The 71764-nt window shown below is 43.2% G+C and overlaps 3 protein-coding genes across 4 annotated transcripts in view; all 3 read right to left on the reverse strand.

Annotated features, from left to right (window-relative positions):
* Window positions 1-19610: 19610 nt before the first annotated feature.
* On the reverse strand, window positions 19611-35607 carry LOC124043599 (hepatic leukemia factor-like). Its single transcript, XM_046362358.1, has 4 exons — window positions 33793-35607; window positions 27446-27859; window positions 22131-22396; window positions 19611-21503 (listed from the first exon to the last, which is right to left on the reverse strand). Exons 1-4 carry the CDS (start codon window positions 33980-33982, stop codon window positions 21288-21290), a joined length of 1086 nt encoding a protein of 361 aa, XP_046218314.1. The 5' UTR covers window positions 33983-35607; the 3' UTR covers window positions 19611-21287.
* A 4902-nt stretch (window positions 35608-40509) lies between these two features.
* LOC124043571 lies at window positions 40510-60228 on the reverse strand. The gene is made up of 2 exons (XM_046362285.1): window positions 59378-60228; window positions 40510-46076 (listed from the first exon to the last, which is right to left on the reverse strand). Exon 2 carries the CDS (start codon window positions 45654-45656, stop codon window positions 41637-41639), a length of 4020 nt encoding a protein of 1339 aa, XP_046218241.1. The 5' UTR covers window positions 45657-46076; window positions 59378-60228; the 3' UTR covers window positions 40510-41636.
* A 1378-nt stretch (window positions 60229-61606) lies between these two features.
* Window positions 61607-71764, reverse strand: part of LOC124043579 (protein shisa-7-like) — an 11804-nt gene continuing 1646 nt past the window's right edge. Inside the window, exons 1-5 of one of the 2 annotated variants that reach the window (XM_046362302.1) lie at window positions 70009-71764; window positions 69563-69717; window positions 69180-69245; window positions 66657-66857; window positions 61607-66034 (exon numbers count right to left, since the gene is read on the reverse strand). The exon at window positions 70009-71764 is cut by the window's right edge and continues 1646 nt beyond it. In XM_046362302.1, coding sequence (XP_046218258.1) covers window positions 65178-66034; window positions 66657-66857; window positions 69180-69245; window positions 69563-69717; window positions 70009-70751 — 2022 coding nt within the window. In that variant the 5' untranslated portion in view covers window positions 70752-71764 and the 3' untranslated portion in view covers window positions 61607-65177. The remainder of the gene's footprint in view (window positions 66035-66656; window positions 66858-69179; window positions 69246-69562; window positions 69718-70008) is intronic. The other variant, XM_046362303.1, reaches the window with a different exon arrangement.

Raw genomic sequence — 71764 nt, forward strand, 5'->3', positions numbered from 1 at the left:
CCTTTTTGTTTGTTTATATTTAATTCAGACCACTTGTTTTATCAAGATTTAATGTTTTGGATGTGGTTGGCAGATGTGGCTTCTGTTGAATTATTAGATCTAATATGTTGCTTGCATAAACTTGCATAAACCACAAACATTATATTTTACAAAAGTAAAATATTGGTGTAATTGATCAGTGCAATAATAGTGTATTGTATAGGAAAATAAAAATATTTCTAAATAAAATAACACAAGAAAGATTTATCAAGAATGATTCATTCAGCTAATGAATAGTCACAGCCACACAGTCCAATGAGCAAATTCACCATATACTGTAACTGGAAAAACTTAGTCTTACCAGAACCCCTGGTTGAGTATTTGAAAGAAAGTCTCAAATCCAAATAAAGATTTGTAGTCCAATGGTAAAACCCCACAAAAATAAGAAAAAAATAGTCCCGACGGAATCCCAAATTTAACGTCACTAAATCCAACAGAACGTGTAACGGTCCAACAGAAGGTGATGGCTCTGAATCACTCAATATTTATTTTCAACTATTTTCCTACGTTGTATTCATTAGCCGGATTCTGTTGCAAAACGTTTGGTTTGATGCAACATTTTTTTTTTTTGCAACGGAAACTGTTTACTCTAAACGGAAAACGTTTTGCAACGAAAACAAGTTTCTACTGGACAGATTCAGGTAGATCCCTCCCTGTTTCGTTCCGTTTGCTCTATTTGCTTCTGTTTGGTGCTTAAAATAAACGGTAACCGGTTCCAACCAAACGTTTTGCAACGGAGTCTGACTAATGAATACACCAATGAAGTCCCTCTTAATAGCAAACAATGTTAGGCTCTCTCCAAACAATGGTGCTTCGGCTTAATTCAATATGGCACCTGCAGCCTTAAAGGCCTACTGCATAATACTCAATTATCAGCACAATGCAGTGTGCTAACATAGTCTTGGATAAGCATATAAATTAGCACATTATTGTTGTATTTTCACATTATGCTTTTTATGTGGCAATGTTCTTGTTAAAGAAGTGCTTATAAGAAGAAGAAGAACAAAATAAGAAGGTTGACACTTTGTATACTCTCAACTATTTAATGAAAAGAACCAACATTTCCCCAACCCAGAAATGTGTTTATCTTTGTGGTATGTGAAAATGGAGAGAAATCATGAGTCTATTCATTTGCAATAGACCTTATCAAGGGATGATCTCATTTCTGGCCTAAGATAATTTTAGACTCCCCTTTCTATCTCCTACCTAATGTCTCAGTTAAACCCATTTGCTGTTGGAGCGAACCTGGAATGAAACCTTGCTGCTATCATACTGATTTGCATTCAATTGGCGCCGTTGGTATCTAAGATTAATTAGGAACTAATTATGTGGGCATATGAGGTGAGAACCGGCATACAGAGTATGTATAGTAACTCTTCTGAGATCCAACACCTTGAATACCTTGCCTTAAACGCGTTACGCCTCACTGAAATATGGACCAAATATGGACCTTGCATTTTGACCTCTTTCTTCCTCTTACCCACTGACACACACGGGCCCCATTCCAATTCCTTAAACGTGTATGATTGGACACAGTGAACGTCAGGGCTCCAGAGTGCTCCACCATGGCTTTCACCTATCACGCCATTTCTAATCAGAGATTACCTCAGGGACAGGACAAGGAAAGGACGCATGTTTAAAGAATTTGAACGGTGCCGGTGGTTGCCGTTCTGTGAGCAGAGCAGTTTATTCCATGTCCTGGGGACAGGGTGTACCCTGTCTGCCTCTGGCAGTCTGTTGGCATCAGTGCAGTTGCAGTTACTGTATCAGCCCACAGTTACAGCTGGCGAACAGCAGGTGGCAGCACTATGTTGTTGTTGTTTTTGTCGCCCTGCAGGCTGTCCTCTCAGTGTTTGATTAGTGAGAGCGGAGCTGTAGGCTCCTCATAGGCTCTCATGGAGTCACACAGACACAGTTCCCCTCTCTATCTCCTGCTGTATACTCACCGCATAGACACTCATACACTTAGAAATGTCAATGTGCACAAAATCTCATTATACGGGCAAACATAAATGCATGCGTGCGCACACATGCACATACATGCGCACTCACACAAACCACAGACACGCTCACACATAATTTACCATGAACATACACACACTAAGACAAAGTCCCCCACAGACATACACAGATATTGCCATTTAACCTAAGGATCCCATTGGTGCACTTGCATTTGCACACACATGATCAAACATCAATTATCATGCACACACACACACTTCTGAGTGGCGCAGTGGTCTAAGGCACTGCGTCTCAGTGTTAGAGGCGTCACTACCGACCCTGGTTCGATTCCAGGCTGTATCACAACGGGCGCACAATTGGCCTAGCGTCGGCCGGGTTAGGGTTTGGCCAGGATAGGCCGCCATTGTAAATAAGAATTTGTTCTTAACTTACTTGCCTAGTTAAACAAGGGTTACATACAAATAAACACACATTTACAAATTCCGATACAGACACACAAATACATTTACAAATTCCCATGCACGCACACACACAGTCTTGTATACAGTGCCTTCGGAAAATATTCAGACCCCTTGACTTTTTCCAACATTTTGTTACGTTACAGACTTATTCTAAAATGTATTCAAAATAATAATAATTCTCAGCAACACAATACCCCATAATGACAAAACGAAAAAAGGTGTTAAGAAATGTTTGCAAATGTATGAAAAATAAAAAACAGAAACACCTTATTAACATAAGTATTCCAACCTTTTGCTCTGAGACTTGAAATTGAGCTGGGGTGCATCCTGTTTCCATTGATCATCCTTGAGATATTTCTACAACTTGATTGGAGTCCACCTGTGGTAAATTCATTTGATTGGACATGATTTGGAAAAGCACACACCTGTCTATATAATGTCCCACAGTTGACAGTGCATGTCAGAGCAAAAGCCAAGCCATGAGGTTGAAGGAATTGCCCTTAGAGCTCAGAGACAGGATTGTGTTGAGGCACAGATCTGGGGAAGGGTACCAAAACATTTCTGTGTAGCATTGAAGGTGCCCAAGAACACAGTGGCCTCCTCCATTCTTAAATGGAAGTTTGGAAGCGTCAAGACTTTTCTTAGAGCTGGCTAACCCTGCCATACTGAGCAATCAGGGGAGAAGGGCCTTGGTCAGGGAGGTGACCAAGAACCCGATGGTCACTCTGACAGAGCTCCAGAGTTCCTCTGTGGAGATGGGAGAACCTTCCAGAAGGACAACCATCTCTGCAGCAATCACCAATCAGGCCTTTATGGTAGAGTGGCCAGACGGAATCCACTTCTCAGTAAAAGGCAAATGACAGCCTGCTTGGAATTTGCCAAAAGGCCCCTAAAGACTCTCAGACCATGAAAAACAAGATTCTCTGTTCTGATGAAACCAAGATTGGACTCTTTGGCCTGAATGCCAAGCGTCACGTCTGGAGGAAACCTGGCACTATCCCTACGGTGAAGCATGGTTGTGGCAGCATCACACTGTTGGGATGTAATTCAGTGGCAGGGACTGGGAGGATTGTCAGGATTGAGGGAAAGATGAACGGAGCAAAGTACAAAGAGATCCTTGATAAAGATCTGCTCCAGAGTGCACAGGACCTCAGACTGGGGCGAAGGTTCACCTTCCAACAGGACAACAACTCTAAGCACACAGCCAAGACAATGCAGGAATGGCTTCGCGACAAGTCTCTGAATATCCTTGAGTGGTCCAGCTGGTGCCTGGACTTGAACCCGATAGAACATCTCTGGAGAGACTTGAAAATAACAGTGCAGCAACACTCCCCGTCCAACCTGAAAGAACCTGATAAGATCTGCAGAGAAGAACGGAAGAAACCCCCCAAATACAGGTGTGCCAAGCTTTTAGTGTCATATCCAAGAAGATGTGATGCTGCAATCACTGCCAAATGTGCTTCAAAAAAGTACTGAGTAAAGTGTCTGAATACTTACAGTGGGGCAAAAAAAGTATTTAGTCAGCCACCAACTGTGCAAGTTCTCCCACTTAAAAAGATGAGAGAGGCCTGTAATTTTCATCATAGGTACACTTCAACTAAGACAGACAAAATGAGAAAAAAAATCCAGAAAATCACATTGTAGGATTTTTAATGAATTTATATGCAAATTATGGTGGAAAATAAGTATTTGGTCACCTACAAACAAGCAAGATGTCTGGCTCTCACAGACCTGTAACTTCTTCTTTAAGAGGCTCCTCTGTCCTCCACTCGTTACCTGTATTAATGGCACCTGTTTGAACTTGTTATCAGTATAAAAGACACCTGTCCACAACCTCAAACAATCACACTCCAAACTCCACTATGGCCAAGACCAAAGAGCTGTCAATGGACACCAGAAACACAATTGTAGACCTGCACCAGGCTGGGAAGACTGAATCTGCAATAGGTAAAGCAGCTTGATTTGAAGAAATCAACTGTGGGAGCAATTATTAGGAAATGGAAGACATACAAGACCACTGATAATCTCCCTCGATCTGGGGCTCCACACAAGATCTCACCCCATGGGGTCAAAATAATCACAAGAACGGTGAGCAAAAATCCCAGAACCACACAGGGAAACCTAGTGAATGACCTGCAGAGAGCTGGGACCAAAGTAATAAAGCCTACCATCAGTAACACACTATGCCGCCAGGGACTCAAATCCTGCAGTGCCAGACGTGTCCCCCTGCTTAAGCCAGTACATGTCCAGGCCCGTCTGAAGTTTGCTAGAGAGCATTTTGATGATCCAGAAGAAGATTGGGAGAATGTCATTTGGTCAGATGAAACCAAAATATAACTTTTTGGTAAAAACTCAACTCATCGTGTTTGGAGGACAAAGAATGCTGAGTTGCATCCAAAGAACACCATACCTACTGTGAAGCATGGGGGTGGAAACATCATGCTTTGGGGCTGTTTTTCTGCAAAGGGACCATGATGACTGATCCGTGTAAAGGAAGGAATGAATGGGGCCATGTATCATGAGATCCTTCCATCAGCAAGGGCATTGAAGATGAAACGTGGCTGGGTCTTTCAGCATGACAATGATCCCAAACACACCGTCCGGGCAACGAAGGAGTGGCTTCGTAAGAAGCATTTCAAGGTCCTGTCGTGGCCTTGCCAGTCTCCAGATCTCAACCCCATAGAAAATCTTTGGAGGGAGTTGAAAGTCAAGTCCGTGTTGCCCAGCAAAAGCCCCAAAACATCACTGCTCTAGAGGAGATCTGCATGGAGGAATGGGCCAAAATACCAGCAACAGTGTGTGAAAACCTTGTGAAGACTTACAGAAAACGTTTGACCTTTGTTATTGCCAACAAAGGGTATATAACAAAGTATTGAGATAAACTTTTGTTATTGACCAAATACTTATTTTCCACCATAATTTGCAAATAAATTCATTAAACATCCTACAATGTGATTTTCTGGATTTTTATTCCTCATTTTGTCTGTCATCGTTGAAGTGTACCTATGATGAAAATTACAGGCCTCTCTCATCTTTTTAAGTGGGAGAACTTGCACAATTGGTGGCTGACTAATTACTTTTTTACCCCACTGTATGTAAATGTGCTATTTCCGTGATTTAGAATAAGGCTGTAACCTAACAAACTGTAGAATGTCAAGGGGTCTGAATACATTCCTAAGGCACTGTAACTAACCTAGTGAAGACACTCAAATCAGTCCCATTCAAAATCCTATTTTTGCTAACCCCTAACCCTAACTCTAATCCCTACCCTAACCTTAACCCTAACCTTAACCCCAAAACCTAACCCTAAAATGAACCCTAATGTCACGCCCTGACCTTAGAGAGCCTTTTTATTTCTCTATTTGGTTAGGTCGGGGTGTGATTTGGGTGGGCATTCTAGTTTTTCTATTTCTTTTTTGGCCGGGTATGGTTCCCAATCAGAGGCAGCTATCTATCGGTGTCTCTGATCGGGGATCATACTTAGGTAGCCTTTTTTCCACCTTTAGTTTGTGGGTTCTTGTTTGTGTGTAATTGCTTTCTGCATGTAGCTTTACGTTCGTTTTTGTATTTTGTTGTTTTTTCAGTGTCATTTTAATTAAATAAAAATGTACACCTACCCCACTGCACCTTGGTCCAATCCATCTCTAAACGATCGTGACACCTAAACATAATTCTAACACTAATTCCAACCTTAGCCCTAAACCCCCCTAGAAATAGTATTTTACCTTGTGGGGACTAACAAAATGTCCCCAGCTGGTATAAAAAATGTTTTTCCTATTCTTGAGGGGACTTCTGGTCCCCACAATTATAGCTAAACACATCCACACACACACACACACATGTCCACACACACCCCACACGCCCCTCTCTCTTCTCCTCTCTCTCTCACTCAGCCAGACTCTGTCTAACAGATGGGACAAGGGCACTGCCAGATCCCGGTCACCTGACAGAGTCCAACAATCTGATATGTGAGAGAGAGCGCAGGAAGAAGGGATGGGATTGATGATGACACACAGGGCTCAGAAGACCCCAGACACAGACAGACGGACAGACGGAGACAGAGACAATAGGAAAAGAGGGAGATGAAGATAGAGATGAGAGAGGGGGAGATCAAGAGCCTCTCTTTAGCTAATGGCTTTGATATTACAACCTTGGTGACATATTCATGACATGTATTTTGCACAGTTAGCAATGCAAATCAGTGGACGACGAGGAGCCACAATTTACATGCTAATACGTTCTCGTTTAAGTGTGGAAAGCTTTACATGCAATATCATTTTTTGAAGAGAGCACTTCTGCATGACAAAGGCTGTGTGGTCATAATTGTGCACAAGCTTCTAGTCGAAATTAGTCCCAATTTTATGTTAGACATGTCACAGCAAATTATACATTTTTTAAAAGTAAATTTGTGTCCCTGGTAAGATGCAGAGGAATGGTAATAAAGTATTTCATTTTACAGTTTTTCAACTTTGATTAATTTTATAGTTGTCAATTGACAAGACACATATACTGTCTGTAAAGTATGTCCCAGGGACCAACCAGCTTAGCCTGCTACAGCCTGATAGTAAACTGTCCTATTGTCCTGTTGTGTTCAGATTTGTCATGTAAATCACATTTCTTCATTTGTTTTCATTCATTTGAATTGAAGAAAATTGAATTGGGAAATTGCCTGTATGTATGTGTGTGGGCAGAGAGGGGTTTCGGTTTCTCCTTCCTCATCAATATCATGATTTCCCTTTTCATCTAAAACCTTTATGAACCAAATTAAGACCAATGTACGGTATGTAAATGGTTTCAGTGTGATTGAAATCCTTTTGGATGTGTGGATCAGGTATGAAGCTGTGAGATTGGGCATTACTCATGATAGGCTTGGAAAATAGCGTGAAAGGCATTTAAAGGATTAGTGTAATGATGAGTGAAGGTAAACAAATCACATTGAATCAGATCTGACTGGCTCTCTCTCTCTGACACACACACACACACACACACACACACACACACACACACACACACACACACACACACACACACACACACACACACACACACACACACACACACACACACACACACACACACACACACACACACACACACACACACACACACACACACACACACACGAGACAAATCTACCTAAGATAGCTAGAAGGAATGAGATAATTGGATGAAGCGTGTGTGTGCGTGTGCGTGTATGTATACAGTTGAAGTCGGAAGTTTACATACACTTAGGTTGGAGTCATTAAAACTCGTTTTTCAACCACTCCACAAATTTCTTGCCAACAAACTATAGTTTTGGAAAGTCAGTTAGGACATCTACTTTGTGCATGACACAAATACTTTTTCCAACAATTGTTTATAGACATATTATTTCACTTATAATTCACTGTATCACAATTCCAGTGGGTCAGAAGTTTACATACACAAAATTTACTGTGCCTTTAAACAGCTTGGAAAATTTCAGAAAATTATGACATCATTTGAGTCAATTGGAGGTGTACCTGTGGATGTATTTCAAGGCCTACCTTCAAACTCAGTGCCTCTTTGCTTACTATCATGGGAAAATCAAAAGAAATCAGCCAAGAACTCAGAAAGAAAATTGCACCTCCACAAGTCTGGTTCATCCTTGGGAGCAATTTCCAAACGCCTGAAGGTACCACGTTCATCTGTAGAAACAATAGCTACACTTTACATACACTCAAATAGTATTTGAGTGTATGTAAACTTCTGACCCACTGGGAATGTATAAAGTATAAACACCACTCAGGAAGGAGACGTGTTCTGTCTCCTAGAGATGAACATACTTTGGTGCAAAAAATGCAAATAAATCCCAAAATAACAGCAAAGGACCTTGTGAAGATGCTGGAGGAAACGGGTGCAAAAGTATCTATATCCACAGTAAAACGAGTCCTATATCGACATAACCTGAAAGGCCGCTCAGCAAGGAAGAAGCCACTGCTCCATAACTGCCATGAAAATTAAAGACTACAGTTTGCAACTGCACATGGGGAGAAAGATCGTACTTTTTGGAGAAATGTCCTCTGATCTGATGAAACAAAAATAGAACTGTTTGGCCATAATGACCATCGTTATGTTTGGAGGAAAAAGGGGGAGGCTTGCAAGCCAAAGAACCCCATCACAACCGTGAAGCACAGGGGTGGCAGCATCATGTTGTGGGGGTGCTTTGCTGCAGGAGGGACTGGTGCACGTCACAAAATAGATTGCATCATGAGGCAGGACAATTATGTGGATATTATTGAAGCAACATCTCAAGACATCAGTCAAGAAGTTAAAGCTTGGTCGCAAATGGGTCTTCCAAATGGACAATGACCCCAACCATACTTCCAAAGTTGTGGCAAAATGGATTAAGGACAACAAAGTCAAGGTATTGGAGTGGCCATCACAAAGCCCTGACCTCAATCCTATAGAACATCTGTGGGCAGAACAAAAAAAGCATGTGCGAGCAAGGTGGCCTACAAACCTGACTCAGTTACACCAGCTCTGTCAGGGGGAATGGGCCAAAGTTCACCCAACTTTTGTGGGAAGCTTGTGGAAGGCTACCCAGAACCTCCGACTTCAACTGTGTGTGTGTGTGTGTGTGTGTGTGTGTGTGTGTGTGTGTGTGTGTGTGTGTGTGTGTGCGTGCGTGCGTGCGTGCGTGCGTGCGTGCGTGCGTGCGTGCGTGCGTGCGTGCGTGCGTGCACGTGTACGTGTACGTGTGCGTGTGCGTGTACATGTGAATGCGTGCAGGCATGCGTTTACATCTCAGAAAGGATTGAGAGCAATCGCGGCACAGCTGTGCGAGAGGGAGAGAGAGGCAATTTATCAGCAATGAGTGTCTGAAACACGTGTCAAACATCTGGAGACATTGGGCAGTACCCTCCACATGGCTACTTCATTTGGCAATAGTGGGGCACTCACAGCCTTACTGATAAATCCTCTCACACTCACACAGAAATAGCCAGATGGAGGGATTGAGAGAGAGGAGAGGATGAGAGAAAGAGAGAGAGAGAAAAAGAGACAGATACTGTAAATGAGTGTGCGGGAGAGCAAGAGGAAGAAAGAGAGAGAGAAAGAAAGAAAAGAGAGATGAAAGAGTTGTGAAATAATCTAGCAGGAAATGAATGCACTTTGAAGATCAGTACTGTTCCAAAGGTTCAAGGAGAGAGTGCACAGCCTACAAAAAAAAGTCCATAACAAAAGGTATTTCCCTCAGATTCCATATTGCATTATAATATCATGACGTTGTTAGATAAAGCAGGTCTGAGCATAAACATGAAAACAACAGATCTTAGGACTAAGTTGCCAGCCTCTCCATGCTCAGCCAGGCGAACCAGCCACATAAATAGACACAACAAGACAGGCAAATGAGGCTAGCATAGCATAGTGTAGCATAGCCCAATTAAAACGCAGTGAGCAGTAATGCGGTCGATGCTACATGCCGTACCAAAGAGGTACCAATGAGATGCTAACGATTACATGCTTGAAATAATACTTTGATACTCCGAGAGGGCGGGGATGGAGGGGGAGGCTGAAAGGGTTCACTCGGGCTTAGTTCAAATATGCAACATCTAAATATAGCACCTAGAGTCTGCTACTTAACAGATTAAAATTAATTAAGCTTGCTTTTCCTGGCTCCAAAAAGGGAAATTAAATAAACTGGAACGGGGTCATGTTGGTTCTCAGATGTTTTTATGTACAGTAGAGAGAAGGTTAGTAAAACATGTATCCCTTTTCAGATATTTTATGTATAGCCTACAGACACTGTCTGTTTCAATCTCGCTAAAATGGGTGAAATGGTGTTTCAGTCGATTTTAGAGAGTCAAATCATTCCCAAGCTGACGTTCTACATGCTGTTCATAAAGGGAATACAACAGCTACAATTTTATGATATGCAATCTGAAAGGATTTAAAATGCTTCTCAATTCACAGCCAGTGGCTTACTGGTCATCTGGCTAGAGCCAGCATAGCAACAAACTGTTAAGCCGCGAACAGCAGGCTGCTATCAAATAGCCTCCTATAAATAGTGTTGGAGCCCAGATCTGATTCTGACTCTGGGGCAAACGGAACAAGCCACCACAATCAGTAAAGACCTTACCAACCAGGGGTGATCGTTAAATCACCAGTAAGCATTTAGGGAAATTCTGTGGCCGTTAGTTATCCAAATGTGGTAGTAAACAATGAAGTTGTATTACAATGCTACTTCTTCAAATCACAAAATGAAATGTTATTGGTCACATGCACATATTTAGCAGATGTTATTGAGGGTGTAGCGAAATGCTTGTGTTCCGGCAATGCAGTAGTATGTAGCAATTCACAACAATACACACAAAATCTAAAAGTAAAAGAATGGAATTAAGAAATATATCAATATTAGAACGAGCAATGTCAGAGCGGTATTAACTCAAATACAGTAGATGTCAGTAAATACATATGAGATAAGTAAAACAGTATGTAAGCATTATTAAAGTGACCAGTGATTCCATGTCTATGTACACAGGGCAGCAGCCTCTAAGGTGCAGGCTTGAGTAACCGGGTGGTAGCCGGCTAATGATGGTCTTTGATGCAACACACTGAATACACACACCAACACATCTGTGTCAAGCTTTTCCAGCTGCTATACTGCAAGAAAAAAAGAGACATTAAAACTGCAAAAGGAAGAAATCGGAGTCTACTTTGTATGCAAACCTATTATATTTTTCCTTTGATGTAAAAAAAAAAAAAAAAAAAGACATCATGACCTGGAACCAACTACTGTTCAAACCAAAAATAATTTATTGTGAGATGCAGTCATCTCCCAATGAATGTAATGGCTGGGACTGCTGTAAATGGATGCCCTAGACCAGAACAGATAGATATCCACAGCTATAAAAATGAATTTATTTTTGAATTGGGACTGGTGAACTGCAATCCACTGCAATCCACTGTGCACTTATTCAATAGACCCTCTTGATTTAAGTTACAGGCCCTACTTGATCACATCTACGGTGTCCATTTTAGGACATTCATCACCCGTCTAGCTCCAACACAACATGCTCCTATGAACACCAAAGACCTTATTTCACCTATACGAAGTCTATTGCACCATCCGAAAATGTGTTTTCCCTAGCACCTAACACGCTCTAGAGAGTGAACACTTGTTTTGGCTTGGGTACCCATTCTACTCGATTGTTATCTGTGTTCTGGCCTCAGTGGCTGGGTTCTTGGACCTCATTCTGGGTTTCTATCTGCATCACAGCACATACTAATAAGGTGCCTCTGCCTCCCCCCTCTCTCTCCCGTGTCACTGCAGAGGTTTGGATCACGGCCTGTCCAAGTCTCTCTCTCTCTCTCTCTCTCTCTCTCTCTCTCTCTCTCTCTCTCTCTCTCTCTCTCTCTCTCTCTCTCTCTCTCTCTCTCTCTCTCTCTCTCTCTCTCTCTCTCTCTCTCTCTCTCTCTCTCTCCTCTCTCCTCCCTCCCTCCCTCCCTCCCTCCCTCCCTCCCTCCCTCCCTCCCTCTCCCTCCCTCCCTCTCTCCCTCTCTCCCTCTCTCCCTCCCGTCTCTCTGGTCACTGCACATAAGGATTTGGAGCATATGCCCCTCTCTCTCGTTCTCTCCCTCTCTCCCCTCCCTCACTCTCTTTCTCGCTCGCTCTGTCATCTCCCTGCTTCCCTCTCTCTCCCTCCCTAGTCCTGTGCCTGTTTACTTTGATCCGTGCTCCAGGAGAGGAGCCAAATCCAGGGTGCTGTGGTGCACTCCCCCTGCAGCAGCCAGAAGCCCAGGGCTCCAGATGAGCTGAGCTGCTCTCCAGTGTGTAAAAGGAACAGTCGGAACATTCGCCTCCACTGCAGCTGCCACCCACACAGTGCAGAAACACATTGACACACACTCTGCCACTACATGGAAACCACACACTGTAGCTTATTTGCAGAGTTATGATTCGAGTAAAACAAAAGGCACTTGTACAGTGGACTGAATAAAGAAATACAACTGTGATACACACTCACACCGGATGGTACACATTGCTAGGCAACCAGGAGTGTGGAGAATTCCTTCCGGAACAGGCAGCTACACCAGCTGACAAGCAGGAGCCTCGTTGCCGGCGTTACTTCACTCACACACTCTCTGCCTCTCGGACAAAGATATTTTAGACAGCACACACTAAAACACACACACACATTCTCACACGAGAAAGCTTCACCTCACCTACCTCTGCAGAGGAACTAGCCCTCCCTGCAGCACTCCAGCACCAGTCTCCATAGCGACGGCCAATCCAGAGCTGGGGGGGGGAGAGTCAGTCATCTCTAAAGCAGAACTGGCAGAGGAATTCCAGGAGTGGAGAAGTGTAGGAAGAAGGAGAGTGAAGGAGCAGGTTAGAGAGGGAGAGGAGGAAAAAGCCTCTGGGGCTCTGGCTGGAAAGCAGAGGTCAAATCGAACCTGAAGAGAGGGAGGGGAGAGGAGAGGAGAGCTGGGGTGTAGAAGTGAGATGTTGCTGAAAGGCCTTGGGGTTAGATAGAACAGTTTCACCCCCCACACCACTGAATAACTGTCAAATCTCCACGTGCCTATACTCTACGTAATGGTCAAGGTGTTATGACTGCTTATACAGTGCAGACAGTCTATACCTAGATTAGAGTCAGGACCTAATGCACATGCCTTTAAGAAAGAGTTGGGTTCCACCACTTAGTCAAATTGCCTGTTGCCGGGATTCAATCAAAAGGCACAGTGTTGACAAACACACTGGAGTTAATTACTGAAGGTAATTACCGTTTACCGAAAACTCCACGAATGCCGTTTTCTTGTGGACAATGCATCTGATTGAATCCCGGCCTGTGTGTAGGCCAACTGGTGATGTCATCCTGATAGTAGGGAAAGTTTCTCTGACCCAGCAGGCCTCTGGAGGGGTGGTTATATAGATTACAAATGCAGCTAGCGACACATCTATTCAACAGCGTACCAGAAGAACCTGGCAATTTCCTGGAGTTCCTGGGAACTTGGCCTCTTTTGACAGTTCAGTGTTTCAGGACAAAAAGGGAGATTTACTCCCGCCATTTACAGCTGTCCCATTGGTTTGCCACCCATGCCATTGAGAGACTGCGATAGGACAATTGATTTTAGTCACACAGAGCGCTGTTATGTACATTGACATGTTGCGCATCAATTTTATTGGGCCACTATTTTCTGTTGTATAGATCGACAAGAGTAATGCTACATTGATATGTTCCAGCCGGTGGATTGATATGTAGTGCCTAAGCTTGAAATGTAACTGTACAGGCAAGTCAAACTTGAGAACACAAACAATACCTATTTCGTCCCTGTGGTTCGCAGTAAAAATAAATAAAAACTTGTATCTCCACAGATATCGCAATGGGAGACATTTGCTGTAACTGCAGGCCACGGAAATGATGGAGTGTGTTGTCCTTTTAATATACCGCAGCTTAGATGTATTTAATCATGTCGATACTTAAAAGGGGACACGGGAGACACAACGATATACAAACAGTTCACCAAATGGTTAGTAAACGAGTTATAAACAGGTCATAACCAGTGTATGACCTTCACGCCGTCGTGTTCCTTGGCCATTCACCGGTGTCCTCTATATCCTAACCCTCGTGACTTATCGAAACACCTTGCTGTCAACTCTGCTCGGCGACATGCACGACAAATGTCAGGAGCCACATATCAACAAGCCCTACACATCAGACAGGCTCGCACCACATATATCCACCACACTGGTGATCACTTACACTGCCTACATTACATTACAGCCGGGCCTGAATAGGCACACATCACGGAATACATCAGTGGGATTTTCATCTCCAACTACAACCGTCGCTCATTAATGCCAGTCGGCCTTTGAATCTGATTCCGCAACGGAACTCGATACCACCCCGGAACAATTACAGGGCTGATTCGGTAATCAGCATGCCCGTGACATTTGGCTCACTCGGTATCGCGACAGCTTTTCCAGACCTGCCAGATATGCCGGCCTCCCACATCACCACGGCGATCGCTCATAGGGCCACTGGCGCGCTCAGCTACAGTGGAGGAGGTGGCGGGCGGTGTGTGCTTGCGCTGTGCAAGGCCACACCGAGACATTTGGAGTGACATTCTCGTGCGGCGTCGCTGGGTCTCGGGGCTATGATGTGACAGGCTACCCAGCTTGACCCCCCCCCCCCCACCCCCCACCCGCCCAACACACACACACACCCACCCAATAGCACAGTGTTACAGGTTGGTTGTCAGGGAGATGGAAAAGTCCTAAAAGTGGAGGCTAGGGGAGGAGGGTTGTCAAAATGGTTCTTAATGAAAGCTGGGGGGGTGAAAGAGAGAGGGAGGGGGTGAGGAGTTAGTGGGGGGCAGGGGGTGTCCAGTAGGATAGGGGTTAAAGTGACGGGGAGAGAGGGAGAAAGTGAGAGACAGAAGGCGTTGCTTGTGGAGGTTTGACGAGAGGCGAAAATAGAGGAGAGAGAGGATTGGGAAAAAAAAGTGAGAGAGGAGAGAAGAAGTAATGGTGGAGATGGGGGTAAGGAGATGGGGGTAAGGAGATGGGGGTACAGAACGAGCGAGAAAGAGGCGGGGGAGTGGTGGAGGTTGGAGAAGAGAAGAGAGGGGCACCACAGTGAGGGACCTTACGTTTGTTTTCCATTGAGGCATGGCACATCACACAGCAGTAATGAACGGGACCTCTCACCCAGTTCTGTAGGGAGCTGAGGGAGGCTTTGAAGAGCACAGAGACGGACATCCACACATGTAAAGACATTACACTACCCACTGCCACGCTCTCAAGCACGCGCTCCATGTCTCTCTTCAATTCTCTCAGGCCCAAACTCTTGCACACGCACACCAACGTCCACACGTGCATTCTCTCCTTGTAAATCATTAGGCCGTCTTCCTAGTCACACACACACTCATCATCGCAGTAAGACAATTATTTCCCTCACGTAATCTTCCTGTTCTCTACCCTCTATTTCTTTCACTCAGCGCTGTTCTTCCTTAAGCATATCCCTGCCTCAGTGACGACAGAATAACACTCTGTAGCGGTTGAATCAGTAGCAGGCCAAGGACTTGATACCGTGGTCAAAACACTGGCTTGCGTCTTAAATGGCACGCTATTCCCTTTATAGTCCCCTACTTTTGGCCAGGGGCCCTGGTCAAAAGTAGTGCACTAAAAAAGTAACAGGGTACCATATGGGACATAACCAGCGTGGTCTCCCACCTCTAATGGTAGGGAACACATTTGTCCTCCGGCAGTGTTGTCAAGGACACTGTGAGGCCATGGTAATTGAAGGCGTTGCAGTGTGTCCACCACTTAATCACTGCTCTGGTGAAGAGCGTGAAAACTTGCCTTTGGCCCTGCTCCTATCGAGTAGGCTCAGATTCGGGTTTTCCTGCATCTAACACTAGAACTCACGCTCTGCTAGATCCGAGATCAATTACTTTTTTATTGGATTTTTTTAGAAATGTATCCTCTTTTAGGGCGAAAATCAATGGCTTCGTCCAGACTATTTTTCTAGCCCCAAGGCAGACACAAACATTGTAATGTATGACACCCAGGATTTGTGGAGGGTTCTTTTTTTGTCAAACGTGTAATCAGCCTGTACTACAGTCTCTATTGAACTGCAATCATATCACATGTACAATCATTTACTTCACCTGGGAAATCAGAGCATTACATTTTTGTATCAAGTGCAGCCCTGAAAGACTATAAAACTTTCCATGGTGAAATGGATACTGTGGTCAGAAAACAGTCGCTCCGGGAGTCCATGTGGATCTATCATTTGAACCCATGTTAGTTAACACCTGGGCGATGCCATGCTGCTACTACTGACTGAACAGACGGCAGACGGAGTTGAGAGGGAACTGCTTGAAGCAATCCATGTTGACGAACAGCTGAACCAGCCCACTGGTCACAGGTGGCAGTGGGCCGCCATTGTATGATGTCTAATATGGTCTCGGGGGGGGGGGGGGGGGGGGTAGCACCATCTTAAATGGCCTTAGTGGCTTCGTTGTACTCTCTGATGCTGTGAGAGTTCGATTCACTGTAGTTTCACACAAAGAGAAGATATACAATTTTGACAACATACAAGACACCACAAAAGCTTTCTCAGTGAGTAAGGATGAATCTTTATTGGTGATTTCGGAAAAGCCAGACCACATCCCTCAGCATCCATATAGGCAGGATCAGTAGACATTACTGGTGCATTAGGGTAGTGGTGTGCTCATGGGATTTGTAGTTTATTTATAACAGTCACAACAGGTAGTAGTTTATAATCCACATGGGGAAGGGGAAATAGGCTGTGTACATTACCCGCAATGCCGTTTAGTAGCATACCATCATTGTGAGGATGGGCTACAAATGCCCACAAAAAGTTGTAGTAATCATACAGTATACAGACATGTAGAAAAATACAGCTGTTAAAAGTTTATAAGCTTCTGCAAACAAGTCCCAGGTATCAAAAAGTTGCTTCTTCGTCCATCAAAAGATGGGTGGTGTTAGAAGCCTGTGCTGGGAGATGTAGTTCAAATTCTTCCAGGTTTTTTTTCTTCCTTCAAGTCCATAGTTTGTGGTTGTTTCCGCTTTTGTTACATTACAACACACACGGACAAGACTACAACCCCCACAGTGCACCTGGAGATAGTCTCAGTGGATGGTGCCGATAGTGAACAGGCTCATGGAAAATAAAGCAGAGTAAAGATGGTCTTGAAAAATACAAGGGAGATAAAAATGAGAACTGCATTCCCACTTAAAAAGTTGTATCAAGGAAAAGAAACAAGAGTAGTGATAATAACAACGACAACAACGACGATAATACTAGCAATAATAACTGTAATAAAGAGAAGAATAAAAAAGAACATTGAATTCTATGTCTGAAATCAACAAAGACCTTAAAATCCAGAACTGGTATAATTACAACCTCACTACCAAGGTGAGTTGGTAGTACGCAGTACAATTCCATCTAATTTTACCGAGATGTACTGCTAAAGTGGGCCAGCTCCGAAATGTATCCTGGTCAAACCGTAAAGAAAGCACAACTTCAGTAATCAAGATTTAGCGTAAGAGGTTTTTTTTTATCCCCCAGAACACCTGAGAAATTGACAATGATTCCAATCATTTTATACTACATTTATATATTCAAGCCATGTATATTATTACATCTATAGTCACATGTTCAAGCATATATCATATACACACACATATCTAGTGAGAGATCAGTTTTCGTATTTAATTGTACATGTGTATGGTACATTAGGGTGTATTGTTTCACTGGGTAAAGTTGTTCAGGAAAGGTGTAGACATACTCCTCTGTGTGTCAATCTACATATATGATTTCCTCTTACAACACGATACGCAAAATAAAGAACAAACCAAGAAAATAAAAAGGTATAGGTAGTTCAGTTACTATGTTGAGGTGTGTGTGTGTTCAGATGGAGGATCAGGATGAGCACCATATAGAGTCCGCACTAATAATAGAATTGTAATCAAACGTGAGGTGTGTTAACGGTCGGCATGCTCAGGTTCATGCTAAACCCTGCCAACTTAACCTGGGCCATCGATTCCAAACCAGTTTAAATCGGCTTCACAATTCACAATTCAAAATTGGAGAGAGAGAGAGAGAGAGAGAGAGAGAGAGAGAGAGAGAGAGAGAGAGAGAGAGAGAGAGAGAGAGAGAGAGGCTTTAGAAAGTGATGAAGTGTTGTGTGCTATCACACATGGCCCTGCGTTTCAAGGTCCAGCTTGCTATATCAGGGCCAAATAAGTGTGTGCGAGATCATTTGAGAGCGTGTGTGTGAGTACGTGCATGCATGTCATTTCATGTAAAAATGCATATGTAGTCACTGGTCCAGCTTATTTGACTGTGTGGCTTGACATGTCTGTTTGCGGTGTGCGTCTGTGCCGAACATATTCACCCATCGACATGAATACCTGGCAACACATTTGAGAAATATTTATTCACAAATATCTATGTGGCTGCAGCTGTCCTCGCGATTGATCACTGACTGTAGCATTTCCATTTATTCTCTCTCTCTCACTCTCTCTCTCTCTCTCTCACTCTCTCTCTCTCTCTCTCTCTCTCTGTGCCACAATTAAAACGATTTAATTCCAGAAAGGAATCAAAGAGAAGATAACAATTTAAAGGGCAACTCCACCACTTTTCAAATTCACTTTCGTTATCTCCAACACAATACCAGTGTCAACATAGATAACATGGCCAAGGGTATGTGGACACCTGCTCGTCGAACATCTCATTCAAAAATCATGGCCATTAATATGGAGTCGGTCCCTCCTTTGCTGCGATAACAGCCTCCACTCTTCTGGGAAGGCTGTCCACTAGATGTTGCTTCTATTCAGTCACCAGAGCATTAGTGAGGTCAGGCACTGATGTTGGGGCGATTAGGCCTGGCTCACAGTCGGCGTTCCAATTCATCCCAAAGGTGTTCAATGGGGTTGAGGTCAGGGCTCTGTGCAGGCCAGTCACGTTCTTCCACACCGATCTAGACAAAACATTTCTGTATGGAGCACTTTGTACATGGGGGCATTGTCATGCTGAAACAGGAAAGGGCCTTCCCCAAACTGTTGCCACAAAGTCGGAAGCACAGAATTGTCTAGAATGTCATTGTATGCTATAGCGTTAAGTTTCCCTTCACTGGAAGTAAGGGACCTAGCCCGAACCATGAAAAACAACCCCAAACCATTATTCCTTCTCCACCACCAAACTTTACAGTTGGCACTATGCATTGGGGCAGTTAGCTTTCTCCTGGCATCCACCAAACCCAGATTCGTCCAACGGACTAATGGTGATGCATGATTCATCACTCCAGAGAACGCGTTTCCATTGCTCCAGAGTCCAATTGTGGTGAGCTTTACACCACTCCAGCCGACGCTTGACATTGCGCATGCTGATCTTAGGCTTGTATGAGGCTGCTTGGCCATGGAAACCCCCATTTTATGAAGCTCCCGAATAACAGTTATTGTGCTGACATTGCTTCCAGAGGCAGTTTGGAACTCGGGAGTGAGTATTGCAACCGAGGACAGCACTCGGTGGTCCAGTTCTGTGAGCTAGTGTGGCCTACCACTTCGCGGCTGAGCTGTTGTTGCTCCTAGATGTTTCCACTTCACAATAACAGCCGTTGCAGTTGACCGGGGGAGCTCTAGCAGGGCAGAAATGTGTTTAACTGACTTGTTGGAAAGGTGGAATGTCCTATGACGGTGCCATGTTTAAAGTCACTGAGCTCTTCAGTACGGGCCATTTTACTGCCAATGTTTTCCTATGGAGATTGCATGGCTGTGTGCAAGATTTTATAAACCAGTTAGCAACGGGTTTGGCTGAAATATTTGGCTGTGTAGTGTATGTGAAAAAGGTGCATTTCTAGGTTTTGTAGAAAAAAAATCAAGTTAAAAAGTTCTCCCCAATGACATCAAAAGTTTCAACATTTTAAAAACTGTGATTTTCAAACACTGAGATTCGCGGGCACGCGGGGAGCTAGAAAATACTCTCCCTTGGGCTAAAAACTTGTTGCAGGTGATGTCATAAGAGAAGCATTTTTTGGGGGACCTTACTTCGTATCTTTTTAAGCACAGACAATAGGAACGTGATGTTCTCACATATGTAAACACTGGTTTGATGGTGGAGATGACGATAATGCGGTTGAAAAGAGGAAGAATTGCCCTTTAAAAAGTAAACTTGTCATTTTTCAATTTTCATCATCTCCAGAACCACCCCAACATCAACATATGTGAAAAGTATTTCCAATGACATCATCGGTGTGCATCATGTGATTTTAACCAATTACGAGTAGGCATTGCCTACTAATTGATTGATGAACTCATTGGAAACACTTGTCTTTTTTTACTACAAAACATAAATGCCCCATTTCCACATATTAATGGTACTGGCGATGATGAACATGAAGTGAACATTTTTGAGAATTCCCTTTTAAGTGCTTCAACGAACCTAACAGAACAAAATTAAAACTATACAATGTCTTCGATCTGTCTATGTCCACAAACATTTACTAAGATAATTCTCCTCTCTTGCCGTCATGTTATCCCTGGATACAACCATTATACATTCTCAATTACGACCTCTGACCCCTCTATCTTAACGAGTTCAAAATATATCATTTACCAATCCATTTACCAATAGCCCCCATCTCTATACTAAACTCACCCATATATAAAATATACAAAATATTACTTCCAAAATCCCCTCTGAACTGTCCATCTTTGCAAATATAAAAATATACAGTTATGTTGAAATCTCTTTGCTTTCTTCTGTCCTGAACCACCTCTCCTAATCTTCCTCTTCTAGTTATACTGTAGCTCATCCTCTGTTTTCTCGTTTGCCCACGTCTCCCTCCCTGCCCAGTACAGTTCAAAAATATACATGTTTTGTCATAGAAATAAAGTACACACCTGTCTTCCCCTGGCTTGTCTCCTTGTCTATAGCTTAAAAACATTAGTTGTCTTGTGATCTGTATGATTTGAACACCTCATTTGAACGGGTGCACGTATGGCCCTGCGCATTACCCGGAAAAACACTGCAATGCACCTGATATAAAACACTGAATGACGTTGCGACGTCCAAGTGACAATACCCGTCAAAGAGACACGGGAAGTGAAACCAGCATAGCACAGAATCACTAAATGGAGGCTGCACTCACTGCAACACTGCAGGCTACTCGCAACATGGACGCTTACTCAAGGTGTCATACTATGCTTACGCCAAGTCTACGTAGGCCGTACGCGCACCCCCTCAAATAAAGGGCTGCCAATGTTGCCTTATACCCCTCTCTCCTCCTCCTCCTCCACCGCCTCCCTCCTCTTCCTCCTCCTCCTCCTCCTCACAAGTCTCCGTGTCGACTCTCAAACTTGTTGAGAATGTTGCGGCAGCGGCCCAGCTCCTTGCGCATGTCGGCCACTTCCTGTCTGAGAGCAGCGTTCTCTCGCTCCAGGAAGGCGGCGCGCACCGTGATCTGGTTCTCCTTGAGGCGCCGGGCGTCACGTGAGCGCTTGGCCGCCTCGTTGTTCTTGTAGCGCCGGCTCCAGTACTTGTCGTCCTGCAGGAGTCACCACAAAGTAGAGGCGTGTTGTGGGGGGGGGGCAAGAAGGCTCAGTTTTGTGATGGCGAGGGGGGCAGGGGGAGAGGGGTCACAACGGAGCATTGTATTTGCACACTTGAAGCATGTATATAAATATTTGTATAAACGTTTGTGTTGAAATGACTGAAAAGTACAGAGCCTTACTAATAATTCCATCACAATTAGCTACTCTGCAGACAGCAATATGACAGTGTCCTACCTTCTTACCATGGTGTTACACATCTACATGCCAGTTCCATCAGGAATGTATAACTACTTCTTCTGCTCTACAATGAGCCAGAAAGATGAACGCATGTACCTCAATTACGTAATTAGTTCTAAGTCATCGAATTCAGCCTGTAAAAAAAACCTGCACGTGCATTAAAAGGTGGACTCAGCAATATGACATCACACGCAGCGGGGAGGACCTCCTGCCTACAGACTTGCCCCTTCCCAATATGTGCCATCCATTGAGGAATGCCCATATTGTCATTCACTTAAGCAGGAAGTTGACCTACTTTTTAGGATGACACTTTGTCAACGCTACCATTAAGCTTCTTATGTGCAAATTACATTTAAAGACAAGAACTGTAAGAAATGTAGCACCTTCTGCTCGTCTGGCACCAGCATCTTGCGGGCCTTCTTGATCATGGGCTGTGGCTTGAGCTCCTCGTCCGAGAAGCGGTGCCTTCGGGGGTCGAAGGCTTCCTGGCCCGGCACGCTGGACAGCGCCACGTCCGCCGGGTCCGGATCAAAGTTCACCATGACGTCAGCAGTGCTACTGGTGACCGGCGGGCGCCCTGGCGGCCCGGGGGGACAGGGAGAGGTGGTGGTGGAGGAGGGCGAGAGGTCAGGAGGCCCAACTTGGCCACCTATATGGAGAGAGGCCAACAAAAAACAAACTTGTGGTTGATCACATACTTCTCACCATGGCCAAGGTTAAAGGTCAAAGCTTCAAGCATGCCAACAATAAGGTATAGAGGAGGAGTTATTTCTGTGTATAAAGGCATCATCACATATGACGTGTTTATAAACAGGTTGCTGCACGGAGGTTGCAGTGTTACCGGTCAGCCGCCAGGTGGAAGCAGAGGCCACATCACTCCGTCAGTTTTGGAGTTGAGTTGGCAGCTGGCTGATCCAGGATAAGATGGCACCAAAGCCCAATCTTAATAACAACCATTTTGGGCAAAAGGTTGAAACCGATCCAAAAACAGTGTTGCTGGGTAAACAACCTTCTACATGCAGCTCTAAGCTTTCTTATGCCCCTTGCCATCTTTTACCTTTGGTCAAGGTCATTCTAGTTTACCCTCACTCAGTAAAATATGCTTGATCTTCAAAGGAGTAGTTCACTATTTTACAGCTTGATGTTAGATGGTTGCTCACCCTGAAAGTAATCTATGGGCCAAGATAACTGAACCATTGATTTGTTTTTCTTTAAACAGCCACTACAAAATTCAGCTAACCATCAACTCCATATTTGGTTTGATGCTACTTAAAATGTGATTAAAAATAAATAAATACACGCTCACATCACTTCCATTGATTGTTAGCTTGTGGTAGTTAAAGTTAACTGAAGGTTTTAGTGGCTGTTTAATGAAACAGTATCTGCTGGGCCATAGATTACATTCACGGTGAGGAACAATCATCAAGTTGTAAAATACACCTATAATATATTTCTTTTGTATACTTAATAGCAATACAAGTACATCCAGGTAACAATTCTGATCAGGGTTGTTGGCAACGATTGTTTGATTACGATTTGTTTTTAGAAAACAGTTGAGGAAATAGAAATGCTGAGATGGAATGTGCTTTAGGAAGTGTTACATAAAATGCGCTCCTCCGTCCTCTCACTACATAGCCACCACAAAGACAGTTCCCTACAATACCCCTCCAACACCTACCCCACCCCCCCCATACTCCCTCTATCTTCAATTTAAAATATGCACAAGATCCTTCCTTCATAAGTATCCAAAGGACAAACCACTCTGCCTCACGTTCTTCCTCCCTCCTTCAGAAAATAACACAGAGGGCACAGCTTTCTAAAACAGCCCCCCACCACCACCACACACAAACAATAAACCTCACCTTTCATTTCATAGCAGTCTTTCCCTCAGTCCTTATGTCAACAACATGTCATTCTGAAATGTTATGTCACAATGTTCAGTGTGTAAAAATGGTATGGCGACATGGTGGGGATATCTCTGCAACGTAAATCTCTCGGCTTCTTTATGGAAGGCTAGTCTTATGCAATATTATGCTCTCTCTCTCTCTCTCTCTCTCTCTACTTTACTCCCTCTTTATGCCTCGCTCCCTCCAACCCCTCCCCTTGCTCTCTCGCGCCATTGCTCTCTGCATCGGCACGTGACACAACGCCTGCACATGGCCCAAGCGTGTGAGAGAGGGAGTAAGGGGGAGGGAGAGACAGAGTGAGAGGTTTTAAAACATGCAAGGAGAACACTCAACTGGGCTCTCTCGTTTTTTACTGTACTGCAGAGTCTTTCTTTAACCCTTTCCTCTCCATGGGTCATTCAAATGATGTATTGTGCTAAACATTTCTACGATTGATTCCGGAATTGGATCATTTCTCTAAGCACTCTTGACTGTATTCCCTGGTCTGTAACGCATCTATATATTGTGTTCTTTGTAAAGTTAGTCTGTTTGTGTAGAAGGGATTCAGCAGATCTGTTTCGGTCCGGTGTGAATGTTTTGTCAGAAAAATAGAAAGGGACAAGTCATTTGAAAGCTACAGTCCTTGTCTTTTTGGAAATCAAACTCAAATCTTACTGCTGGCGATGTCATAAGAGTATGCAAAGTAGATCTAGTCATGGAAAAAAGGGTACACCCTGATGGACATTGTAAAGCATGTGCTTGTAGTTTTGAAAACCAAATGCACTTTACGGTGGTAGTATACAATATTATGCGTTTATTAGAAAATGCCACCAGAGGGTGTCAGAGTTTAAGAGGTTAATTACGATAAAACCAGGTGCCAAAACAAAGGACCCTGAATCGTCTACTGGACAAGTTGTTTGAGACTATACCCTGTCTTTTTACCCTTTGTATATAGCTTCTGCTTGTTTTTGTCCCCTGATCATCTTCTGCTAGCATCAAGCCACCAATTTCGCACTAGACGGGGGATTTTGGGATTTATCAATGCACAGTGAGGCGTTTGAACTTTGGAATAAAACATAAAGCAGTTCCATTGGCCCTCCTAAATATTTGTTTTTGCCTTGGAGCTTCACAAACTGCCGTGTTTTCCCCCGCCGACCAATGCCGACATGGGGCATGTTGAGGAAGGTGCAACTACTGCAATGACAGTTTCAGTCATCTTGTGACATTGTCGATCTTGTGACATTGCTCAGACACACACCAACGCAAAACACGCAAACATATGGTGAAAAATAATCCCTCACCTACACACCGGTACAAGGCACAGAAATGGAACCTGGGCCTACCGCATGTCTCACAGAGGTCAACGGCACCGCATTACAGTGCTTGAGGCGTCACTACAGACCCGGGTTCGATCCCAGGCTGCGTTACAGCCGGCTGTGGTCAGGAGACCCATGAGGCGGCGCACAATCTGGGTTAGGCCGTCCGGGATTTCCTTGTCTCATTGGACTCTAGCGACTCCTTGTGGCGGGCCAGGCACCTGCAGGCTGACCTTGGTAGCCATCTGGACGGTGTTTCCTCGGACACATTGATACGGCTGGCTTCCGGGTTAAGGAAGCAGTGTGTCAAGAAGCAGTACAGCTTGGCAGCGTAGTTTTGAACAGAAACAGTATATTTCTCTCCCTGGTCGGGGAGAATGGCTCTCGACCTTCGCCTCCATAGGGGAGTTGCAGCAATGGGACAAGACTAACTACCAATTGGATATCGTGAAATTGGGGAGTAAATGGGGTAAAAGTACAAATATATATTTTTGGGATATTATATATATATATAAATATACATACATACATACATACATACATACATACATACATACATACATACATACATACATACATACATACATACATACATACATACATACATACATACATACATACATACATACATACATACATACATACATACATACATATATACACACACACACACAGGGCAAAAACGGATTCAGTCAGCCACCAATTGTGCAAGTTCTCCCACTTAAAAAGATGAGGCCTGTAATTTTCATCATAGGTACACTTCAACTATGACAGACAAAATTAGAAGAAAAAAATCCAGAAAATCACATTGTAGGATTTTTTATTATTTTATTTGCAAATTATGGTGGAAAATAAGTATTTGGTCACCTACAAACAAGCAAGATTTCTGGCTCTCACAGACCTGTAACTTCTTTACGAGGCTCCTCTGTCCTCCACTCTTTACCTGTATTAATGCCACCTGTTTGAACTTGTTATCAGTATAAAATACACCTATCCACAACCTCAAACAGTCACACTCCAAACTCCATTATGGCCAAGACTAAAGAGCTGTCAGAGGACACCAAAAACAAAATTGTAGACCTGCACCAGGCTGGGAAGACTGAATCTGCAATGGGTAAGCAGCTTGGTTTGAAGAAATCAACTGTGGGAGCGAATTTTAGGAAATGGAAGACATACAAGACCACTGATAATCTCCCTCGATCTGGGGCTCCACGCAAGATCTCACCCCGTGGGGTCAAAATGATCACGAGAACGGTGAGGAAAAATCCCAGAACCACACGGGGAGACCTAGTGAATGACCTGCAGAGAGCCGGGACCAAAGTAACAAAGCCTAACATCAGTAACACACTACGCCGCCAGGGACTCAAATCCTGCAGTGCCAGACGTGTCCCCCTGCTTAAGCCAGTACATGTCCAGGCCCGTCTGAAGTTTGCTAGAGAGCATTTGGATGATCCAGAAGAAGATTGGGAGAATGTCATATGGTCAGATGAAACCAAAATATAACTTTTTGGTAAAAACTTAACTCGTCGTGTTTGGAGGACAAAGAATTCTGAGTTGCATCCAAATAACACCATACCTACTGTGAAGCATGGTGGTGGATACATCATGCTTTGGTGCTGTTTTTCTGCAAAGGGACCAGGACGACTGATCCGTGTAAAGGAAAGAATGAATGGGGCCATGTATCGTGAGATTTTGAGTGAAAACCTCCTTCCATCAGCAAGGGCATTGAAGATGAAACGTGGCTGGGTCTTTCAGCATGACAATGATCCCAAACACACCGCCCGGGCAACGAAGGAGTGGCTTCGTAAGAAGCATTTCAAGGTCCTGGAGTGGCAGAGCCAGTCTCCAGATCTCAATCCCATAGAAAATCTTTGGAGGGAGTTGAAAGTCCGTGTTGCCCAGCAACAGCCCCAAAAAAATCACTGCTCTAGAGGAGATCTGCATGGAGGAATGGGCCAAAATACCAGCAACAGTGTGTGAAAACCTTGTGAAGATTTACAGAAAATGTTTGACCTCTGTCATTGCCAACAAAGGGTATATAACAAAGTATTGAGATCAACTTTTGTTATTGACCAAATACTTATTTTCCACCATAATTTGCAAATAAATTCATTAAAAATCCTACAATGTGATTTTCTGGGGTTTTTTCTTCTAATTTTGTCTGACATAGTGGAAGTGTACCTATGATTAAAATTACAGGCCTCTCTCATCTTTTTAAGTGGGAGAACTTGCACAATTGGTGGCTGACTAAATACTTTTTTGCCCCACTGTATTTGCCAAGGTTTCAGGACTTCTGACACCATGTTAAGATCCTAGTCAGATATGACTGTACTGCGCAGCAGAACACGAGCAAATGGCTCAGCTTCAAAACGTTAGTGATTAATTTAGCAATACCCGAGCCCTACTCGTACGTTAGTTATTGCTAAAAAGAAAACAGGCCTTAACCCGATGTATAACGTTGGGGCTCGGCTCAGATAGCAGAGCTCTACTACTAACCATGTAGGCACTCGGGCCCTCCCATCATGCCTGGCAGTCCGTTTGGTGGCAGCGGCACATTGTCCAGGCCCAGCAGCGAGGAGGAGGAAGATGAGGAGGACGATGAAGAAGAACACGGCGGAGGGGATGACGGCGGGCACTGGGAGCTCTGGTTGGGCACGGCCGACTGCAGGGAACTCTGCGAGGGCACCTGGGCGCTGGCGCTGGAGCCGTTGCCACCTTTGTTGTGCATGGCCATGCCGTTCTCAGTCAGGAACTCCTCCAGGTCCATGTACTGAAGCTGGAAGAGGCCCCCGTCGCTGCAGGGCAGTGTGCGCTCCCACAGATGGGGCCCCAGGAAGGCCGACTGGGAAGGCCGGCCACCTGGACCTCCACTCATGGATTCCTCGTCTGAGTCCTGGGGTTTGTCTTTATCTGTTAGTGGGAGATGGGGAGAAAGAGATAGAAAGGATATGGAGAAGGAGAGCGAGCGAGATGGAGAGAGAATAAATGAAAGAGAACAATTGGAGGAAAAGGGGAGAGAGCGAGAGAGGGTCATTGAGTACAAAAATACAGCCTGTTCAGTGTTCATCACTGCTGTCGCTTATCATCACATAATCTGCCTGGGAGCCATTGTGCCTTCAACAGCTCTGCATGCAACCAACCGTCATTACATGGCTGATTCAGCAACAGTGCCAGCAGTCTTCCCATCCACACACAGGCTGGCTGACAAATTTGAGTAAGGGTGTGAGATGCTATGCTAATATCATGAAGGTGAACTGAAATGCTACTCTGACATCATGAAGAGGAAGTGAGATGCTAAGCTAGCATAATGAGGAAAGAGAGAGATGCTAGGCTAACATAATGAGGGAGTGAGATAACACGCTAACATTATTAGCGGAGGTGGCATCGTCTCGTGTCTCAGCCCTCACTCCCTTGAATTGGCAGCTTAGCGAGGGTAATAAGGGGAGGCGAGAGCCATCACATTAATGAGCAAGGAGAGGGGGCTCCGAAATGGGGGATGACTATCAGTGTGACACTGCTAAGAGCTAGGCAGAGGAGATCAGATAGAGGGTTGAAGAGGTGGGGAAAAGGGTGACAGGGCTGATTCATAGTGTGATGATCACACCAGGGCTGTACTGGCCAGCACAGCGCATTATTGTCAGCACACACACACGCCCACACACAGTTTTGGAAGTGAGATAGAGAGGAGAGAGACATGCAGAGGGAAGAGAGAGGAGAAAAAAAGGGAATGCAAAATAAGCCAGACAGACAGGAGAGATGATAGAGAAGAGAGGAGACATGAGAGGAGTGAGAGGGGTGAAAGGGAGGAGAGGAGAGAAAAGCAATTCAAAAATCATAAATAGACAGGAGAGAGGCGAGATGGAACAGAGGAGTAATTAGGGAGGAGGATGGAGACAGAAAAAGAAGGAATGAATATAAGAGGAGATGTGGTGATTAGGAAGAGGAAAGGGAAGAGGAGACTATAAAGAGATTCAAAGAGGAGGAGAGATGGATGACAGAGCGATATTGGTGGATGAGGGGAGATATAGGAGATGAGATGAGGGTGAGAAGGAAGAGAAAGAAGGGGGAGTGGAAATAGGAGTGATGGAAGAGAGGAGAGAAAAGGATAGGCAGAGAGAGATATGCAATGCAAAGAAAAGAGGTGGGATGAGGAAAGGGAGAGAAGTGAAGGGGGATTGAGGGAGATGTGACAAGTGCAAGAGGAGTGAATGAGGGGGATTTGGTAAATGTGCTAGAGGATGGAGAGGATGGAGAGGCGGACAGAAGAGGTAGGAGAGGAGCGATACGCACAGCGAGTGGGTGTATATGAGGGTGTCGAACAAAGCAAGCAAGCCGACCAGGGAGAGAAATATACGGTTTCTGTTCAAAGAGAAATGCATCATGCATCGAAGCCACAGGCAAGCAAATATGTTGGATGCAAAAAACACTCAAGACTCCATCTCATGTAATAAAGCCCTTCTCCATCCCTTAACATTAGTGATGCACCCCGACTATGCATGCTCTAATGGTGAACTTGATGCTGGTAGGTCCTTTGTGCCCCGAGTCCATTGGAGGAGCTGTCAGTCTTGGTCAGCGTCACCTCTTACACAAAGATATCCATGGAAATTGTGGAGGGCTGCTGTTCAACTCTATAGCCACCAGGGGGAGGCTGTTAGTCAATGTGATTGTTGTTTGTGTACAGACAGCTGACTAAGGTTGTGACATCCCTTTAACCTAAACGTTAAGTTCCTTATTTTAGGGGACTAGCTACAGAACTGTTTCGCCTGCACAGACTGGAATATATTCTGGGACTCTTCCAATGGCATTGAGTAGTTTACCACATTAGTCACCGGCTTCCTTAATAAGTGTATCAATGACGTTGTGCCCATAGTGGTCATACGTACATTTCCCAACCATATGCCATGGGTTACAGGAAACATCCGCACTGAGCTAAAGGCTAGAGCTGCCGCTTTCAAGGACACTAATCCGTACACTTATAAGAAATCCTGCTATGCCTGCCGACGAACCATCAAACATGCAAAATGTCAATACAGGACTAAAATCAAATCCTACAGCACCGGCTCTGATGCTCATCGGATGTGTCTTAATGGATTACAAAAGGGAAACCCAGCCGAGAGCTGCCCAGTGACATGAGCCTACCAGACGAGCTAAATGCCTTCTATTCTTGTTTTAAGGAAAGCAACACTGAACCATGCGTGAGAGCACCAGTTGTTTTCCGGGCGACTGTATGATCACACTCTCCATAGCCGATGTGATAAGACCTTTAAACAGGTTAACATTCACAAGGGACAGACAGATTACCAGAACGCGTACTCAGAACATGCGCTAACCAGCTGGCAAGTGTCCTCACTGACATTTTCAACCTTTCCCTCATCACACTGAGTCTGTAATACCTACATACTTCAAGCAAACCAACATAGTCACTGTGCCTAAGAACACTAAGGTAACCTGTCTAAATGACTACCGCCCCGTAACACTCACATCATAGCCATGAAATGCTTTGAAAGACTGGTCATGGCTCACATCAACACCATCATCTCAGAAACCCTGGACCCAGTCCAATTTGCATACCACCCCAAACAGATCCACAGATGATACAATCTCTATTGCACTTCATACTGCTCGATCCCACCTGAACAAAAGGAAAAATGCTGTTCATTGACTACAGCTCAGTGTTCAACACCATAGTGACCTTCAAGATCATCACTAAGCTAAGGATCCTGGGACTGAACCCTCCCTCTGCAACTGGATCCTGGACTTCCTGACGGGCTGCCCCCAAGGTGGTGAGGGTAGGCAACAACACATCTGCCACGCTGACCTCCCTGCGTGATAACCCACGACTGTGTGGCCGTACAAGTCTCCAACACCATCATTAAGTCTGTCGACGGGGCTGTAGTAGAGCGGGTTCGAGAGCTACAAGTCCCTCTGTGTCCACATCACTAAGAACCTATCATGGTCCAAACACACCAACACAGTTGTGAAGAGGGCACGACAATGCCTCTTCCCCCTCAGGCGGCAGGAGTCTGAAAGGATTTGTCATGGGCCCTCAGATCCTCAAAAACTTCTACAGCTGCACCATTGAGGGCATCTTGACTGCCTGCATCAACGCTTGGTAAGGTAACTGCTTGGCATCCGACCACACGGCGCTACAGAGATTAGTGCATATGGCCCAGTACATCACTGGGGCCGAACTCCCTACCATCCAGGACCTCTATACCAGGCGGTCATAGCCGCGGGAATTAGGGGGTTGCTGCAACCCCCCCCCCTGAAAAATCTAAATTATATTTGAAATAAATAATTTTTCAGAAAAGTAGTGCACTGGGCATTTAATAGTCCTGTATTATTAGACTAATATAGCCGTCTGCAGTGCCAGCACAGGCAAAAAAGATTAGTCCAGCCCCACCCCAACTACTTCCCACGGCTATGCAGGCAGTGTCAGAGGAAGGCCCTAGAAATGGTCAAAAACTCCAGCCACCCAAGTCAGACTCTTCTCTTTGCTACAGCACGGCATGCGGTACTGGAGCACCAAGTCTCTGATCAATAGGCTCCTGGACAGCTTCTACCCTCAAGCCACAAGACTTCTGAACAGTTAATCAAATGGCTATCCAGACAATTTACATTCAATCCCTCTATTATTTATTTCTCAGTTGTTTTGCACTCACACACACACACATTACATACACTCACACATGCATATTGACGACACACACACACACACACACACACACACACACACACACACACACACACACACACACACACACACACACACACACACACACACACACACACACACACACACTGCTTCTACTCTGTTTATTATATATCCTGATTGATTAGTCACTTTTCCTCCTACCTACTTGTACATACTATATTACTTCAATTACCTCGTACTACTGCACATTGACTCGGTACTGGTACTCCTTGTATATAGCATCGTTATTGTTTTAATTGTGTTACTATTTCCTTTTTTATTTAGCAAATATTTGTCTTTTTTTTTACTCTGCACTGTTGGGAATGTCCTTTAATTTAAGCATTTCACTGTTAAGTCTGCACCGGTTGTATTTGGCGCATGTGACCAATTAAGTTTGATTTGACTCAAAGTTCTGGTTGTCCTGCTTCACGTGCTGCTCTCATCTGAGATGCAGTATGTGAAATCTGACGCCATATTTGCAAAGGCAGGAAAAATGTGTCGCTCCCTATCTAAACAAAGGATGGATTTCCTCTGGCTGTGAAGCTTGCAGCTCCACTTACAGCATATGAAACAGGTGATTGCAGAAAAATATATATATCTCACTGTGATGTTCTCGGATGGACTTGGAGCTCTCAAAATGAAAAAAATACAAAATAATTTAGAACAATATAAACAAGACCGCTTTCTCTTGGTCACATAGCAACTAAATCATTTTGTGCTTAAGGTTGAAGTTGTAACAAGTCCGTCATCAGTTATATGAAATGGTGCCAATTTTGTTGTCACGAAGTATGATCATTTTTATTTTACAGCAATATGAAATATTAAATAAGTCATTAATCATTTGTTACTATATTTAGAATGCATTTTAATAATTTCAAACCCTTACCTCAACTTTTGTTGAATAGGAAATAAATCATACATGATTTTTCATATTTACATCATATTGCAAACTGTGAACACCTCAGGATTTTATAACTACTTGCCAGAAAGGTGAGCTTTTAACATTTCTAGCAGTAATGACTAGATATTGCTTATGGACTTCATGATAAATAACTACTTTTGGGTACATCTATTTTTTTTGACATTACATTTAACAACCTTCCCTGCTCCCACCCTTAGTTAATATTTGAGTATTTACAATGTCTGTGTTTGTTGGATTGAGAGCTCGGTGTACACTGAGCATACAAAACATTTAGAATACCTGCTCTTTCCACTGACCAGGTGAATCCAGGTGAAAGCTATGATCCCTTGATAAATCCACTTCAATCAGTATAGATTTGATTTATTATTTAACCTTTTATTTAACTTAAGAACAAATTCTTATTTACAATGATGGCCTAACCCTAGTGGGTTAACTTCCTTGTTCAGGGGCAACTTCCTTGTTCAGGGGCAGCTCTGGGATTCGATCTAGCAACCTTTTGGTTACTGGTCCAACGCTCTTACCACTAGGCTACCTGCGCCCCATACAATAGATGAAGGGCCTTTAAGCCTTGAGACATTGATTGTGTATGTGTGCCATTCAGAGGGTGAATGGGCAAGACAAAAGATTAAAGACCTTTGAACGGGGTATGGTAGTAGGTGACAGGTGCACCGGTTTGAGCGTGTCAAGAACTGCAACTCTGTTGGGTTTTTCCATTTCAAAAGTTTCCTGTGTGTATCCAGAATGGTCAATCACCCAAAGGACATCATGCCAACTATGGGAAGCATTGGAGTCAACATAGGCCGGCATCCTTATAGAACGCTTTGGTCACCTTGTAGAGTCCATGCCCCCAACGAATTGAGACTGTTCTGAGAGCAAAAGGGGCTGAAACTAAAATATGTTCCTAATGTTTTGTACACTCAGTGTACATCAATATCATGAGATATGTCCTTAATGAAGGATAAACACACTAATGTTCTATGCTGTGTATGTGTTGTTGCTGACAACAAAAATATGAACCTATTGCCATAATAAGTAATGCATAATACAAGTTAATGAATGCTTTATACAAGTTAAAGAATACTTTATATTTATAAACATGAAACCAAGCCAACGAAATGAAAACAAAGTTTGCAGGCCACCCTGTGTGTGTGTGTGTGCGTACTTATTTTAATATTTGTTATGCATATACTGTCCCCTTCCTTCCTGCCCTCACCACACAAACCTCACCTTTCATTACACAGCAGTCTTTCGCTCGCTGGTCAACCTTGATGGGCAGCTGTAGGAGAGTCTTGAGGCTGGCCATGGAGTTCAAGTGTCCGCCGGTCGGGACACTGCCCGCAAGGTTACCAGTGCCGAACTGTGGGCTCGCTCCAGCCGGGAGGTCAGGCGGTAGGAGCTGTGTGAGCGGCCTAGACATGATTGGGATGGCCGTTGATTCCCACGGTGGAATGAGCGCTGAATTTATCCGATTAATCCACAAAACGATTGACTGGCTGTCAGCGGGTTCACAACAGTGACGTGACGATTAAAAAGGTGGACAGCTGAATACACACTGCTAGACCGACTGTTATTTACCTCATTCGAAAGGCTAACATTCGGTTATCTAAATATGCATTAAGAAAGTGCTAGAGAATAGTACAATTCGACATGACAAATATAATTTTATATCAACAATAAACTATTGCTATTGCTCTTCCAACTTTCCATGAGAAAATCAAAAGTGAAAATGATGTCCTCAAAAATATGTTCATGGTAAAAATGTTTTATTCAATAACCTTAACAAATGTAATGTGCCCTTTAAGAGTTAATCACTTATCCCAGCCTCTATCTATGAGATAAACAAAGTTGCACGTCAGCGCTCAGATTTCGCCAAAATGCCTTGCTTGATGATGTCCGTTTAATTGAGAATAGGCATCAAACCGAGTTGATTTTCTTCTTGACCTGGACAAAAATAAAACAAACAAACCTGAGGGTTGTCCATGAAGTAAAATGGATTATGGAGCGGTACCTAGAAATCCAATAATAGAGAAAATAAGTGTGGGCGGGGGGTGATAGGAGGAAAAAAAAAGTCGTCGTCAAATAATATCCAACATGAGTAGGATAGGTGTTGAGGTCTCGTTTTTCCTCTCCCTACTTAGTCGTTCTCGCTCCCTCGGTCTTTTTCTCTCGTTATTTTTTGTCGTTTACCTTCTTTCCCTGCCTTTCCGTAGGCTACGAGCAAGGAAGCAACCGAGCACCGCAAGAGTCAGCTGGAACGAACACGGGCCGCTCTCGTGACATCAGCGCTCACAGGGGATTGGCGCTGGGGGAGAGGCTGATCAATATTCATGATCTACAACTCCGAAAACGCCCAAAACTACATTAATACATTAATGAGCACCACCCCTTCTTAAACAAACCAGTCAGGGGGAGTTGTAACCAAACCACACCGACTTGAACAATTCGCCCTCTGCATAACTTTTAATGTAACCAATGGATGGAACACGTGGTTGACCTTAATGTCAGTCATAAAGCTAAACTATTAACCACGAGATGAATGGACCAATGCACATATCTGATTAAGATCACAGGTCCTGTAGGTTACACACAAACTCCACAACTGCAACCAATCCTAAACCTACACAATAATGGAATTGCTTTGCAATGTCCAGTACCCTCTGATTTAATTTTAAAAATGTGAAAATTGTGAAAGTCTGTGTTTTTGCCGACACAAAATATCTATCTCCCTACTACCTTAAAACCGATTCCTGCACTCGAAGGGAGCACATGGCCCTGGCACGCGCGGATACTGCCTACCAGCGATTGGTTCAAATTAGGTTAGTCTCTGCCCTTCGCAGAACGCTATTGGACAAAACTAGGTCATTGGCTCCACCCAAAGATTTCCCCATGGTACGGCCGCGTGAGACAGAGGCGAAGTAAAACAGGCAAGTGAGCCCAGTGAGATTGAACGGATTAGTGTTTCATTTAGCAAGATTCAGAGATCATACGGAATTTACTTTAAAGTAATTGGTGACCACCGCACAGTGTAAAAGTTTTCCTTATTATACTATTCCAATAATGACAATAGGCTATTAAAACTTGACCCTACTAATACATTAATTATAGCCTAATAATGAGCATCAACACTTAAAATATATCTATGAAAGGTACTTCTCTATATTAACTACCCCTCTAGTTAATATTTGCTTTGAAAGTTAAATACAATTTTGCCTTGATTAGTAATAACTTCCCATTTAATCTGTCACACTTCTGAGGTAAAACAGTGTGATTGTTGTGCTATTTTACAGAATTTAAAAACATGCTTCTGAGGAACAGTGTTTAGGAAAAGTAGACCACATCATCAAATCCACATAACAACTCTCACAATTCATGTTTTAAATGAGAGACATTAATGCTCTATATTATTTATATTACTATTCACATGGAGCCTTTCAAAAAAGTAGGGGAAATGTTGGGATTTGAATTAAATGAACAACATGGATTGTCTGCCTTGATAATCCCACATTTGAGTGGTTAAAATTTCCTAATGCATTTGATTTTATATTGTCATAAATGAAACAATAACCTGTCACAATTTATTAACTTCAATTTCAAAATATGTATTAGACCTACAAACCACTAGATGGAGGCGATACTGCGGTTTTCAAGAGCAAACACAAGGCAAAAACACACTCAAAATATAGGGACAAATTATTCACACAGATTAATCACTCCTTGACTTGTGTATATGGTGTGAATTGTTATAGGATGGATACTTTCAATGTGCATGTATAACTTCATTTATGTATATTGCAATGTTTCTCATACACAAAATATTCCCCTCCGTGTCCCTGGTCATGCTTCATAAAAGGGCCTCATATGGCCATCTAGTGGACACTGAATAGTAATACACAAATCATTTTCTAACCACAAATGCATGGCTGTTCTCCCAACAGTAATCAAATGTTACTGTGCATTTAATGTGCATCTATCTAATCTGCAGTTTTGACTGCAGATTCACACCCTTCACCCTATGAGAAACTGACATGTGTTTAATGCATGCCCTGCAAACAAAATACAGTATATAAAAAATAAAGAACTTTCTGAAAGGAGGATTCTAGCAAATACACACATAAGCAATCTTCTAGAACAGCCGGTTGTGAGTCTGAAACAGCCGTACTCATCCTCAAGGATTTTTTCCACTCTGTTTCTAAATGGAGCATGGAATGTGCCAACAAGTGAGCAATAAACATCTCTGCAGTGTAAGGACAGCGCACTGGGGCACCAAGTGTGGAGGACCTGGCAATTCTGCCATTCTTCTGATCAACATACAGTGCATTCGGAAAGTATTCAGACCCCTGGACTTTTCCACATTGTTACGTTAGCCTTATTCTAAAATGGAATATATACGCTACCGTTCAAAAGTTTGGGGTCACTTAGAAATGTCATTGTTTTTGAAAAGTTCATTTATTGTCCATAAATTTAAAAAATGATCAGAAATACAGTGTAGACATGGTTAATGTTGTAAATGACTATTACAGCCGGAAAAGGCTGATTTTTAATGGAATGTCGACACAGGAGTGATGATTGATGATAATGGGCCTGTGTTCCAATGGCACGTTGTGTTAGCTAATCCAAGTTTATCATTTTAAAAGGCTAATTGATCATTAGAAAACCCTTTTGCAATTATGTCAGCACAGCGGAAACTACTCTGATTAAAGAAGCAATACAACTGGCCTTGTTTAGAAGAGTTGAGTATCTGGAGCATCAGCATTTGTGGGTTCGACTACAGGCTCAAATTAGCCAGAAACAAAGAACTTTATTCTGAAACTCGTCAGTCTATTCTTTTTCTGAGAAATTTCTAGGAAACTGAAGATCTCGTACAATGCTGTGTACTACTCCCTTCACAGAAAAGCGCAAACTTCATTAAATAGTACCTGCAAAACACCCGTCTCAACGTCAACAGTGAAAAGGCCACTCCGGAATGCTGGCCTTCTAGGCAGAGTTGCAAAGAAAAGGCCATATCTCAGACTGGCCAATAAAAATAAATAATGAAGATGGGCAAAAGAACAGACACTGGACAGAGGAACTCTGCCTAGAAGGCCAACATCCCGGAGTCGCCTCTTCACTGTTGACTTTGAGACTGGTGTTTTGCGGGTACTATTTAATGAAGTTTGCGCTTTTCTGACGAGTAATAACTGGAGTTTCAGAAGAAAGTTCTTTGTTTCTGGCCATTTTGAGCCTGTAATCGAACCCACAAATGCTGATGCTCAACTTGTCTAAAAGCCAGTTTTATTGCTTTTTAAAATCAGAACAACAGTGTTCAACTGTGCTAACATAATTGCAAAAGCATTTTCCAATGATCAATTACTTTTAAAATGATAAACTTGGATTAGCTAACACAACGTGCCATTTGAACACAGGCATGTTGGTTGCTGATAATGGGAATCCACGCCTTTGTTGATATTCCATTAAAAATATGCTGTTTCCAGCTACAATAGTCATTTACAACATTAACAATGTCTACACTGTATGTCGGATCAATTTGATGTTATTTTAATGGACAAAAACATTAGAAATGTCCTTGTTTTTGAAAGAAAAGCTAAGTGACCCCATATAGACAAAGCAAAAACAGGTTTAGACATTTCTGCAAGTCGATAAAAAAAAACTCAAATATCACATTAACATAATTATTCAGAACTTAGTTGAAGCACCTATGGCAGCAATTATAGCCTAGAGTCTTCTTGGGGATGACGCTACAAGCTTGGTACACCTGTAGTTGGGGATTTTCTCCCATTCTTCTCTGCAGATTGAAAGGTCAAGCTCTTTCAGGTTGGATGGGGAGCATCGCTGCACAGCTATTTTCAGGACTCGATAGGTGTTCGATAGGGTTCAAGGCAACTCAAAGACATTGAAACTTGTCACGAAGCCACTACTGCGTTGTCTTGTTTTTATTTATTTTATTTTACTAGGCAAGTCAGTTAAGAACAAATTCTTATTTTCAATGACGGCCTAGGAACAGTGGGTTAACTGCCTGTTCAGTAGCAGAACGACAGATTTTGTACCTTGTCAGCTCAGGGATTTGAACTTGCAACCTTTCGGTTACTAGTCCAATGCTCTAACCACTAGGCTACCCTGCCGCCCCGTTGGTGAACCTTCGCCCAAGTCTGAGGTCTTGAGCGCTCTGAAGGAGGTTTTCAAAAAAGGAACTTTGTACTTTGCTCCGTTCATCTTTCACTCAATCCTGCCTAGTCTCCCAGTCACTGCCGCTGAAAACATCCCCACAGCATGATTCTGCCACCACCATGCTTCCTTCACCATAGGGATGGTGCCAGGTTTCCTCCAGACCTGACACTTGGCATTCAGGCCAAAGAGTTGAATCAGACCAGAAAATCTTGTTTCTCATAGTCCGAGTCCTTTAGGTGCATTTTTGGAAAACTCCAAGCAGGCTGTCATGTGCCTTTTACTGAGGAATGGCTTCTGTCTGGCCACTCTACCATAAAGGCCTGATTGGTGGAGTGCTGCAGAGATGGTTGTCCTTCAGGAAGGTTCTCCCATCTCCGCACAGGAACTCTGTCAGAGGGACCATTGGGTTCTTGATTTTTATTTATTTTTTATTTCACCTTTATTTAACCAGGTAGGCAAGTTGAGAACAAGTTCTCATTTACAATTGCGAGCTGGCCAAGATAAAGCAAAGCAGTTCGACACATACAACGACACACATGGAGTAAAACAAACATACAGTCAATAATACAGTATAAACAAGTCTATATATGATGTGAGCAAATGAGGTGAGATAAGGGAGGTAAAGGCAAAAAAAGGCCATGGTGGCAAAGTAAATACAATATAGCAAGTAACCTCCCTGACCAAGGTTGGTAACCTCCCTGACCAAGGTCCTTCTCCCCCGATTGCTCAGTGAGGCCGGGCGGCCAGCTCTAGGAAGAGTCTTGGTAGTTCCAAACTTTTCCATTTACGAATGGAGGCAACAAACCTTCAATGGAGCATACATCTTTTGGTACCTTTCTCCAGATCTGTGCCTGACACAATCCTGTCTTGGAGCTTTACGGACAATTCCTTTGTCCTCATAGCTTGGTTTTTGCTCTGACATGCATAGTCAACTATAGGACCTTATGTACAGGTGTGTGCCATTCCAAATCATGTCCAATCAATTCAATGTACCAAAGGCAGACTCCAATCAAGGTGTATAAACATCAAGGATGATCAATAGAAACAGGATGCACCGGAGCTCAATTTCCAAGTCTCATAGCAAAAGGTCCTGAATACTTATGTAAATAAGGTGCTTTTAAAAATATTTTTTTATACATTTTCCAACATTACTAAAAACCTGTTTTCACTTTGTCATTATGGGATAGTGTGTAGATGAGGGTGAAAAACATTTCTTAATTTTTAGAATAAGGCTGTAATGTAACAAAATGTGGAAAAAGTCAAGGGGTCTGAATACTTTACGAAAGCACTGTATATGAAGGTAAATAAATAGCGAACTGTTTAGGAGCAGTCATTTGTGCTTTGGCAAAAATGGCTCTCGATTTAAATCAGTGGTATTCAAACCTTTTCAGCGGAGCCCATTTTTTTGGCCAGAATTTCTACCAACCCCACCCACTCAAACAAATACCGTAATCAGTCCACACTTAGAAATGTTGCATTAAAGCTTACTTAATTTTTACATTTTGGAATTTATTTTCACTACATCAGGGATAGCGTAGAGAGACATTTAGGATTTCCAGCCTTCTTCATTGTGTAGGTAAACTTATTTGAAATCAAAACGGCATTTGAAGGGAACAACCGATGAACAGTAGGTGCTTCTCAGGGTTGCCGCTAATCTTACAATCAGGGATGTGGGTTTCTGGTCTACCTGTATACAAATTAGACCCCCTTTGCATTTCCCACGCGTCCCCACTAGGGTGCGACTTCAAATACCACTGATTTAAATAAAAAGGGAAGGCATGAGATTTTTTATTTATTTATTAGATTTGAGGGTTTTAACAATTCACTTTAGACAAAGAAAAGGATAGTTATTTAGTAATAATATTTAATGTTTTAGCTTACTGAAAGGAAAACACTGGGGGACAGGACCTAGGTAATGAACAATTGTGTATGCGTGTTACGGGATAGGGCTTAACTGTGGCGTAGGGTTGGTAAAAGGAGGAGGGAAAAATAACATCGATACATATACTCATCATCCCATTGTTTTACAAAGACAGTCCCCAAACTCATTCCCACCCACCCATAGAATAGCAACAATTATAAAATAAATGATACTTGGGAGTATAAAAAATTTAAAAAAGCAAATAAACAATATAATAAAATATAATACGAATTGTACAGTATTCTCCGGTTGTTCCCATTGACCCTTTCCATTCCTGACACCTAAGTCCCATTAATGTTTTCCCATTATATATATATATATATATGATGGAATAGTTTACAGAAAAATGCTCTCATTCCATTCTGATCCATTTCAACCTATTCAGCTAGTCAGTTTTTATAAAAATTTAACCGAATGTTTGAAAAGATACCTCCAGTTACACTAAGTTATTAATCAATTTGGTAAGTCAAGTTTCATAACAGGAGTGACTTCATTGACTTCCTTTTTCGGAGAAATTGCTTCTTAGAATGACTGGCCTGTCTTACGGCCAATTTTATAGCTTCAGGCCAAACATCTGTATGAAAAATAATCTCTACAGGGAACAAAGAAAAAAAACACAGTACAGAACGAGACAGACTACTGTTTAACTGTGAATAATGACAGAAAACATCAGTACTTTTGGTACTCCACTCTTACTAGTATGCATTCATAATCCCAGCGCAAACACAGCTAACAAAAACTATACTGTGGTTGAAAGCATTTTAGAAGAGGTGCTACTCAAACACTCAGATCCAGAATATTCTCTCCCCTTTGGGGAAGCAAAGACCGGTGGATGGTGCTTTTGATGTGAGCCTTTAAAAGTCGCTTTACAAACATCTCTGCTATATTAAGGATTGTATGGGATGTAAGCCTGTTGTCCACATCTTTAAAACTTGCTAGTTCTTGTTTGCTTTTTAGTTTAAAAAAATCCTACACTAGAAAATAATTAGTGGCTGTATTCAGTCACCACTGTTGTTCTCCCAGGCAGGCCCCCCTGGCCCTCTTTTTCCGCTGTCTTCTCAACAACCTCTCTTGGGGGCAAGTTCACTTTCAAGGCCCAGTTTCCACTACCTAACAGAGATTGACCCTGGCATGCGACGCTGTGCCTCTCCAGGAGAGATCCATTCCAGAAGCGGGAGCGGCATTTGGGACATGAGAACCGCCCTTGGGAAAGGTGACATCCACGATGAATGAGGGCTTTCCGTAATGTCCGAGAACGCTTTCCGCAGACTGAGCACTTCAGACGGGCCTGGTGGCCATTATTTCTTGGAGGATGCCTCACAGAACGATGGAGCAAAAGTTTGGCCTGACTGGCGAATGTGGTGCTGGGGCAGTACTGGCATGGAAAACGTTTTATGGGGACTTCCATAGATGACAGCCCACTGACTTTAACCACACCGCCACACCATTGTCTAACTCTATACCCTCCTCTCATCCTCAGGAGCTGGGCGAGCAGTTTCTTTTGCTTAAGCTTCTCATGCATTATTCCCTTTTTCCGCTTCATCACTTTGAGTCTCCTGCTCGTGGCCTTATTCAAGGCAACCCCTACTAGTTGCCCCCCTCTCATGATACTTTGATATTCAACCCTCCTTTTTTTCTCTCTTTTTCTCTTGCCACCAACCCATCCTTCTTGGGACTGGAACTGAAAAGGGCGGTGTTGACCTTGGGAGGATTGGTTTGGCATGTAGGAACCTGACGGATAAGTTAAGGGGTGGCCTGATTCAAAAAGAGGGATGTACTGATCTGCTTGAGAAGGATGTTGGGTTCCACCAGCTGGTGGGTTTGCCGACCCGGTGCGGCCCAATCCATGTTGTGATTGCCTGTGCCTGGACAAGCTGTTAGAATAAGCAAAGGCCTTCCCGCATACCTCACAGCAGAAATTCTTTTCACCCCTTATTCCACCACCATGGACAGTTTGTTGATGGGCTGTCAAGTGGAACTGATGGTGGAAGGATTTCCAGCACGTTGTGCATGTAAAGAGCTTCTGAGGGGGCTGAGGGGGCTGAGTGGATGAGCTGGACCCCTGAGACTTTTCTTGAGGGTAGGGATAATAAGATTGAGAGTTTGCTTGATTTCCATCTAGACTAATAACCCCTCCATGGCCTTTAGCAATTTTTCCTCCTGGTGTACTATCCAATTCCACTTTTGTGTGTAATTTTCCATGTCTCACCAAGCTCTGAGCGTAAGCAAACTCTTTACCACATAGGTCACATTTGTAGTTCTTCTGCCCAGAATGCACAGTGGAATGTTTAGTAAGATGAAAGTACTCCCGGAACTCTTTCCCACAAACATCACACCGGTGTGGCTTTTCACCTGTATGAACACGGTCATGCCGACGGAGGGTCTCACGTCTCCTGAATCCTTTACCACAAACTCCGCATGAATATGGCCGTTCTCCCTCTCCACGACTTCTTCTTTGTCGAACTATGATTCCATCAGGTCCTGGTTCTCTCTTCTGCCGAGGCTTGCGGGGCTTTTTGGGTTTAGCATTCATCATCTGCTGGCTTGGATGGGTTAAAGGGATGGTAGAGCCACTTCCTGATCTGTAGGTCTTGTCGATTTCAGATGTAGATGATGGACCACCTGGTGAGACTCCCATATTCCCAAAGCCAAGTCCTCCAAGCAAACCTCCAATTATGTCTCTTCGCTCCTCTCCTCGACTCTCGCCAGTACTTATCTCGCAGGATGCAGCGGCAGCTGCAGCAATGGCAGACATGGCACTGCTAGTGACCTCATCCTCAGAGTCATCCAATAGAGATGAAAGAGGAAGATGAGGTTGCTGTTGATGGAGATGGTGTTGCTGTTGACTTTGAGGGTGTGGGTGTAAGGTAGGAGCCAGTGGTGCCTTTCTGAGTGTCTGGCTTGACATCCCACTGCCATGGGAGCTCTCTCCAGAATAACAAGATGGGTTAGCCTGCTGTCGTCGGTAGTCATCGACACTGTAGGATGGCTGGTATGATGGCCGGTTCCTTGAATAATCTGTGCCAAATTTGCTCGCGCCAACTCGTTGGTAATCACCTGTACCACTGCCTCCAGCCTCCATTACAGTTTTGCTGCTACTCGCACTTGATGAGCTTTGATTTTCACCACTACCACTTGGTCTGGGCCGGGAATTCCTTCCAGGCTTTCCACAGGTGCCAGACGCAGCATGGTTTAGCAAAGAGGTGCTCTCTCGGAAGCAGCGACCACAAGCAGGGCATCGGAAAGGCTTATCATCATGGATTTTCTCATGCCTGGTGAGGGACTCACGGCGGTTGAAAGACCGTTGACAGACACCACATGCAAATGGACGAGCCCCTGAATGGATAACACCATGCTGGAGGAGGTGCCCCCTTTTCTTGAAACCCTTTCCACATTCGGTGCAACAGAATGTTTTGTCTTCGCTTGAAGTGTCTGGCTTGGCATCTTCAGAAGTCAAACCATGACTACGGAGATGCCTGCGAAGGCTTGTAAGATGACTGAAAGTCTTTCCACATTCACCACAGTGGTAGATGGCTTCAGGGTCAGGTTGACAAGGCATGGAGGCCATGGGATTTCGATTTTCAGGTTTAGGTAGCTGTGAATCATTAGCTACCAACACAGAGGCTGTGGATGAGGAAGGTGCTGAGGAGGAAGAGGAGACAGTTGAGGAGGACTGTTGTGTTGAAGAGAGAACTGATGAATGGTTACCACCAAGGCTGGTTATGGCTCCTCCTACAAGGCCCGGTTGAATGGTTGAATTTTGACTGTGTTCAGTGGAGCTGCTATGGCAGTTACTACCACTGCTATGACTGGTGCCATCTGCTTTTCTCTGAGGAAGGTAGCCAGCCATTGCCTTCTTTCTCCTGCTACCACCACTTCCACTGTCTCCTTTCCCTTCATCTTTCGAAAGTGATAAATGGAGTGGTAGAGGGAGGGGCATACCACTAGCCTCTTGTTGCATCAACGAAGCCAGCTGATTGGAGGAGAGAACTGGAATACCTTGGAAATCAAAGCCACTCAGAGATGACGGCTGAGGTGTTGGGTGAAGAGGATGGTGTGGGTGGGTATGGCTGTGAGAGTGAGATAAAGCATGGGGTGCCAATGGTTGCTGCTGCTGTTGAGGCTGGGGAGTGGAGTGACTATGACTGTGAGAGGAGTGAAGAGCTGGAGGTGGAGCAAGGGCTGAGCTCGAGTCACTAGCTCCTTGGCCCAAACCCAGGCCAAGATGATTATGACCCCCTTGTTGAACCAGAAACTGCTCCAGACTGCTGTTGGTCGGGACACCAGAAAGAAAGTACTGATTGGCAGCAAGCATGCAACTGAACTGCTGATGTAAGCTACGTGGATCAGACTGCCCAACGAGTGGTTGCCCTAGGGAGGAAACTGCACTGCCAGGGTTGTTAGAGGCGGACGATGAGGCTGATGGGGAGGGCGAGGAGGAGGATGGTCCAGGTGAGGCTTGGGGAACAGAGAGCCCAGGGTGTAAGGGTGGCGGTGCAGATGTAACTACTCCTCCAATAACACCAGATCCTCCACTGCTACTACCCCCAAAGTCAAAACGTCCCATTCCAGAGTGCAGCTGCTCCTGGGCTAGCGCTGCTTCTGCAGGGTGAAACGGACGTAAGAATTGTGGGTATCCTGCAGCAGAGCTCCCACTAACACTACTGCTCATCTTGCTGGATTTCCGTGAACTGTGTGAGGATGAGGACTGGCTCTGGTGTGATATTGGTGGAGGTGGGGCACTCATTTTGGCAAATATAGATGACGAATCAGCAAAAGCATTACTTCTAGACCCCTGAAGAGACCCCAGACCAAGCCCAGATAGAAGAGCCCCTGACGACTCCCCCTGCTGTTGGTGCTGCTGCTGAAGCTGTTGCTGGTGCTGAAGTTGGACTTGCTGTTGGTGCTGGAACTGTCTTTCCAATCCAAGGCCTTTAAACTGGTGGGCTTGGTGTCCACTTAGCATATCTAGAATGTCCAAGGGGTACTTACTGAACTGGAACATCTCCCGCTCACTGATGGGAGGTTGTTCCTGGGTCACTCGCCCTACTGTTGAACCACAACAATATCGCACCAATAATAATCAAATGAAGGAAGTAATGCTTCTTGAACAACTAGAATGACTCGCTGCTACTAATGTCTATCCCCTCTTATACAAATTAATGCCTACCGCTTGCACGTTACAACCAAGAAGAGCAGGTAAAGGTCCTTTTAAATAATAAGTTATTTTCCTAATTTGGAATACAATGTATAAAACACAAAGTATAAATAGTATGCAGTCTATGTAGTGTTTTTAGATTCCTTCTATAGTTGTAGTCTTTATTTTTCACCAAAAATGTGAAGCTGTCAGCATCCAGCTGGGGAGATGAAGGATGAACAGGTGTTTCACTTCTTTGTCTGCCTGTTGATGTCACGATCTCGAAGACTGGGGAAAAACAGAAATATGGATTAAGTTAAATAGCCCGGGAGATTGATAGCACCTCATCCCCAGAGAATTTACCAAGCATAATTTAAAATTATTTTAAGCTCCCAGTGTTCGCATACATGACCACTTATCGCTAGACAAAACTCTGGAGACCTTCATTTTCCAACTTAAGAATTGTCCAAATGTAAACAAACATTTGTGCCTTCAAAAGATTGATAATTTACAAGAACTGTTGTGTAGACCAAAACAGCCATCAAGTCTGTTAAAGGTGCATTTGGTAATATAACCAACTGCAGGTACTAAAGGATTATAATCATTTACTTTATTGAAACACAAAAGGGCCTACATTGAGGTCAGAATCAGACACTGATATGAAAGAGCAACAAAAAGGACAATGGCCCCAGAGAACCAAAGTTGCTTGTCCTTCCATTTGATTTCAATCACTTTTTGACCTCACCCCTTTTGATATGAACAAAGAGTTCTATACATATTCGCCTATGGTAGAAGCAGGGGTCACATTAGATTTTAGAAATCAGCATGTCAGGCCTCTCAAGTGGCACAGCTGTCTAAGGCAGTGCATTGGAGTGGGGTTAAATCCCAGGCTATGAAACAGCCGTCCATGACCGGGAGCCCCATAGGACCGTGCTCAATTGGCCCAGCGTCGTTCGTGTTATTAACAGAGGGTTTGGCCGGGGAAATTTCCTTGGGTCATTACGTTCTAGCGACTCTTTGTGGCGGGCCAGGCGACTTCAGTTGTCCCCTCCAACACATTGGTGCGGCTGGCATCCGGGTTAAGCGAGCAGTGTGTTCAGAAGCAGCGCGGCTTGGCGGGACATCTTTCGGAGGACGCATGACTTGACCGTTCCCTCACTCGAGCCCATTGGGGAGATGCAGCGATGAGACAAAATCGTAACTACCAATTGGATATCACGAAATCGGGGAGAAAGGGGGATAAAATTCAAGAAAATGTTATTATATACAGTACCAGTCAAAAGTTTGGACACCTACTCATTCAAGGGTTTAGCTTCATTTTTACTATGTTCTACGTTGTAGAAAAATAAATACATTCAAACTATGAAATAACACATATGTAGTACCCCAAAAAAGTGTTAAACAAATCCAAATATTTCAGATTCTTCAAAGTAGCCACCATTTGCCTTGACAGCTTTGCACACAATTTGGCATTCTCTTAACCAGCTTCATGAGGATGTCACCTGGAACGCATCTCAATTAACAGGTGTGCCTCGTTAAAAGTTCATCTGTGGAATTTCTTTCCTTCTTAAAACCTCTTAGTCCGCCCCATCCCGGATCCGGGATCGTGACTACAGCCTCAAGCTCATTACCATAACGCAAAATTAGCGATTTCTGAAAATTGCAAATTAAATGAAATAAATATGCCTATCCTCAAGCTTATCCTTTTCTTAACAATCCTGTCGTCTCAGATTTTCAAAATATGCTTTAGAACCAGAGAAAATCAATAATTTGTGTAAGAGTGGTGATAGCTAGCTTAGCATTTAGCATTAGCATTTAGCACGCAACATTCACAAAAACCAGCAAAGGGATCAAATAAAATAATTTACCTTTGAAGAACTTCAGATGTTTCAATGAGACTCTCAGTTACATAGCAGATGTCCAGTTTTTCCTGAAAGATGCTTGTGTAGGACACAACGTTCCGTTTTGTTACTATGCCTTTGGCTACCGAAACTAAATGAAAATTCAGTCACCTAAACGTCAAACTTTTTTCCGAATTAACTCCATAGTATCGACTGAAACATGGAAAACGTTGTTTGAATCAATCCTCAAGGTGTTTTGTCATATATCTCTTCATTGAAATCCCTTCCCTGGAAGCGTGCATTCTTCTCTGATTCGGATGGAAAAATACTGGTACCTGACTTTTGCGCACCAATTTCCACGCAGACACCGTGCGGGACACTTGGTAATTGTAGGCTCTTATGGTCAATCTTCCAATGATATGCCTACAAATACGTCACAATGCTACAGACACCTGGGGGAAACGATAGGAAGTGTCCGTTCATTCCTGTCGCATTCACAGCCATATAAGGAGATCATGGAAAACGTGCCTCCAGAAATCCTGTTGATTTCCTGGTCACTCAAACATCTTGGTTTTGCCTGTAGATTTTGTTCTATGGCACTCACAGTGAAAATCTTTGCAGTTCTGGAAACGTCAGAGTGTCTTCTTTCCAAAACTATCAATTCCAAGCATAGTCGAGCATCTTTTCGTGACAAAATATTGCGCTTAAAACGGGCATGTCTTTTTATCCAAAAATGAAATACTGCCCCTAGAGTCTTAACAGGTTAATGCGTTTGAGCCAATCAGTTGTGTTGTGACAAGGTAGGGTTGGTATGCAGAAGATATCCCAATTTGGTAAAAGACCAAGTCCATGTTATAGCAAGAACAGCTCAAATAAGCAAAGAGGAACGACAGTCCATTGTTACTTTAAGACATGAAGGTCAGTCAATGCTGAACATTTCAAAAACTTTGAAAGTTTCTACATGTGCAGTTGCAAAAACCTTCAAGCACTATGATGAAACTAGCTCTCATGAGGACCGCCACAGGAAAGGAAGACCCAGATTTAGCTCTGGTGCAGATAAGTTCATTAGCGTTAACTGCACCTCAGATTGCAGCCCAAAGAAACTCTGAGTTGAAGTAACAGACTAGAGGTCGACCGATTATGATTTTTCAATGCCGATAGCGATTGGAGGACCAGAAAAAGCCGATAACGATTCAAATCGACCGATTTCTATATATATATATATATATATATGCTCATTGTTCATTCAGTATTGTTGTAATTGTCATATATGACAATACAACATATGACAATTACAACGATATATTCTAACTTAATAAAATACATAAATAAAATATATTTAGCCTCAAATAATGAAACAAGCTCAATTTGATTTAAATAATGCAAAAACACAGTATTGGAGAAGTAAAAGTGCAATATATGCCATGTAAAAAAATCTAACGTTTAAGTTCCTTGCTCAGAACATATGAAAGCTGGTGGTTCAATATTCCCAGTTCTTCAATATTCCAAGTTAAGAAGTTTTAGGTTGTAGTTATAGGAATTAAGACGCGTTGACTATTTCTCTCTATACCATTTGTATTTCATACACCTTTGACTATTGGATGTTCTAATAGGCACTTTAGTATTGCAGCCTAATCTCAGGAGTTAATAGGCTTGAAGTCAAACAGCGCTGTGATTCAAGAATTGCTAAGAGCTGCTGGCAAACGCAGGAAAGTTTGAATGAATGCTTACGAGCCGACTGCTGCCTACCACCGCTCAGTCAGACTGCTCAATCAAATATCAAATCATAGGCTTAATTATAATATAATAAACACAGAAATACGAGCTTTTGGTCATTAATATGGTCAAATACGGAAACTAATTTAGAAAAAACTAAACATCTATTCTTTCAGTGAAATACGGAACCGTTCCGTATTTTATCTAACGGGTGGCATTCATGAGTCTAAATATCGATGTTACATTGCGCAACCATCAATGTTGTCATAATTATGTAAAATTCTGGCAAATTAGTTGGCAACAAGCCAGGCGGTCCAAACTGTTGCATATACCCCAACTCTGCGTGCAATGAACTACGCAATTTCCCTAATTAATACTGCAAGTTAGCATTAATTTATTTTAACTAAATATGCCAGTTTAAAAATATTAACCTAATAATATCAACCACCATGTGGAGTTAACTAGTGATTATGTGAAGATTGATAAGTTTAATGCTAGCTAGCAACTTACCTGGCTCCTTGAAGCACCCAACGTAACAGGTGGTCAGCCTGACACTCAGTTTCCTCGTGGAATACAATGTAATCAGCCATAATCTCCGTTCAAAAAAGCCGATTACCGATTGTTATGAAATCATCCCTAATTAAATCAGGCCTTCATGGTAGAATTGCAGCAAAGAAACCACTACTAATGAACACCAATAAGAAGAAGATACTTGCTTGGGCCAAGAAACAAGCAAGGGACATTCGACTGGTGGAAATCTGCCCTTTGGTCTGATAAGTCCAAATTTGAGATTTTTGGTTACAACCACCGTGTCCGCATTCTGCAGCGATACACCATCCCACCTGGTTTGTGCTTTGTGGGACTATCATTTGTTTTTCAACAGGACAATGACCCAAAACACACCTCCAGGCTGTGTAAGGTCTATTTGACCAAGGAGGATGATTGAGTGCTGTATTAGATGACCTAGCATCCACAATCACCTGACCTCAACCCAATTGAGATGGTTAGGGATGAGTTGGACAGCAGAATGAAGGAAAAGCAGCAAACAAGTGCTCAGCATATGTGGGAACTCCTTCAAGTCTGTTGGAAATAATTCCTCATGAAGCTGGTTGAGAGAATGCCAAGTGTGCAAACCTGTCAAGGCAAAGGGTGGCTATCTAAAATATATTGATTCTTTCGACTTTTTTGGATACCACATGATTCCATGTGTTATTTCATAGTTTTGATGTCGTCACTATTATTCTACAATGTAGAAAATCGTTTAAAAAAAGCCCTGAATGAGTAGGTGTCAAACTTTTGACTGGTACTAATATATTTTCACACAATATGCATTTAAACCCACTTCACCTGCATTTTATAATTGAAAGTCATCAAAAGTCATCAGGGGCATGCAACTATAGTTTTACTTCACACAAAATAAATGAATGGTACCCATTAGATTAAAACTATTTGGCCTGCATTATGTCAAAAACATTATAATCGGCTAGAGCCCAATTGCATCCTTTGACTCATTTGTCAACCCACTGGGGAGCCAGGCCCAACCAATCAGAACAAATTCCCGACAAAGGGGTTTTATAATAGACAGAAAAAGCTGTCTGGGTGGCAAGTCTCAGACAATTTAATTTATGTAACTAGGCAAGTCAGTTAAGAATACATTCTTATTTACAATAACGCCGGCCAAACCTGGACGACTCTGGGCCAATTGTGCACCGCCCTGTGGGACTCCCAATCACGGCCAGTTGTGATACAGCCTGGATTTGAACCAGGGTGCTGTAGTGATGCCTCCAGCACTGAGATGCAGTGCCTTAGATCGCTGCGTTACTCAGGAGCCAAGGGTAAAAAAGCCAGATGTAGAGGTCATTGGCTGGTGTATTTACACATGGTCATGCTGTTTAATCGGCTTCTTGATATGCCACACCTGTCAAATCACAACAGCATGATCATTACACAGGTGCACCTTGTGTTGAGGACAATAAAATCACACTTAATGTGCAGTTGTCACAACACAATGCCACAGATGTCTCAAGGGAGTGTGCAATTGGCATGCCGACTGCAGGAATGTCCACCAGAGCTGTTGACAAATAATTGTTTATTTCTCTACCATAAGCCGCCTCCACCGTTTCAGAGAATTTGGCAGTACATTCAACCAGCCTCACAACCGCAGACCACACGTAACCACGACAGTCCAGGACCGCCACACCCGGCTTCTTCATATGCGGGATTGTCTGAGATCTGCCACATGGACAGTTGTTTTAACAGTGGGTTTTTGCACAACCAAAGAATTTCTGTGAAAACTGTCAGAAACTGTCGCAGGGAAGCTCATCCGCATGCTCATCATCCTCACCAGTGTCTTGACCTGACTTCAGTTCTGACTCTAACTTCAGTGGGCAAATGCTCACCTTCAGCCACTAGCAAATATATAAAACTTTTAAATCGGTCGACCTCTAGTTGTTGATGTGCATAACTAAGAGAGAGCGCCTACCTTTTCATTGTTGTTTGATCAATAGAAATGTAAAGTTCCCAAATGTAAGAGGTGTCCCCTGGTGTTTATGTTTGCAGAAATCCATTCAGGTGTATTTTGTGACTTTTGGCAAATGTGTTCTAATGATCTAAAGTCACTGTCATGTGTGTCAAACGGCTTATTTGCATAAAGGCCTATTGTAGCTCAGATTGGCTATGGCGCAATGGTCTCCTGGACGAGACGGATGTTTTTATTAGGTTTTATTTACCGCAGTGTCTTAATTGTGCAAACACACAGCCGCTTTCACATTATATATTGCTATAGATTTTCACAAATGCTTGACGATACATCATTCCCAAATATCCGTAGAATTTATGAAAACGTGAAAATGAAAAGTTGACCAAGACTATTTGGTTGCCCCCTGCCTATAGACAGAGACTAAAACAGGAAGCTCCCGGCTCAAGTCTGTTCAACGCTGGTCCGACCAATCTGATTCCATGCTTCAAGAATGCATCAATCACATGGATTGGGATATGTTCCACATTGCGTCAAACAACAACATTGATGAATACACTGATTCTGTGAACGAGTTTATTAGCAAGTGCATCGGCGATGTACCTACAGCAATTCCCTCCACTCGTGAATCAAATAAGCTAAGCGTCAGTATTGAGAAAGTAGAGTCGCAATTCAATAGCTCAGACACGAGGTATGTGGCAGTGTTTACAGTCAATCACTGACTACAAAAAGAAAACCAGCCCAGTCACAGACTACGATGTCTTGCTCCCAAACAGACTAAACAACTTCTTTGCTCGCTTTTGAGGACAATACAGTGCCACTGGCATTGTCCGCTACCAAAACCTGCTGGCTGGTGTGTTTATGGACATATTCAATCAATCCATATCTCAATCTACTGTTCCCACATGCGGCCACCTTTGTTCCCGTTCCCAAGAAAGCTAAGTTAACTAAGCTAAACGACTACTGCCCGTAGCACTCACTTCCGTCATCATGAAGTGCTTTGAGAGACTAGTCAAGGACCATATCACCTCCACCCTACATGACACCCTAGACCCACTCCAAATTGCTTACCGCCCCAATAGGTCCACAGACGATGCAATCTCAACCACACTGCACACTGCCCTAACCCATCTGGACAAGAGGAATACCAATGTGAGAATGCTGTTCATCGACTACAGCTCGTCATCAAGCTCGAGATCCTGGGTCTCGACCCCGCCCTGTGCAACTGAGTACTGGACTTCCTGACGGGCAGCCCCCAGGTGGTGAGGGTAGGTAACATCTCCACCTCGCTGATCCTCAACACTGGGGCCCCACAAGGGTACGTTCTGAGCCCTCTCCTGTATTCCCTATTCACCCCCGACTGTGTGGCCATGCACGCCTCCGACTCAATCATCAAGTTTGCAGACGATACTACAGTGGTAGGCTTCATTACCAACAACGACGAGACGGCCTACAGGGAGGAGGTGAGGGCACTCTGAGTGTGGTGTCAGGAAAATAACCCCACTCAACAAAACAAAAGGAGATGATCGTGGACTTCAGGAAACGGCAGAGGGAGCACCCCCCTCTCCACATCGACGGGACAGTAGTGGAGAGGGTAGTAAGTTAAGTTCCTCGGCATACACATCACAGACTAACTGAATTGGTCCACCCACACAGACAGCGTGGTGAAGAAGGCGCAGCAGCGCCTCTTCAACCTTAGGAGGCTTATTAGGCTTGTCACCAAAAGCACACAAACTTTTACAGATGCACAATCGAGAGCATACTGCATCACAGCCTGGTACAGCAACTGCTCTGCCCACAACCGCAAGGCTCTCCAGAGGGTAGTGAGGTCTGCACAACGCATCACCGGGAACAAACTACCTGCCCTCCAGGACACCTACACCACCCGATGTCACAGGAAGGCCATAAAGATCATCAAGGATAACAACCTCCCGAGCCACTGCCTGTTCACCCCGCTATCATCCAGAAGGTGAGGTCAGTACAGGTGCATCAAAGCAGGGACTGAGAGACTGAAAAAGAGCTTCTATCTCAGGCACCCAGACTGTTAAAGAGCCACCACTAACATTGAGTGGCTGCTGCCAACATACTGACGCAACTCCAGCCACTTTAATATAGGAAGAATTGATGTAAAAATGTATCACTAACCACTTTAAGCAATTCCACTTAATATAAGGTTTACATACCCTACATTACTCATCTCATATGGGCGGCAGGATAGCCTAGTGGTTAGAGCGTTGGACTAGTAACCGAAAGGTTGCAAGTTCATATCCCGAGCTGACAAGGTACAAATCTGTCGTTCTAACCCTGAACAGGCAGTTAACCCACTGTTCCTAGGCCGTCATTGAAAATAAGAATTTGTTCTTAACTGACTTGCCTAGTTAAATAAAAGTAAAAAATAAAAATACTGTACTCTATACCATCTTGCCATCTTTGTGATACATGTTTAAAGTGGCTAGTGATACAATGCCACTTTTATATGTTTCCATACTGTGCATTACTCATCGCATATGTATATACTGTACTCGATACCATCTACTGCATCTTGCCATCTTTATGTGATACATGTATCACTAGCCACTTTAAACAATGCCACTTTTATATGTTTACATAACCTGCATTACTCATTGCATATGTATATACTGTACTCGATACCATCTACTGCATCTTGCCTATGCCGTTCTGTACCATCACTCATTCATATATCTTTATGTACATATTCTTCATCCCTTTACACTTGTGTGTATAAGGTAGTTGTGAAATTGTTAGGTTAGATTACTCGTTGGTTATTACTGCATGGCCGGAACTAGAAGCACAAGCATTTCGCTACACTCGCATTAACATCTGCTAACCATGTGTATGTGACAAATATAATTTGACTTAATACTAAGTGCTCAGTTGTCAGATATTAAAAAATAAATAAATGTGTCAAATTCCTCCTGGGGGTGTATATGAAAAAATGTTTACTAAGATTTCATGTTGCTAAAACACTGTCAGTTCCACTTTAAGCATTGCACGTGCACTAACATTAATGTACCTCAACTCCACCTTGCAAAGTTTGCATTTCCCTCTCATTTAACTTCTCAAGCAAGAACTTTACTAGGACTGTCTGGGAGTGAAGCAAAAACTGAAAACCAGTTATTGGTAGTGTTTTGGAACTTTTATTGGTCTATTAACTCATTTACCACCCTGTAATGTCCCCAAGGCAGGCCAAAACTCCATCCTACCACAACAGGCAGATGTTTCAGGCAGTCGATGTAAACAGCTCTTACACTAAAAAGGACATTATCAACTCCAATTGGCAACATATTTGCAGGTGAATAAAACATTTACACGCATTTTACCTTGAGTGGTGTTTACATCAAACTGACTTGTTGCATAGAAAAATCTGTGCATACTGTGCCCACCCCAATTTTTTTTCATGTACAGAATAAAAATCTCAAGTTTAATGTCACAAAAACAGTTGTGTTAAAATAGCAAATGTGCCTACTCTGGCCTTGGCACCTGCACTCTAGGCTAGGGTTTCCCAAACTCGGTCCCAGGGCCCCCACTGGGTGCATTATCAAACGGCAGTCAAGCATCAGTCATGTCGCCAGAATAAGACCGTCAATATTTATTGGAAAGCAGCGTCAAACTTATAGCGTGCGCTTTCACCACCCTGTGAAGTTCATAACTTACTTCATCTGTAGCTTAATAAACTGCATGGTTTCACGAGTCGTAGTGGGAGGACTACACACCAAATTGCCGTGTGGATCCAAGTTCTTCGATATCATGGTAATTAAATCAGCATTTGTGCATTAAAGGCATTTCCACCGCCATTTATCACATTATCCATTTGACCGACACAAACATCCCACCATGTCAAATGAACAAAAGACCTATCTGTGTTTATAATATTGAACCAAAACTTCCTGTTTTCATCACAAAACTTGTTTTTTATTTATTGTTTTTTATTTTATATATGAAAACCTGGTTATTTTCACAATATTATTCCAACCTCAGTGTGGAAATATAAACACATTTGACTGCACTGGGCATTTAATTTTTAACAATGGATATTCCCACTCAAGTCAACCATCTTCGTAGTACCATTTGAAAGTTTAAATTTAAACTACCTTCATGTATTTTTTTTATATTTATCAGCAAAAGTATGACAGCAACCATTCAAGACAGTATGCTGTGTCTCAACCGATTGCAGGCACAACAAATACCTCAGATGTAAAATAGGGTATAAGCTAAAATGTGAAATCTGAGTTTACATGTTTTTAGATAGTTGACGTTAGTTGACGTTAAAAGAGACCCCAAAAAATGCTTCCTCCCTAATAAATCATACAAACAGGGTTGTGGGTGGCGCAGTGGTTAAGGGCGCTGTACTGCAGCGCCAGCTGTGGCATCAGAGACTCTTTTTTTAATTTTACCTTTATTTAACCAGGTAGGCTAGTTGAGAACAGGTTCTCATTTGCAACTGCGACCTGGCCAAGATAAAGCATAGCAGTGTGAACAGACAACACAGAGTTACACATGGAGTAAACAATTAACAAGTCAATAACACAGAAAAAAGGGGAGTCTATATACAATGTGTGCAAAAGGCATGAGGAGGTAGGCGAATAATTACAATATTGCAGATTAACACTGGAGTGATAAATGATCAGATGATCATGTACAGGTAGAGATATTGGTGTGCAAAAGAGCAGAAAAGTAAATAAATAAAAACTGTGGGGATGAGGTAGGTGAAAATGGGTGTGCTATTTACCAATAGATTATGTACAGCTGCAGCGATCGGTTAGCTGCTCAGCTAGCTGATGTTTGAAGTTGGTGAGGGAGATAAGTCTCCAACTTCAGCGATTTTTGCAATTCATTCCAGTCACAGGCAGCAGAGTACTGGAACGAAAGGCGGCCGAATGAGGTGTTGGCTTTAGGGATGATCAATGAGATACACCTGCTGGAGCGCGTGCTACGGATGGGTGTTGCCATCGTGACCAGTGAGCTGAGATAAGGCGGAGCTTTGCCTAGCATGGCCTTGTAGATGACCTGAAGCCAGTGGGTCTGGCGACGAATATGTAGCGAGGGCCAGCCGACTAGAGCATACAAGTCGCAGTGGTGGGTAGTATAAGGTGCTTTAGTGACAAAACGGATGGCACTGTGATAAACTGCATCCAGTTTGCTGAGTAGAGTGTTGGAAGCAATTTTGTAGATGACGTCGCCGAAGTCGAGGATCGGTAGGATAGTCAGTTTTACTAGGGTAAGCTTGGCAGCGTGAGTGAAGGAGGCTTTGTTGCGGAATAGAAAGCCGATTCTTGATTTGATTCTCTCTGGGTTCGCGCCCAGGCTCTGTCGTAACCGGCCGAGACTGGGAGGTCCATGGGGCGACGCACAATTGGCCTAGCGTCATCCGGGTTAGGGAGGGTTTGGTCGGTAGGGATGTCCTTGTCTCATCGCGCACCAGTGACTCCTGTGGCGGGCCGGGCGCAGTTTCCTCCGACACATTGGTGCGGCTGGCTTCCGGGTTGGATGCGCGCTGTGTTAAGAAGCAGTGCGGCTAGGTTAGGTTGTATATCGGAGGACGCATGACTTTCAACCTTCGTCTCTCCCGAGCCCGTAGGAGAGTTGTAGCGATGAGACAAGATAGTAGCTACAACAACTGGACACCACGAAATTGTGGAGAAAAAGGGGTAAAAAGAAATTCAAAAAATAACATTTGAGCACCTCTATCTCCTGAATGTGTTGGTATTCAGGTCAAAAAAATAACTTTCTGACCACTTCTACCATGTGCAAATATTGAAGGTTTTGTTCAAATTAAAAGGGATCCAGTCAAAAAGTGGTTGAAATCATATGGAACGGTCCAGCTATTAGGTCAGCCAATCATACGTTCCTCATGCACCTCAGGTTTGCTTTGGGAAGAAGTGAATTTAAAGTGTGCAGTGAATTATGTGCAAGAGAACTCACACTAAGCCAGTGTTTTTCAATTCTGGTCCTTGGGGCCCACAGAGGGGACACATCTTTGTTCTAGCCCATCACTAATTAAATTAACCACCACGCCCTTGATTAGCCTAGTTGATCTAGGAGCAAAGCCAATTATAAATATATTCAGGGGAAACACCAGTGTGTGGTCAAAATAATCTTTCATCTCCTTTACCTTTTTCCAGGTGACTTTCCTGACTTGGTTAGAGACATGGGTAATTGGAGGAATGCCACAGGTACATATCCAACTCACATAGAATATTCATAGGCTACATAGTAACACCAGCGGCTTGTTTAACAGGACGCAATGTTTTGGAACGGTGAGATAGAAATGTGCTATGTTGAACCGACGTGAAATAAGGAATCACGTCAGCTCTATTCATGGAATTTCAATATGCAATGTTCAAGACCATTTTGCAACTGAACATGGGCTTGGGCTACACCTAACCTTCAGTGTTTTAAATTAAATCTCACAGGAACCCCAGTGTAAAACTTCTGCTAGAGTACAACAATGAATTCACTGCGTCAGTCCCCATAACAATAGACACAAAAACAGTGTACGGTCTTGTGGATAATTTTCAATTATATTTCTTAAAGGGCGATAAGGTCACCCAACCTATTGCTACCAAACAAGTTAGGTATTATAATAGCCAAGAAAATACAATGATGACAACAGAAGTTGGTACAATCGTCTTATAATAACCAAACAAGCAGCCTACTCCATAGATTATTTGTATTGTCATATGAAACTTTATAAACAAATGTAGGCCATTTACTCCAAATAAAGTCTAAAATATTAATGTCGTTCTCATGGAATGACATTCCCTGAGCACTATAGTAAGGCTGTGCCTATATCATAGACATTAAGTGTTACCAGTAACGTTATGTATGGGTCGGATATTCGGTTCTCGATGGTTTACTCTTTTTCGGGAGGGCACTTCAATAGAATGCACAAATTGCAGATGTAGGCTATGCACTAAAGTTAAATGTATGTAGCTAGTTATGAAATTCTCTACGATGAACTTTGAAGTCTGAAGTACCAAGAAGGCAATCAAATAGGCCTAAACAGAATGCAGCCTGGGCCTATGTCAAATCAACGTTTATTGGTCGCGTACACAGATTTGCAGGTGTTATAGCAGGTGCAGCGAAATGCTCCAGCATTGCAGTAGAATGTCCCGCAAACGCAACCCAACTAAAAACATAACAAAGAAGTAGATATATATTAGCGAGAATCCAGAATATAAATACGTGACATAACTTGTGCAAAGTTAAGCAAAAAAAAGCGATTTGCATGCACAGCATTTCACGATAACATACTGTGCATCATTATTCATAGCAAATTGACAAAACTAAGGATAGTTAACACTGCCATGTCTAAACCTGTACCTGATATGTGCTAATTGCTTACAGTTGAGATATTTTCAACCATAAGAGAATGGGTTTTCACACATTTTTAGGTCAATACAATCCTTTGTAAATTATCAGTGACGTTCCCAGTATTTCCTAATAATTCCTGCTGGTCTGTGAAAACCTTGTTTGCCCCACTACAACGTTGTAACGTAGCTACCATTCTAACAATATATTTTAAAATATCTTACCAACAGGTTTGGTGAGATGTATATGGGCTGGAGACTGGTGTATCGCTTTCTTCTTGATTGAAGATCAAAAAGGGGGAACGGGTAGAAACTAATGGGTCTACTTCCATTGATCTTCAGGTAGGCAGCTAACTAGACTAACTTGAAAAAAAAATGCAGGTGGTGGCAAAAATGTAAAAATGTCCAGTTCGTCATTCGCCAACTAACGTTACCTTCTTTCTTTTTTATAGGCGGCTGCCTACAGTTTTCAACCAAAGTAACAAGAAAAAGTTATTTGGATTTGAATAAAGGAGTCTTTCAGTCATGTCGTTGTTAGCTAGCTAGCTAATAAATTAGAATCTCGTATGAACGCCTGGTTGCATAGGTAGCCGATGCTAAGCTAACCTAGCCACAAAGATAATATCTAGGTTGATAGCTGTCGTTTTAGTTAACATTATATCTAGCATGTGAATACCCTGCCAAAATGGTTAAAGAAAAAAATATCATGAAAAGGGCGCGGGAAATGCCGTGATAACTACAACGGCCTCTTTTTTTTAATGTCAGATAGCCATTTTACTTCATCCAGGGAAAAATATTTTCAAAGGCCTGCCTCTCCATCGGCCCAGGAGGGCTATTTTCGACTCGTTGTTAACAAAAACTATTTCCGCTGTGTTGACCTGCTAATTCAGATATGTCTCTTATTTGAAGTAGATGCTTGAATCGTTAACTCTTCAAAATGAGCCCTTTCTGGAGTTTTTGTCGTATTTTCATTATTTTTCTTCGGTCAAATATTTTCCGCCCCGTGTCAATTTTATGTTTCCCCGTCTAGGGGCTACGGCTGCTAATGTTCTTCTCCTTAAAATGGTAGCTTCCGGTCTATATTGTATTTCCGGGTAGTGTCACAGGTTAAGAAGTCCGACCAACTGTATCTAGTTTGTGCGTGTGTGCGTGTATAACCCAACCAATCTTTGTATGGCCATTGCATGGCATTGACAAATACATAATTAAATGCATTTATTTGGTTGAATTATGCATTAGAAAACAGCAACGTTATTATATTCAAATACATTTTTAGTCTAGGAAATAGAGTGAATACATTTTTTAAAGAAAATATTTTGCCAGATTAGTTTCCATGTGTGCTCAAACTGACATCATTCATACTGAAGCCACAAGGGTGACAAAGGGGGAAAAAATGAACAAATTACTTCATGTTTTGTTATAAGAAAGGTTGAGAGAACAATATCAAAGTGGCTCACATATTACTAGACACTTAACAGATGTGCATCACATATGTGAGGTAAAAGCAATTAGAAATAATTAGTTCAGAGCATTTGGCCCAGAGAGTTTTATGTTCCTGGAATTTTAAGCAAACGAGTAGTGTAATTATAGGGCCATTTTCAGAATTTACATCCAGTTTGAATACTTTAAAGGCACAATCCATTTCTCATCGAAATGGCAGCCCTGCTACTTGATTTGCTATAGTGCTGAGGGATGGGGCTGGATAAATGAAACCACTGTCAAATTCAAGGAGATATGGATGCAAGCTTTTACAGTCCATGAAATTGACATATTTTTAAGCAATACATGTTTGTTTCTTTACAAAGGCATTGTTACAAACATATTTTGGGTTATGATGGGTAAGTCAATTGTGGGCTATTCAATTTGTGAGGCATTTGAATAATTGTATTATTTAACAATCAATGGATACATATAATTAATTTAAATTATGTTGAACAGCAGTACATTTAGCATATTGCACGTTTGAAAATTAATTTTCTCTCCTGTAATTGCTGACCTAACTTTAGGACAGGATTGCTGACCTAACTTTCGGACAGGATTGCTGACCTAACTTTAGGACAGGATTGCTGACCTAACTTTAGGACAGGATTGCTGACCTAACTTTAGGACAGGATTGCTGACCTAACTTTCGGACAGGATTGCTGACCTAACTTTAGGACAGGATTGCTGACCTAACTGAAAGACAGGGCTCTGCACCGCCATATAGCTGCAGCATCACCTGCTCATTTATATCTGATCAGAGATTAGGAAGGGTAAAGGGAGGGACAATCTGCCTGTCGGTTTGCCTGTTTATCTTCTGTCTGTCTTTATGTGTTTCCTATCCATCATTGATCAGTCAGTCCAACCGTAAGACAAAAAGCCAAAGTGATTTGAATCGAACAATCACAATCATAACTTGTGTTTCACCTGTCCTAAAGTTTGATCAACACCAATAACCCAGTGGACAAAAATGAGTCATTGTGGATATTTTTTAATTGTTATTAACAATTGAACAGTACGATTCTACAAATGCGAGAATTGACCAATAACCAAAATAAGGGTTGCACGCTTGTAAGAGCTTCACTTAATATTCTTGGAAACAGACATGGGGATAATGTATTAGATGAATCCCTATACATTTTTCTGAGGTATGCCAAATTACTTGGGGGATACAATGTAGCCCCGCCTCCTCCTCACACCGCAATACAATTAGGGGCCAATGAAGCACCTCCTTCCATCTAAAAAACCTCACGCCACTAACTGTCACCCCACGAGCCACACACAAAAACAAACATTGTATACCACAACCTCCCTCTTACCTCCACACACACACACACACACACACACACACACACACACACACACACACACACACACACACACACACACACACACACACACACACACACACACACACACACACACACACACACACACAAATCAACAGTACATTTGCAGGCACACAGATTAATGAGCACGTACTCAACTAAAACATAATCACAACATCAGTATACCTCCAAATGTACAATAAAAACATACATTGAAAATATAATTGAATATTCGTGTGACAAATATATTTAGCCTTTCTTCATTTTAGTTTAACAAGATTCTAGTTATGGAATCTGACGTTTCCTCTCTGTAAAAATCATCGGGCCATTCTAGTCCTATAACTGGTTATCCATAATCATGTCAAACAACAAGGCAAGCCACAATACATTCTCCAAACTATTATAGCAAAATCCTCATTCTTTACAATAAAGAGTAAAGTTCTTGAAAAGAGTGACATTCCGGTTACATAAATGTAATCTTGTAACGAAATGCACACATTTTTTACCAAAAATGTTAACAATGTAATTTTATAGCTTTTGCTCTACAACTTGAAATTTGAGAAACATTTTTTGTTGTTGTTACATTTGCTTTGGTGAATGTTGCTTAACAAGGAAAGCTGTGATGCATGTCCTTTGTGATATTAGGCTTTTGAATCCAAAAAGCCAATATGAATAATGAGATCATAGCCTTGGGTTTTAAATAGTTTGTGGATTTTTTGAAAAACACAATTGTCTTACTTGTAATATCCTAAGTCAGATCAAATGTGAGATTCATCATTCCTGAAAAGACATTGAAATACACACACGGCAAATACAGACGCATGTACATTAGACATACACGCCATGACGTCATAAGTCAGCACTATGACATCATCAACACTGGCTTTGACATCTTCATGCGGTTTGTCTTTTCACTTTGATTGCATCAGGGTTTTTTCCATCAAGAATACAAAGGTTAAAATCCATTAGGAGGTTCAATATTCAAGATCCAGGAAACATTGAGCTTCACAGAGAATAAAAAAATCAATAGGGGTAACTAATAATCATGGTCATAATAATAAATCAGAGTAAATCTATAGTAAACATAATCATGACTATAAACACACAAACACATATCATAGTTTTAAAAATGTTGTCTGAAAGTTCCATCAATCAATTTTTGCCTTTATCCATTCACAGTTAAAGGGGAGAGCCGAAATACTAAACAAAGATTTGAAGTAAATACAATGATCTCCTTGTCCTTTCAATCAACCCTTTTAAAAATGGACAGTAACAACCACATCTTCCATCTTTTAACCAAATAACTGTGAAACACACACAAAAATAAGAATGTTACAAATGTTTGCAAATGTACAAAAATATGACATGTCCACCTCCACCCCTGCAATGTAAAAAATGATAGTATGATTGGCTTTTTGTCACACTCAATGTCAACCTCACAAGGGCACAAAGTAGCTTTGCAGAATTGACTCCGTTTTCTTCACACTTACAAAATATGTCTGTCATTTCTGCAGTGTTACACAAACTGTCTCCAATATTGACACAGAACAATTAAAAAGCCAACAAAGTACAGGCCACAGACACACAAAGAGTTTTCAGAATAGCCCTTGGTGTTAAGCGTCCATTGTTCCCTGTTCCCCCTTTCCAACCTGTCTCCAAATATTGTCAACAGCTGGAGTTTCAGAAACAGTAATAATATGTGGAATTCAGAGAAGACTGTGAGTAGTGTATATGAACTACTGACAAATCAATTTATTACCTCACAATCTGTGGTAAACAGCTCAGAAAGTATCATCAATGGAGCAGGAGCTTGACTGGTTTTGGGGATTGTTTTAAGGGACACACCCATGGGCAAGTATGGCTAAACAAAGCCTTTGCATTAGCCACTTTGTATGGCAGTGTCCCTCAAATTTAACACAACTTCACTAGGCTTTCATTCTCATCTTATGTGGTCAATAGATTTGTCACCTTTTTTTTCTCTTTCGGGTGGTCTTTATCTCCTTAAAAACAATGACTGACATTGTGTGTCGAATAACAGTGTCAAAGAATTTCTGTGTGACTATAAATGTAACTGGAATCAGCTCCACAGTTTGGAAACTGACCTCAGAGCTGTGAAGGGACTGACCGTTGCCGTGGAAATGCTCATTAGTGACTTATGTCTCTTTGGGAGTGACAGCCATCACATCGACCAGCCAGCCAATCTGGCGAGGGTGCAAATGTGATTCAGCAAAGTGATGTTTGTGTCAAATCATTATAATAATAACTGAGAAAATCCAGCCATAATCAAGAGATTAACTTATACATGACCTTATACAAAATGTCTGCAGACTAAGTTATGGCTGTAGTGTTAGATTGTGGTATCTAGCAACAGTACTCCAAATCTGTCTATTGTCAAGTATTCCAATCAAAATGAGGAAAGTGACGATTGGCAACTCAAATGTCCACTCAGTGTCAGTCATTCAGTCATCAGGCTATAGCATATACACACAGAATATACATACTGTCCAACGGGGCTTTATTCTTTTACCAAAAAAACAAAAAAATTACAGTCCTGTATTTTTTACAAAAGTCAAACAACCATCACATTGTTCTGTACTCCATTGACATCTGCGTCTGTTCAGATTCAAAGACAGGTTTGTTGTCTCTGTCAGCTAGAGGTTTCACGACAAGAAACTCAATAACCATTTCATAATTTTGACCCAAGCAGGATCCACAAGTAAAAGCCCTCATGTCCTAGGATCCTTTTTCAATTGCACAAAAAACTTTTTTAAATTGTTCATTTTTTGCTCTATACATGGCCATTATTCTTTCTCCCTCCTCAACAATATGGTTGAATATTCTCTTTCACAGGAATCAAATCAATGGGCTTCATTCAATCTTCTCTCTAATAATTCCATTTTTCTCAATGGTTTCTTCCTATCATTGCCCTTGTCTGTGTTTCCTAGCAACAGGTAACAATGGCATCCACTCTTCTCTCACGTCTTTCCTTCTCTGGTCTTCAACACACTCATCTGAGGCGGTTGATGGTACGCACTGTCCTCGTCATATCCTTCTCTCTCTCTCATCAGCTTGCCCATGTCTCTCTTCTTGTTTCTCCTTCTATTCACCTTTCTCTCCATCATGCCCAAATCCTTATTCTCTTCTTTCTGTGTGAACACTTTCAGCTCGAACATTCTCAACGCGACCTTCATCACTCCTTCTCCGTTGTCTCTACTCTCTCACACCGTCACCTCGTTCTTACTAGCCGTTCTCAATGTCTGGCCCCCTCCCCCTCCTCCTCCCCCAGGGATGTATTGGAGCTGTTCGATGGTGTTCTGCCTCTTGGTGGCGAATGCCATCCTCCGTGCGTTGTGGCCCCCGATGGTCCCCGCCCCGCTCCCTGGTCCTACCCCGGCCCCTGATCCGTGCCCATGAGGGTCCCCCCAGCTTCCTGCCGGATGGCCCGCCACGCTCATCTCCAGCTCGTGGCCCGATGTGGGGTGGGAGTTCATCTTGATCATGTGATGGCGGTCCAGCGAGGGTGTGACGCAGACGTTCTGCTGTGATTGGGCTTTGTGGCTGAGGCATCCCATGGTCGGGACCCCCATCCCCACAAAGTCACCCATGCCCCCCATACCCACCGTACCGCCCAACCCTGGCATGCCCATGCCCCCCATCCTCTCCTCCAGACGGTCGGGCGAGACTAGGAGCCTCTCGTGGGACTTGCGAAGCGTCTGTGAGGTGGAGCTCTTGGTCATAGCCTTGTAGTACTGGTGCTGCTGGTTCTTGGAGAGTCTGGAGAGGGTGTTGCCCTCACCAAGTGCCAGGAGCTGGTCCTGGGACATGACCCTCCGCGGGGGCTTGTCGAAGGCGGGCTGGTACCCCAACGACTGGGCTGGCAGAGGGTAGGGGTTGGGGGTGGATGTAGGCACGTGAATCCGTGGCCGGGAGGAGTGGAAGGGAAGGGTGCCCCTGGCTCCGAGAGTGTAGTCACCGCCCCAGTGGAGGTGGTGCTGGGAGGAGTGGAATGACGGAGGGGCGTTGTTAGGCCGTCGCTTTGATGTGTGGTAGCCAGAGTAGTCGTCTAGATCTTTCTCTGTTTTTTGGGAGGGGTGGGGGTTGAGTAAAAAAAAAAAGAGGGAGGATGAAAGAAAGAAATGTTGAAATGACAGTTAGTGAAATTCATTTATTATTAGGTGAAACAAAGTGTTCAACATTTCTCTCCCTTAGAAGACTTTCCTTGGACTGAGCTCCCTGAGAGCCAATTTAAATGTGACCTTTAGGCAACCGTGACAATCCCCCAATGCATCCTCCATATAATCTAGCTTTCAGGGGCCCATTCTATAGACTATAGCAGCCTACATTAAGGCACATCGAAAGGTAATACATCGGACACACATCCTCGGCTGCTGCCTCTCGCCTGTTATGCCTTCTTCCACACACACACACACACACACACACACACACACACACACACACACACACACACACACACACACACACACACACACACACACACACACACACACACACACACACACACACACACACACACACACACACACACACACACACACACACACACACACACATCTCTGGAGCTCTCTCTAGCCACCGCCTCCAGTTGCCTTCCTCCCAGCAGCGGCTGCCACCCAGACATCCAGCCCTCTCTCCGGGCCCCCGCCCCACTGCCCCTCCCCCACCGCTCCCCTCCTCACCGAGCTTCTTCAGGGAGCTGTAGCGGTTGATCTCAGGTTTCATGGCCACCTCGTAGGAGGGGGGCAACTGGGCCAGGTTGTGGAAGGAGTGCGAGAAAGGGGGCTGTGGATGTAAGTGCAGGCCGGAGCTGTTGTTGTGCTTGCTGGTGAGGAGGGTCCCCGTGGAGGCTAGCTGGGCGTTGTTCATGCGGGGCACGCGCTCTGGAAGAGGAAGAGAAGGAAGACATAGGAGAGCATCAACCAGGGACCTAACACATACAGTACATAGGGCTACATTTAGAATGACATGTTAACATAATACATATGAGTACATTAACCAGGGATCTAACACATACAGTATATGGGGCTACATTCAGAATGACATGTTAACATAATATATATGAGTACATTAACCAGGGATCTAACACATACAGTATATGGGGCTACATTCAGAATGACATGTTAACATAATATATATGAGTACATTAACCAGGGATCTAACACATACAGTATATGGGGCTACATTCAGAATGACATGTTAACATAATATATATGAGTACATTAACCAGAGACCGAACACATACATTATATAGGGCTACATTTAGAATGACATGTTAACATAATATAGTTAAGGACCTAACATAGAGTTCCTTCGGAAAGTATTCAGACCCTTTGACTTTTTCACTATTATGTTACGTTACGGCCTTGTTCTAAAATAGATCAAATAAACTCCTCAGCAATCTACACACAATATGCCATAATGACAAAGCAAAAACAGGTTTTTAGAAATTGTTTGATATTTATGAAAAACAAACAAACAACAGAAATACCTTATTTACATAAGTATTCAGACCCTTTGCTATGAGACTCGAAGTTGAGCTCAGGTGCATCCTGTTTCCATTGATCATCCTTGAGATGTTTCTAAAACTTGATTGGAGTCCACTTGTGGGAAATTGAATTGAATGGACATGATTTGGAAAGGCCTGATTGAGGGAGTGCTGCAGAGATGGTTGTCCTTCTGGAAGGTTCTCCCATCGCCACAGAGAAACTCTAGAGCTCTGTCAGAGTGACCATCGGGTTCTTGGTCACCTCCCTGACCAAGGCCCTTTCCCCTGATTGCTCAGTTTTGCCAGGCAGCCAGCTCTAAGAAGAGTCTTAGTGGTTCCAAACTTCTTCCATTTAAGAATTATGGAGGCCACTGTGTTCTTGGAGTCCTTCAAAGCCGCAGAAATGTTTTGGTACCTTTTCCCAGATCTGTGCCTTGACACAATCCTGGTTCGAAGCTCTACGGGCAATTCATCCTCATGGCTTGGTTTTTGCTCTGACATGCAGTGTCAACTGTGGGACCTTATATGGACAGGTGTGTGCCTTTCCAAATCATTACCAATCAATTGAATTTACCACCGGTGGACTCCAATCAATGGAAACAGGATGCACCGGAGTTCAATTTCGAGTCTCATTGCAAAGGGTCTGAATACTTATGTAAAAAAGGTATTTCTGTTTTTTATATTCAATAAATTAGCTACAATTTCTCAACCTGTTTTGACTTTGTCATTATGGAGTATTGTGTGTAGATTGCTGAGGATTTTTTATTTTAATTTAATCCATTTTAGAATAATGCTGTAACGTAGCAAAATGTGGAAAAAGTCAAGGGATTTGAATACTTTCCGAAGGCACTGTATATATATGAGTACTTTTACAAGGACCTAACACACATAAGGTAGGTAGCTACATTAATAATGGGCCAACATGTATAAGTACATTTAAAATGGCCTTGCATTTAAAGGTACATATGCAATTGACGAAACGTGCCAATTCCTCACAAATTATTAGTCTTAAAGAACTGCTGCCAATTTGTCATTTGTACGTTTTCAAGTCATTCTAGGACGAGTATTACAAAGGTCCCTTGAGCTAATATATAAAACAAGCCAAGATGAGTGTCTCACACTTTGGTCACTGACCATGTACAATAATGGGCAATGACTGCCAATAATGTCTTTCTACCCACTGAGCGAGCACACGGGAGACATTGACCACTGTGGAGTAACACGCGCAGGCTTCGGTAAGTGCAGTAACACACTCAAGCCCAGGCCCACAGTGTAAGTAAGCACGCTTACAACACAAACAGATACAGTACATAGTGCATGCTGAGACACTTGCGAGGGTGACACACAGAATGAGTGGGAGCAGTGAAACGGCGACTGTGTTAAGACAACAGCGACTGTGTTAAGACAACAGCGACTGTGTTAAGACAACAGCGACTGTGTTAAGACAACAGCGACTGTGTTAAGACAACAGCGACTGTGTTAAGACAACAGCGACTGTGTTAAGACAACAGCGACTGTGTTAAGACAACGGCGACTGTGTTAAGACAACGGCGACTGTGTTAAGACAACAGCGACTGTGTTAAGACAACAGCGACTGTGTTAAGACAACAGCGACTGTGTTAAGGAAACACACCCAATGGTACATATACAACACCAGACAGACGTTTCATGAGGCCAACTCACACACCCGCCGGCTGCGTTAGCTAGTTCGGCTTACCCATAGTAGCCGAGTGTTTGGGACTGGAACCAGACACCTGGATAAAATTGTGGTGCAAGTTGCCAACTGCAAGAGAGCACAGCGAACACTGATGGTACTGCCACTCGTATGCGTGTGTGGTGGTGTGTGTGCTGTGGGATTACATGAAGCGTGTTTAAGAGTGCGAGTATGTTGAACGTGACCCCATACAGTCAGCATTACTAGGCTATTGCATCCGCCACCGCTCTCCACCATCATCACCGTCATGGTTCATATATCTGAAACAGGCTATTACTGTATTTCAACGTAACAGCAGTGTTATAAGAGTGTTATTATACCAACAGTGTTATAACATTGTCATTACAGTGTTGTTATTGTCCCATGCTTTCTGTGGCGTCACTCACTGCGGTTGTCTTTGCTCTGGAGCACCGGGGTGTAAAGGTTCTTGGGGGGACGACCGAGGATGTCGCCGGTGGTGGCGGTGGTGAGGACGGTGCTGTTGTTCCTCTCCCCCTGTTGGACTGGGCTGGCCTGACTCCGTAGGATGTCCACCAGGGCTCTGGGAGAAAGAGGAGAGAAGAGAGGAGGGGAATGAAAAATCATAGACAAGGGCGAGACAGTAGAATAACATTTTTAAAAAGATGTAGTATGTAAATGTGTTACTTGTTCGTTGAATGTGGTTCAGTTTCATCACCCTTTTGGGTCTGTGGCTTGTGACCTTAGTGAAACTCAGTAATGTGCTGAATTTAAGACTACAGCCCACTGACAGATCCACGTACACCCGTATGGTCATTTTCAGACACTGCTTACTGATCTTCTGTTCAAAGACACTTGTCCGTTCTTTTCTCACCTGGGCATGTTGATGTCTCTGTTCCGGGGTCGTCGGGATATCTTGTGGAAGGCCACCTTGATGCCCACGGCCACCACCAGGGTGACGGAGATCACCCCGCCGATCACGTACGCCGTGCTGTTGCTCTGCTGCTGCAGCTGCTCCGAGTCTGGGTCACCCCGGTTCCCCGGCGGCGGGGGGTTCGTCGGCGGTGTGTCGAGCCACCCGGGCGACTTGTAGTTGTTACATGACTTCTGGTCCAGGCGGCTACGCTGGTGGTCACAACAGTAGCGGTAGTGGCAGGTGCCGCAGCAGTAGATGTAGGTCCCCTTGGAGCAGTTGAAAGTGTTGTCCAACTGGCCCATGACGTCGTAGTAGGCCCGACACACGTCCACATCCACCAGGCGCCGGGGGGGTGGCGCTACCTGGGCGGCCCCCAGCGGAGGTTTGAGGGCGTCAGCTGCCGTCATGTTCTGAGGGAGCTTGGTTTGGGGGAGGGGCTTTGGGAGCGTTTCGGGTTCTTTCGGCTCACCGTCCTGAGCGTCCTCCATTTCAGCCGCTTTAGGCGCCACCTTTGGCCCCCCCGGGGGCGGCGGCATCAGTTTGTTCCCAAAACCGGTGAGGAGGAACAGGGTGGTGCCGCTGGGGCCGCCGTAGGATGAGCGGCGCTCTGTGGTGATGGTCACGGCGGAAAGGACGAGGCCGGACACAAGGGAAAATATGAGGGAGTTGCTGAACATCCTTTTGTAGGTTCTAGGCCTCATTTTTTCAGCGTTTCTGAGCCAATTCAAAAAATAAAAGGCCCGTCAAGAATTAAAATATGGAGGTCCTCCTCCAAGAGGGATAGTGTTCTCCTCTCCTTCCTTCTTTGAATTTCACTTACGTGTTAAGTGTAAAAAATGTAAAGGCTTACACTCAGGACTTCAGCCTAAATACAGTAAACTAATCCTTTGTTAGTGCTTCCATGTACATTACATACACTAGTGTGGAGGTTTTCACTTAGTTGAGTGATTTTTTTGTTTGTTCAAGCAATAAGTGTGGCATGTCACGTCTATGTATTTATGTAAACATATCTCTCAAGCTCTCAATACAAATCTATTGTTGTTCATAAGCAGCTTATATCAACTCTGAGGTTATATATTTCTATGTTTTAGGCCTATACTGTAGCCATACTTGTGAAAGGACTATTTGAAGTTTGTCTCGACAACTTCAACTTAGCACACAGAATGATAAGGATGCTGGAAAATGTATAGATTGTAAACACCAGTCAACAAAGTGTTATTTTACAGAATGGTAAGGGGAAATGATGGGAGTTTCTTGATAATTGTGTGGTCTCTACTGTGCAGACCTCACTAAAATGGCAAGTAGGGGTTGTCTTTCTTTGTGATAGGCAGTATTGTCTTGTAAACAAAAATCAATGTGTAAACGTTTCAAACCCTTCGGAGTCGTTTGAACTCAACTGACCTATGGCACAATGTTCTGAATAATGTAGCTAGCGAATCCTCTTTGAAGGGAAGGTGTACTCTGTAAACTTTAAGCGTTAACTTTTATTTGAGTACTTTTCACCTACGCTTAGTCCTATTATCACTGGAATTGGCACATCAGTTTTCTGTTGTAGGTATTTGACCGCACAAACCTTTCTGTAACACTTGAGTCAAAATCCATTTCTAGCTCTTTGCGTGAATTGTAAACAATTTTGCTGGCAGCTTTAGGTGTCTGTACTTCATCATATCAATACATGTTCTCGAACAGATTTGGTACTGTTTATTAACAGCGT

Source organism: Oncorhynchus gorbuscha, linkage group LG09, assembly GCF_021184085.1.
Source record: "Oncorhynchus gorbuscha isolate QuinsamMale2020 ecotype Even-year linkage group LG09, OgorEven_v1.0, whole genome shotgun sequence".
In the NCBI taxonomy this organism is placed as follows: Eukaryota; Metazoa; Chordata; class Actinopteri; order Salmoniformes; family Salmonidae; genus Oncorhynchus; species Oncorhynchus gorbuscha.

What these genes read in the sequence shown, in the direction of transcription:
- LOC124043599 (XM_046362358.1), bottom strand. Translation starts at nt 33,982, where the DNA reads ATGTCTAGGCCGCTCACACAGCTCCTACCGCCTGACCTCCCGGCTGGA. An exon ending in AGGGCCCGAGTGCCTACATG is followed by an intron (nt 22,397 to 27,445) that starts GTTAGTAGTAGA and finishes CTCTCCATATAG; the next exon opens with GTGGCCAAGTTGGGCCTCCT. An exon ending in TGGTGCCAGACGAGCAGAAG is followed by an intron (nt 21,504 to 22,130) that starts GTGCTACATTTC and finishes TGACTCCTGCAG; the next exon opens with GACGACAAGTACTGGAGCCG.
- LOC124043571 (XM_046362285.1), bottom strand. Translation starts at nt 45,656, where the DNA reads ATGTTCCAGTTCAGTAAGTACCCCTTGGACATTCTAGATATGCTAAGT.